We start from the raw sequence: 72089 nt of genomic DNA, 5'->3' as shown, positions 1-72089 counted from the left end.
TTGGCTCTTTCCATGATGAGCTGCCCAGGAATTGCTTTTAGTTAAGGAAAGGCCAGCCCTAGAAAGTCAGCCAGTCCTTCCATGATTCCCCAATGCTCTATGCACCACCAAGTTACTTATTGGCATTTTGTTCACAGGTGGTTGAAATCTGGCTGTAGAACAAGACTGCAGTCATCCCTAGTACAATTAATTTATTCCAAACATGCTGACTTAAAACCAACACGCTGTTTGAATTTCTTACCTCTAATGTGTTTGCTTATGGGTATGTGCATGCGAACACAGGTCCCAGCAGAGGCCAGAAGCATCACACCCCCCTAGAGCTGGAATTACAAGCAATTGTGAGCTGCCTGACAAGGGTCCTGGGAGTGGGCCTGAGGCCCTCGGCAAATGCAGTATGTCCTCTTCCCCTCTGGGACGTTTGTCTTGGTCTTATGTTTAAGGTTTCAAACACGATTGAGACATGAACATTGGAAAATAACCTAACTATGAAATAATTAGACCCTAAGAAAACAAAATATATCCTTTTCCAGCAGATTACCATTTTCAGTCTTATTTACTTTCTTTATCTTTTTTTTTTCTTTTCGTAGAATGTAGAAAGAGTAAGAAAGGCAGGTCACAGGACACGGAGGGTTTTCTGAAGAATATTGACTTTGGTACAGACTGGAATGAGATGGGGCTAGAGAGTGTGGGGTGGGGTCGGGTAGGGAGGACCCATGTGAGAGCAGAAGCTCCAGATGGCTGATGTGTCTGTTTTCCCCAGAGGGGTGGAAATGGAATAGTGTCTTAGGCTATTGGACCGAGAAGCACACCAGTAGCTTCTCTGCTTTGGGGTTGTCATGGAATATCCTTCCACAAGCACACATGGACTCACCTAACATTCATCTCGCTGTATGTGACATCTGCAACTGTATGGGAGATGTCTTGCCTGAAACACCTCGTTACTGCACGACTGTCTTTCCAATTCCCCAGACAGAGACCCCAGAATGAAGGTGCCATTACCAGACCCTTAGCCAGAGCCTGAGATCTGGGCATCAAGCTCTGCTTCATGGCTTCCCATATCTGGAGAAAGATGAAAGGCTGGAAATACATGTAGGTGCTGGAGAGATGGTCCAGTGGGTGAGAGTGCCTGTTTTACAAGCAGCAAGACCTGTTCTTGAGTCTCCGGCACCCATGTAAAGGGCCAGGCATGACCAGGTCCCTGAGTGTGGGATGCAGAGATAGAGGATGCCTGGGGCCTGCTGGCCATCAGCCTAGATCCAGGTTCAGTGAGAGATGCTGTCTTAAGTGACTGAGGTGGCAGGTGGCAGACCAGGACACATGATGTCACACTCTGGGCCCTGCACAGTTCCACCCCAGCTACACCAAAGGCCAGCTTAACCTCAGTGTGCACAAAATATTTCTGCTTCTCAGTATATTTTCTGTTGCGTTTTATTGGTAAATTATTTAATTTGCAAGTAAAATAGATACCATAAATATCTTGTAGATATTTGCTGCTATATTTGGTGCCATTAAATATCTCCCTCAAAATTCATTATTTTATATTTAATCATATGTGTGTCTATGAGCGTATACTGTGTGAGTACATACCGTGTTTGTGTGTGTGTGTGTGTGTGTGTGTGTGTGTGTGTGTGTGTGTGTGTATGAGAGTGTATACCCTGTGTGTGAGATATACTGGGTGTGAGAGTACATACCATGTATGTGTATCTATGTGGGTATTTACCATGTGTGCATATTAGTGTATACTGTGTGTGAGTGTGCACCACATGTGTCTCTGTGAGTTTACACTGTGTGTTTGTGTGTGTGTGTGTGTGTCTACAGAGCTCAGGGTTGTCAGATCTGTAGCTACAGGAAGTGATCTGCTTACAGGTGGTTGGAAGAGGCTATGTGGTAGAAAATCGAATGTGGTTCGTCTGGAAGTGTAGTGCAAACTCTTAACTTCTAGGTGCCTCTCCATCCCGAGGCTTCCAGCCTGAGCAGACTGTGATGAAAATGTCCACACAGGCTACTCGCTCACTGCCATTCCCTGTAGTGTAATCACAGAAGCCAAGGGGGGTGCCCAATGTCAAGGTCCTCAAGTTACTCTTATTATTCCTGTGACAATCAGTGACTGGCACAAGTATGCAGAGATTGTGCGTGTATTATGACTTTCAAGCTAATCCCCACATTGAATTTTAGACAACCCTGAAGGCATTTCACAGCCTAGACGTGCACACTCTTGCTCTTACTTGGTCTCTGACTTCACTGACTTTTGCTTTCATTTCTCTCATGTGACTTACGCAGGTGAATGCCCCTGTTTCGCTGCCCACTGCTTTGTCACCTCAGATTTACCACCACACACTTGCTCTCAGGCATTAACTCCAGCTTTGGTCTTCTGTTTTTGTTTGTTGGTGTCTGTTGGTGACTGTTGAGTGTCCCCTGAGTTCTGAGGTAAGTACTTAATTACCTCATTAAGATTCTGTGCTTGTCTGAATTCAAATTGCTTCACAGTACAACTTTGGATGAATCCTAGAGGTTCTGTTTCTGGGGGAACTAGGGTTCCCCAAGCCTGCCTGGGTTCTTAGTCTTCCTGGTAAAACAACATAAGACTGGACTGAGGAGGAAGCTTGAAGACAGTGTTCTTAGAGTGTCAAAGGATAATCACATGGTGAGCCAGATGTGCCTGTGCCCATGGCTAAGTGGGAGAAAGCAAGCCTTCTTTCATCCTTATATTTAGGAAATAGAGATATCTGATATCCGCATGCACATGACATTCTCTTTCATATAATAAATGTTGAAAATTTTAATGACAAAAATATGCAATGGATCAGATCAAGCTTTCTTGGGCACTGGCTAGCATGTTAGAGAGACAGGAAAACAAAAACGCAAAAGGAAAAATTGTTTTGACTTCAGGAGTAGCAAAGCCAAACAGCCCTGACAGAGTTTGGCAGTGCATCAGCAGTGGGCATTCTGGAAAGGAAAGTTAAGAAATTATCTCATTAATGGGATAATTGTTTCTCCCAGCTCCTCAGGTGGACTTAAGGTAAATTCCCCTTCCCACAGGTTAGCTAGGCACTTGAGTACCCTGACTGCATTAACTCTTACATCTCAGGTGGTTTGAAATGTGAGGACTCCGTGAGCCAGACAGATTCCACTGTCTTCACCAGAGGATATAGCTTTTCCTTAAGTGGTTTTCTAGTGCTACCAAAACAGATTGACACCCGATGCTCTTGCTTCAATCACATTGATATTAGGACATTTAATTTTTGATTTTTATTTCTGATTTTTATTTTCAGCCCACATTGCTGTCACTTACTTGTTCCACTGACTCATTTTCTTTGAGTGCAACTTCAAAAATTATTTCTATTTATCTTTATTGTGCCCTATGTGAAAATAAATTTTTTACTGATCCCAATATAATAGGAAGTCAAAAAATATCTTGGTCCCGTTGTTGTCATTCAACTAACATTAGAAGCAAGATGTATGTTCCCTTGTTTTATTTCATGTATGATTTACATATTTTTATACCACCAATTAAGTCATGGGACCAGTGTGAGCTGAGCATACCTGGGACATAAAGCCTCAGTGTGGTCACATGACTGTTGCCAGGGGTCAGAGGTGAAAGAGGTCTTCATCGGTACCTTCTTTGCTCTCCTCAACTCAACAGGAACAACTGTGTGGTCACCTTGGTACTATGGGAAGGCTGGGATTTAGGGGGCTAACATTATAGGATATGGTCTAAGTCACAGTTATAAGTAATAAATAGTGTGGATTTCTTGGGGAAAGAAATAGGGAGAGGATGGAAGTGGGGTTCAAATTTCACACAGGTGATACATCCACACAAGTAAAGAGGCAGAGGAAGGCAAGCCTAGAATGCTGTGGAAGAGGACAAGAATCCCCTCCTGGCATCTGGAATGAACACTAAGACAGGCCAACACTTGATTTGTGCTTCCACCTGCTTTTGTTTCCAGGACACTACCTTTAATCTATGTGAGAACTCCCCCTTGGGGAAGTACACCCCTCTACTGGACAGCATCAGGTCTTATTTCCTTGCCCTCAACTCTTTTAAGGAAGAGACTGCCCATGACTCAAAGGATTATGAACAAAACGGAGCCTCAGATAACGTCCAACAATACCTTATCTTCATATGGTGGGGTCTTCAAGTTAAATTTCTGCGTGCAAGTCCCGCTCAAACAGCCACTCACTACTTACTACTACTATTAATAAACATATCCAGAATGTCTCTGTTAAGCCCACTAATAATCACACTAGCATCTTCCAGCGGCATCTTCAAACTTCTAGACTGGGAGTTAGCTGCTATTCTTCTTCCTGTTCTTTAATCTTCTTCATGTTCCCACACCATCCTTGAACACTTCCTCAGAACCTCACATTCCTGCTCAAAGTGAGCACCAGTGCCTATGAGGAGAATGCCATGTGTTTAGAGAGCCCTTCATTTTGCCTCGTTCTTCCTGCCTTGCTGTTCCTGCCTAGTATTGGTCCTACTCCTTGTCACAGCAGCAGGAAGAATAAAACCCACCTCAGTTCAGACCCTACCTGACGGGACAGTTTTCATATGACTTAATATGATTCTTTAAAGGAAATAACCCGACAGCATCACTGCCAGCATATGAGACACTCCATGGAAAGAGCTCTCTACCACTTCTTCCTGCTGTGCTCAGAGCATTTGCTGATACACGGCCTGTGTCATGACGCTCTCCTACAGAATCCCCCAGCCATTGACTAACACTAAAGAAATGACTATTCACTTCACACCTGGCAGTGCTAAGATAGATTTAGTGACAGCCAGAAAGATTCTCAAAACCACAATGGGTGCATCTCCTGAGGGCTGCGGAGAACTAGGTGAAAAGCTCTTATTTCCTTTCTCAGAAAAAAAAGTGTGAAAATCACTTTTTCTTGTAAAGTGGTTATAAAAGACAATCACTGGTCACAGCTGCCAACTCAGCTGCTCGCTAGAAGAAACTTGATGGAGATGCTGATCCCTCAGCTCCTCAGCCTCTCCATCATGCTCTCCATGTCACACAGACACAGACACACACAGACACACACACACACACACACACACACACACAATTGGCATATACTCATGTCCTCTGTATGTGCTCAAGCTTGGACCACTAACTTATTCTTCAATCTAAAATGAAGGAAATCACTGATAAACACCAAAGGCTTTATTCACTAGAGTGTCTTAGAGCCCTAGGTTTTGCAAAGTGTTCTTACAAAGAGTATTTTTATTGTCTTTTTATAGCACATTTTGGCCATATTCACCAGTCACTTCAAAATCCGTCTCCTCTTCCCTCTTCACCCTATTTTTATATCCCCTCATTGAAAACTGTAAACAAACACAGCCTGATTTTCATCTAAATTCCTAATGTATTTTGCTCTATCTTTTAGACATATTCTCATTCTCCTTTTTCCATTGCATGCCACCTCTAATGCTTCGTGTCCCGTGACTCTAGACGGAAGGGCTGGGGCTGTACTGCTGGCTCTTGAGACTATTGGCTTGCACAGAATGGCCCGGACACTTCAGGAAACATGGGCACTGGGCTGAGTCCAGCGGCAGCAAGTGTGACACCCGAGGACAGACCATCTTCCAGGATGTTTCCATAGTTTACATTCTGTGTTCTAATGGCAACTCCATGGGTGAAGGTAGTAATGTCGGCCAGTCATTGATTTCAATGATTGAGGTCAGTGTGATGATTCCAGGCAACAGTGTATTTATAGACACCATTAGCTTAACATTTGACCCGATAGTTATATTTGTAGATTTTATTGATTTATGACTGTTTTGTGACATGATTTTGTGGTATAGCTCAGACTGTCCTCAAATTTGGCATCCTACTATCTCGATTCCCAAGTCCTAAATTTATAGATGTCCGTTACCACTCTGTATCCTAGCTATATTTTTCAAAAAGAAATTATTTTATTTTTATATGGAGATGTTTGCCTGTGTGTATGTATGTGCATCACAGGCATGCAGTCACACCAGAGGCCAGAAGATGTTATGGATCCCCCAAGAGTCAGAGTTACAGGCAGTTGTGAAATACCATATGAGTGCAATAATCTGAACTTGCGTCTTCTGCAAGACCATCAAGTGATTTTGACTGTTGAATCAGCTCTCCAGCCTCCTAGCTATTTTAGTTACTTACTTTTCTATATCTGTGTGAATGTATCTATGGATTCCACCAATTTATGGATAAAAGTGTTTATGGAAAATGCATTTGCACTGACTACACCTTGTCACACAGTAACAACTGGTTACAGGTCAAATGCCTTTGACTGCTGAACCATCTCTTCAGTCTCCTAGATATTTTAATTGCTTATTTTTCTAATCTGTGTGTATGCATCTATGGATTCCACCAATTTATGGATATGGAAAATGCCTTTGCACTGACTATACCTTGTCACACAGTAACAACTGCTTACAGATCACTTGAGTTCACTTAGGAGTTGTAAGTCTGGAGATGATTTGATGTCAATGGGAGCATGTGCATAGGCTATAGGCATGTATTAGGTTATTTTATATAAGACTCAACAGGGATGAAATTTGGTACCTGGTAGGATTCCTGGAACAAATATTCTGTGGGTGTAGCAGAATAAGTGTACTGCTGTATCGAATATTAGTTATAATGATGTTGTCCTCAGAAGTACATGAATATGTAGACAAAAGTGATGATCAGAAAATGCCTAAACATTGAGGGTACAATCATGCAATTCCATACTATACCATCATTAAATTAATAGTGCCATAGGAAGAACATTCTACATCATGGTAATGCAGGAAAAACTTTCCTGGCATATCTTAGGAAAAATCCCTAGGAATGAGCTTACATGTATAGGGTTATACAGCAATGTGATAATAATGTAACATTATTGGTGGAGAAAGATGACTTACTTATCTTATTTTTCTGTGGCCATTGTGTAGCATTGCTTTAGTTATGTTTATTTAAAAATAATTCTCTGAAAAATCTGGGCATGGTGGCACATGCATTTAATCTCAGCATTCAAGAGGTAGCAGCAAGCAGATCTCTATGTGCTGAAGGGTAGCCTGGTCTATGAAGAGACTTCCACTACAATGAATTGAGTAAAGCCTAAAACAAATTCAAAACTTCCATTGAAGCATGTTAGAGTTTGAAGGTTATAGTATTTTTTAGCTACTGAGAAGTATGTTAATTTGCAGCTGGGGTATTTTATTAAAGTATAAAGGCAGGTTTCTTGGATGGCAGCTCTTGGCCAGGTACACCAGTCCCAAGGAATGGGGGCAGAGAAATTGCCATGCAGACAGGGAGATGAGAGAGAAAGGGGGGGGCAGAGAGACAGAGACAGAAACACAGAGAGACAGAGAAAAAGACACAGAGACACAGACACAGAGATAGAGACACAAAGACAGAGACACAGAGACAGCAACAGAGACAGACACAAAGAAAGTGCGACAGCTGGCTTTTTTTTTTTTTTTTGAGAAAATAATTATCTGTTATCTTTCTTCCTTACTCTTTCTTATCTATCTTTCCTTTCCCAGATTTTAAGTGATAGAACTTGTCTACAAATCTATGGTTTGTTCATGCAAACAACCATCAATAGGCTGTAAACTGCATCCTACCTACAGGTCACCCAAAGCAAATGGAGGAAACTGACCACAAATGTAAAGTAAGGCCTAACCAAAGGAACATATATTCAATAAATGTGTAATCAAAACTTAGAGGGGGATTCCATGGTTGGCATGCACCTTTGTGGTGGAGCACATACTTAATATGCTTGAGATCCTGCGTCCCAAACCCAGTACCTTAAGAATAAACAAGGGGGAAATATTCTAAGCAAGAGAAGTACACAGTCCAACCTACATGTGAGAACAGGAGATTTCCTTAAGTAGAGCCAGCAGAAACATGTTCACTGCGTTGTTAATACACAAAGCATATTTTGGAAAAACAAATTGAATTTGAGTGACAAATAAAAGGAGCGAAATGTTTAGAGAGAATTTTGGAGAGGCCTCATCCCTTTACTCTGTCTTTGTGTGAAGGTGGGAAAAGCATTATGTCCTCTAACGTAACTCACTCTCAGTCCAGAGAATGGACTGTGAGAGGACTTGGCCTCAACTCCAAGCTTTGCGTGTGTACCGATTGCAGTGGTTGGTGGAAAGGCTGAACATTGATCTCTACAGCAGCAGCTGGACACACCGTACTCCAGCCACACATGCCCTGAACCACAAAAGACTCAACACAGGCAACTGACTTCCATACAGTCAGCTCTTGTGTGGCAGTGCAAAGCATTTCTGGGCAAATTTCCAAGGACCTATGTAAAGCACTGACTGCTGATTTGAGGAAGGAAACTAAACTGACTTCATTGAGATGAGTGTACACACAGAGGCTCCTTAGGATGCTGTTGTTGGGAGTCCTGTGAAAGATGATGAGGTAGTCATGGAAGATGGAGAAAGAAAATGTGATGCAGGTTCTGCTGTGGCAGTAATGAGTTTGCTCATGGAGTAATTGAAGAGGAGCAAGAGAAAGGTCTTTTGACTCAGATGGTTAAGCCATCTTCATATATTGGGAGCTGGGGTTGTGGGAATCTATAGAACCCTCAACAGTGAGACAGGCCAGGCCCTGGAAGGAGGCTCCACTTACAGGGAACCAATGAGGAAGCCCCAGAGAGAGACCAGAGAGATGACAAGGAAACCAAACAGGGTCACAGGGGGAAGTGATGGAAACAAGAGTGAAGTGGGGCATCCTGCAGGACGAGAGTGGAGCACAGGCAGGGGCAGGGTGGTGGTGGTGATAACCGTAAGTGGTGCCAGTGGAGAGCGAAGAGCAGAACATTTCATGTTAGCATAGGAGGTGCTTTGTACTTTTTAGTAAAAAGTTCAGTTCTTCCACAGTAACTTGACCTCTGGCTCCAGTGGGGAGCAGGGTGGTGGGTTGGTGAAGGCTGGTGTATAATTCCTAGGTGAAAAGCCAAGGAAGGAAGGAAGGAAGGAAGGAACAAAAGAAGGAAAGACAGAAAGAAGGAAGGAAAAAAGGAAGGTGTAGGTCAGAGTGCCATAGGATAGCTAAGCATAGACAGGGCTTTAGTTATGCTATGAGACAACTGACACTGAGACATCCATAGTGACTACATATGAAAGCAGATAGGCACTACCATGAGGGCTCCTTTTCAGGTAAGAGGGCATTGGGGCCTAGGAGACCCGAGAGGTCCACTCTATTATGCAAGCGTGGGAGCTCAGTGTGGAAAAGGAGACACACTCCACAGTGAGGATGGAGCAAAGGTGGGTGAGGACATGGGGAAGTCTGGCTAAGAGATGATGATGACTAATGATGTCCTTTTCCTCAGACTGGAATGGGGGCCTGTGGCTCTAGCACAGGCGCTGACTTGTGACACCTGGGCTGAACAGGACATCTGAAATGGTGCTCAATGACGGGAAAGCAGAAAACAGCAATTGCAGGTTTTACCTGTGCTGTGTCAACACCCTCCCCATACAGATGGATAAGCTGAGCCTCTAGGTTGTGTTTGGAGAAACCAGTCATTCTGTGTGCCTTTCTGTCAGCCGCACGTCTCCATGGGAAGGCAAAGTGCTCACTCAGAGGTCTGCTCAACAACTGTTTAACGAGTATATTCCATAATTGTGCCAAATATCAACATTAGGTCTAGCCAGTATTTGTTTAGCAGCTGGTGGAGAAAATAAGAGCAGAGAAGTGTAAGACAAAAAGCACCGAGGCAGCCTTAGCCTGGCCCCTGACCAATGGGAGGCTCTTAGGACAATGATGATGACCACTTTGCCCTGGGCCACAAAAGCTGAATGATGGGAAAACCAGCATCTCTACTTTGTCAATTTTCCTTTCTTTCAGCTGTCTGCCTAACTTGATGCAGGATGTGGGTATGTGTATCAACATGCACGTACAAGGCAGAAGAAAGCCTTAAGTGTAGCTCATAAGGGAACGGCCAATATTTTTTTGAGGCAGGATTTCTCTGTAACCTGCAGCCAGTCAAGTAGGTTAGGCTGCTGTTTAAGAGCCTGAAGTGACAATATGAGGATTTTAGTTTCTTTTAAAAATGCAGAAATATTATAAGAATGTGATTTTGTTTTAATCACAGGTGTAGGGATGTGGGGCTGCTTTTACTGTCGAAAGCAGCTGAATAAATTATTTGCCTTGTGTTCTAGCAGAGGTGTGGTTTTGTCACCTGCACACAGTTTCCACAATTGTGTGATGTTTGGAATTCTGGGAACTTTTCAGAAGGTATATACATGCTAGGACCACTGAGAGGCAGAGACGTTGTGGTTGTTGGTTGTCCGGAGTTTGGGGAGCATCGGTGGTGGTGGTTGTGGTTTGTTAATAGTCATGCTCAAAAAAAGAAATAAGAAGAAAGAAATTATATTCAAAGATCTCCCCTGCCTCTTCTATTCTTCCTTCACTCCTATCTAATGATAGGTGGTAAAATGTTGCTGGGGGATAAAAGGGAGGAAAATGAAGAATCAACAATGTAGTAAAGACCAGTTAGTTTCAGGAGCCCCAGGGTTTGCCTGTCTGTCTTGGGTGATGGAATTGTGTCTGCACCAGCAAACCACCTTTTAGTTTGTTTTTAATATGAGTTCTGGGGATCTACTTCAGGTCCTTGTATTGAGAAGGCAAACTCTACAGACTGAACAGCGTCACCAGGCTAGTAGCATTCTAAGAAACAGCGCACATCTTTTATCATTTCCTTTAGAGTTCTTGTTGAGGTTTTTTTCCCCCTCTTGTGTGTGTTTCTTTTGTTTGACCCCAAAAGATAGTTAACTTATTCTGTGATAAGGTCATCAAACTCTTTATCTCTTCTGAGATAAAAGAACAACCACCTCCAGGGTTTGAGCCCACGGGTTGGGTTCCTGAACCCATTCTTGACAGGAAATTATGCAATTGGTGGTCTAGAACAACATACAGCAAGGAGCACTTCTCTCCCTCAGAGCCTGGTGTCTGGGCACTGAAACTGAAAAGGCCTCGCCCAACAGGAAGAGGACTGGAGTTTGGGCAGGACGGGAGGGCTGCCAGCACCTACCTCCTGCCCCACCCACTGCCCACAAGAGAACAGAAACACTGTGCCCTTTGGCACTTACTCCAACTCACAGATAAAACACAGAATAAAGAGAAAAACTAATGGGTTCCTGCCCTAAATCTCTTACTCTGGTGGCTCCAGGCTTGGTTTATGATCCCTCGGTGGGGGCAGGCTACAGCATATTGAAGCAGGTCTCACATCCTACCGATTTTGAAATCTGTAGCTTCACAAAGAGAAGCTTAAAGGTGACACCATGATGTGTGGGTTCCCGGTGGTCCAAGTACCCAGGGCCTGCTGTCTCTACAGAGGTCTTTTTTCTCCCCAGTGTCTCTATTGTCACTTGTCTGGCAGCTTTTTGATTGACATAGTTTGTGTTCCACACGATTGAGAGGTTTTTAAAAAGCTCTCTGAGCTCAAAGGTAAGGTAGAAATTTGGCTGTTTTCCCCTTCCAGGATGTGGCAAATGGTAATGCTATGTCATAGTTACCATAGAAAAGACTTCTATCGGAACTGAAGCTCAGAGGCAAATGACAAAGAGCACAGGCACCAACTCTGGTGTTTCGACAGGAGTTTTTTTTCCCCCCCACAGAATTGCTGTCTGTGCTTTTTCCCCAAAGTGAACATTTTTCTGGTACTTTTGGAAGGTGTGTTTCTGAAATGTGTGGGTCACTGGCTCTGGGGCCCCACAGTTGTTCCTCTTTATTTATGCATTATGAATTTACAAGTGTGTAGATTTGATTACATCTCTCAAATCATGGCTTTGTGTGGCTATGCACGGGTAAGCACAGAATGGCATGCAATCTGAGTTATCACCATGCACATTCTGAGCTGAAGACAAGAAAATTCTGTAAAGCAGGTGTGTTTCAGTTTTATGGAGTAAACAATGCATTCTCATGATCACTTTGTTTTAATTTGAATTCTGGGCTTTTTTTTTTTTTTAACTGTTCAAGTAGCATCATGTGCTGTCTAGTGCCCCTATGCAGCAATCTGCCTCATGGAGAAAATACATAGTTCTCCTGGCTTCAAATTCAGGATAAGGAACCAAAAATATATATGAAATATGAACAAGTTTTCATATTGAAGACTTAGTATAGTGAACACCTGGCCGGAAGTCGGCATGCCTTCTCGACCTCATGGCACATCATTCAGTCATTTGGTGCGTAGGCCAACTTATGTAACATAACGGATGGGAATAACACCTGGGCATGAGGGGAGAATAATTTTCCCTGTTTAATAACATCTCTGGAAATAAGTGGGTTCAATGGTGTGGTAATGCTTGAGGCATGTGCAGACTGCAGCGCACAGTGCATGGGGTTGTATGAATCACCTTAGTAGGACTATGATGGACTGAGGTCCCTGGTCCATCTGCCTTATTCTCTCAATGAAACCATGGAGGAGGTGACTTTAGTCTTCAATTCAAAGTAAATTCACCACAACTTTAATGTCTCTTTTAATTTTAATGATGTAAGAAACCTAAGTTGGGCATATGAGGAGAATAGGATGGTATTATATAGCCACTGGATTTGCTGCTCAGTGTCTTTTGAAGCCAAATTTGTGGCTTGTAATTGAGCATCATTGGAGGTTAAAAGGAAACTGGGCAGTGTCAGTTGTAGGAATATACTTATTTATCAACTGTGCCAACCCATGGATGAACCATTTGAGGAACAAATCTGGATCCTTTTCTTCTGGAAGAGAGGAGCAGCAGGGGTTTCTCAGGCCTCACAACAGGGGCTTCTCTGGCCTTGTAGAAGGGAGCATGTCCTTCCAGTTAACTGCCGCCTTCCTCTCCCGAGGAGGACAATACTGACCAAGGTAGTAACAGACAAGGGTGTCCACTATCTCCATATCTTCTCAATATAGTGTTTGAAGTTCTAGCTAGAGCAATAAGACAACAAAAGGAGATCAAGCGGATCCAAATGAGAAAGGCGAAAGTCAAATTACCGCTATTTGCAGAGGATATGATTGTGTACATAAGAGACCCCCAAAATTCCACCAGAGAACTCCTACAGCTGATAAACACCTTCAGCAAAATTGGTTGGATACAAAATTAACTCAAAAAAGTCTGTAGCCTTGCTATATACAAATGACAATCATGCAGAGGAAGAAATTAGGAAAACTAAACCTTTCACATTAGTAACAAGCAATATAAAATATTTAGGAGTTACTCTAAGCAAACAAGTGAAGGACTTGTTTGAAAAAAAAAAACTTCAAATCTCTGAAGAAAGAGATCGAAGATGACATCAGAAGATGAAATCCCTTGTTCATGGATTGGAAGAATTAACATAGCAAAAATGGCCATCTTACCAAAGGCAATTTACAGATTCAATGCAATCCCTATTAAAATACCTACACAAACTTTAAAGACATTGAAAAGTCAACTCTCAACTTCATATGGACAAACAAAAAACTCAGAATAGCTAAAACAATCCTATACAATAAAATATCCTCGGGATGAATCTCCATTCCTGATCGCAAGCTGTATTATAGAGCAACAGTAATTAAAACAGCATGGTACTAGCACAGCAGTAGGCTGATTGATCAATGGAATCAAATCAAAGACCCAGAAATGAATCCACACACATATGGTCACTTGATTTTTGACAAAGAAGCAAAATCTGTTCAATGGAAAAAGGATAGCATCTTCATCAAACGATGCTGGTCTAACTGGATGTCTACATGTAGAAAAATGCAAGTAGACCCATATTTGTCACCATGCACAAAACTCAAATCCAAGTGGATCAAAGACCTCAACAGAAAACCAGAGACACTAAATCGATTAGAAGAAAAAGTGAGGAAGAGCCTGGATCACATTGGCATAGGAGACAACTTCCTGAACAGAACACCAACAGCCCAGGTCTTAAGGTCAACAATTAACAAATGGGACCTAATAAGGTGGAGACGCTTCTGTAAGGCAGAGACACTGTCAACAGAACAAAGTGACAGCCTACAGATTGGGAAAAGATCTTCACCAACCCTACATCTGACTAAGATCTAATATCCAAAATATATAAAGAGCTCAAGAAATTAAACACCATCAAACCAAATAACCCAATTAAGAAATGTGGCTCAGAACTAAGCAGAGAATTCTCAGCAGAGGAATACCAAATGGCTGAGAAACACTTAAAGAAATGCTCAACACTCTACTCATCATAGGAGTACAAATCAAAACAACTCTGAGATTCCATCTTACACCCATCAGAATGGCTAAGATCAAAAATTAAAGTGCCAGCACATGCTGGTGAGGCTGTGGAGAAAGAGGAACACTCCTTCATTGCTGGTGGGAATGCAAACTTGTAAAACCACTTTGGAAACCTATCTGGTGCTTTCTTCAAAAACTGGGAATAGGGCTTCCTGAAGACCCAGCTATTCCACTCCTTGGAATATACCCAGAAAAAGCTCCACCACCCAACAGGGACATATGCTCAACCATGTTCATAGCTGCGTTATTCATAATAGCCAGAACCTGGAAACAGCCTAAATGTCCCTCAGTTGAAGAATGGATAATGAAACTGTGGTACGTTTACACTATGGAATACTACTCAGCTATTAAAAACAAGCAAATTCTGAAATTTGTGGACAAATGGATGGCACTAGAAATGATCATACTGAGTGAGTTAACTCAGAAGCAGAAAGAATCACATGGTACATACTCACTTATAATTGAACACTAGCCCAAAATGTGTGTCCATCAAAGTCTTCACTTACCAGGAGATTGGGATAGATGTGAGGACATCATACTAGGACTCTTAGTAAGAAAAATATAGGAGATAGGGAAATAGAAGGATCCAGAGGATCTTAGAAACCTACAAGAAGAACCTCATAACAAGTGGATCAGGTCCCAAAAGGCCTGTTCAAACTATTGCACTAACCAAGGATATTACAAGTAGTAAACTTCGAAACCCTACTTGGATCCAGCCAATGAACAGGACATTCTCCACAGTTGGGTGGAGAGCAGGGATTAATTCTGACATGAACTCTGGTGCCCCATATTTAATCATGTCCCCCTTGGTGGGGACGACTGGTGCCACTCAGAGAAAGAAGAAGGAGGCTACAAAGTTGAGACTTGATAGCCTATGACCATAAAGTGGGGGAGGAGACCCCCGTTGGTCATAGACATAGGAGAGGGGAATAGGGTGAAAGCGGGAGGAAGGGAAGAATGGGAGGATACAAGTGATGGGATAACAATTGAGTTGTAATCTGAATAAAGTAATTAAAAATAAAAAGTAAAAAGTAAATTCACCCAAATTTTAGTGTCTCCTTTAACTTTAATGATATAAAAAATCTTAAGTTGGTCATCTCAGGGGAATAGAATGACATTAAATTGCCACTGGGTCTGCTGCTCAGTTTCTTTTGGCTTATTTGTGGCTTGTAATTGGGCATTATTGGAGGTTAGAAGGAAACTGGGCAGTCTCAGTTGTAGGAATATACTTGATTTATCAACTGTGCTGACCCATGGAAGAACCATTTGTGGAACAGATCTGGTTCCTTCTCTTCTGGAAGAGAGGAGCAGCAGGGGCTTCTCCAGCTTCGCAGGAGGGGCTTCTCTGGCCTTGCAGCAAGGAGCATGCTTTTCCTGTTAACTGCTGCCTTCCTCTCCCAAGGAGGACAATACTAACCAAGGAAGTGACAGACTGCCTTTGTCATGTCAGTCTGATGACTTTAGAGAGTTGGCAGTTGAGGACTGTCGAGACTTCATCTCTGCCTGTTCTTTGTCCCATGGAAGCTCCTCTTACTCATGAGACTTGATGGGCAGCTCCGCCCTGAGTTGGTGGGCTCTTACACCACTTTCCCTAAATTCCCCTCTTGTGCATAGAATCAAGCCTGCATATCAGGGGAGGGCTTAGAGACCCAGGCTTGTTTATGGAAGACAGGAAATCTGTTCTTTTTCTCTAATCCAACTTTATTAAAAGAGTTGATCATGCATGGCAGCTGTCATCAGATGGCTCCTGACTTAATAGCCAGAAAGCAAAGAACACTGGTACCCGAGTCTATTCAGATGAAGCAGGAGCCTATGTAGGAGTATACTGTGGAGAAGGATTACACAGTTGTTCCAAAGGATTCAATAACGGGTAGAGGTCACACTCAAAGTCAAGGTGCATGCAATCAAGTTTAAAAAGAATCTGAACTGTAGAGGCCATGTAGAAACTTCCATACTCCCAAGGTCCTGGCTCTTGTTCTTCAGGAAATCGTCTGCTGTAGCATTTCATGGATACGTGGAAAGAAATACCCAGGCCGGAGAGGTGGATGCCACGTGACATGCAGCTTAGACTCTAGGTCTGATGTGTAGGTAGAGACTAGGCCTTCCTCTTCGCGAAGGAGCTGTGCATGGCAGGGCATCATGCTAAAGGGTCTGACATGGTGTAAGGGGAACTAGCCTGATGCTAATGATGACGTCCACAGGTGACTTCCAAGTAAAAAGTCACTGTGTATAGGAGCTGAAGTCATTTCTAGATCCTGCCCGATAGAGAGAAAGACTATCACAGCCCAGGATCTCCCCATGTTAGGTCTTCTTCAAGGTTGAGTCTTGACTCAAAGTGACAGACTCTTGGCCTTTAGCAGAGGCTGAGGTGAGGTGGAGGGACTTCTCCCATTATTGAGTTCTTTCAAACAATCACTACCATGTGGCAGAGCAATGGATTCTCTTCCCCTTTGATGTTTTATTTATGTCAATGCAAGTTTACTAAGGGGTTATTATATATTATAGTAAGCATTATATATCATTACTATGTTATATTACAATATTATATTTTACAACATATAATGTTATATATTTTATAACATGATGTTATGTAATATTATATTATACAACAATGTTATGTTTCATTACATAGTTTACATCCATCTTTTAATTTTATATATTGTATTCATCAATTTATAGTCACAAAAAATTAATTTAAAAACAAATTTAAAAGCAACTGGGACATTACACAAAGTAACATTGGCATGACACTTGGATGTATTTCATGACTAATAGAAAGTTTTAAAATTCGGGGTCTAAAGTTTTCAGAGAGAGATGAATATTTAGTCACTATGTGAGCATTTCAATGGAAAACTCAAAACAAGCAGTGCAGTTCTTAAGCTTCAATGACACACAGCTCAATGGTGTCACTTGACTTTAAGTTGAATTTCAACTCTCCAAGTCATCATAACTATCTATCCATCTATCTATCTATCTAATATCTATCTTCTGAAACAACTGCAAGAAGTATTGGCAATATTGGTGACTGAAAATGATTCATAAAAGTTAAAATGTTTACAGTTCAGGTATTCCCTTAATAAGCTCTTTGTAACAGAAATAACTCTGAAAAAGAACACCAAAATAACTATAAAAAGAACAGAATGTAATGTATAAGAAAAACATTAACCATATTACTTTATAATATACATTTCAAAAAATTGTGCTTCATAGAATTCTCAATATTGGCATAGATGGCATGGATCTGTGTTTGAGATTAAACCACAGACCTGTTATAATCCCATTCTGTTACCAAGGAATGAACTTGACCTACTATTTGGGTCTCTAGTCATTCTTTCTAACATATAACAAACAGCAGTGGTCAATCATGGTGCTCTAAAGCCACATTTGGAAGGTATTTATGAAGCTTTTTCAGCATTATGATCTCAGGAACTAAGTACAAAGAATTACCAAATGATCAGGGTAGGCAACAAGTTGGGCTGTGTTAGTCATTCTTTATTTTCTTTAGTCTTCCTCTTTCTATTTTAAGCAGCCTAGCACAATGCAGTATAGTGCCAAGTAAAGAAGACGATTCCAAGAGCGTGCGATGGAGGAGCCTGGTTTGTGACTCTTCGCATTGTATAGTCACATGTGGTGTTGGATGAGGCAACTAGGGCCATAGAATTGTAGGGTCATGCAGGACGTTTTCCTGTGTAAGGTACAAAGGAAAGGAAAAAGGTTGGGTGAGCCAGGAAGCAGGGAGGTAACGGGAAGTAGAAAATGATGTCAGATTCTGAGCTATAGGGAACTAGAAACAGAAAACGATGTTAAGTGTGTAGGGATGATTTAAGTTAGCATGGATGAGTGAACCTGCTAGCTCCAGCAAGCAACTGTGTGTGATCTCAAAAAGAGGCAGAAATGGAGGCTTGGGAAGAGGAAGAAGTGCCTGGGAGGACAAATGAAGCATCCCCTAGGCAGGTAGGTGTGGCCACGCTTGGGGACAGCCAGTGATCATGTACACGCAGAAACGGGCTACAGAAAGGACACTGAGCTCACGCAGACATGAGGTTTGCTCAAGGTCAGTGGGAAACAGAGGAAGGCAGAAAATGAAACAGAGGGAATTTGCCTGGGAACTACGGGGTGGCAGAAACATAGAAAGTGTGAGACAGGCTTAGTGAAGAAAATAAGACCACAAATGCATCACTCATTGGATTTGGCCCAGTTGAGGCCACAGGTCATTACGGGATGAAGGCTTTGAGTATGTTTCTACTTTCCCCACACAAGCTTCCTCCATTTCTCACTTTTATGATGTACCCAGTAGAGGAGCAACGCCACAACCACCTTACGATGCTCCATCCTCGGGCTTCTCTGGCTGTAAACAGCGTTCTCCTTTCTTTAAGTGTTTTCTCTTGGCTGATGTGAAAACTAAAATCTACCCGTGCTCACCTAGGACCCTTCACTGCTCTCCCCTGCTCACCTAGGACCCTTCACTGCTCTCCTCTGCTCACCTAGGACCCTTCACTGCTCTTCCTGCCTCCTCCCGTTTACCCATCTTCTTTGCTGGCTTCCCCATGGCAGAAAAAGTTGGGCCAAGTATTATGCTTGATTTTATTTCTCACTTTAGTTTTTTCCAACGTTGTTTTAAACAGTAACTATTTCCACACTGACATCTGTAATGCTAATTTTTGAGGTCCTATTTTAGATGCCTATCTGAAATTTTTGCTCTGGTATCTTAAATGCTTAAGTACAACAGTTCTGAAGCCACATTCAGATTAGCCTCCACGTGATTCCAGTGGGTGCACTAGACCCTCCTCTCTGTTCTTTAGCTCCCAGCATGCCCATCCTTCATGTTGTTTAAAACTTAAAAGCAGTCATCGATCTTACCATTCCATCTTTTCTCTGCCATCAATTTTCTCAGAAAGTCTTGCTGCTTTTATTACCCGAGTCAGCTCCACAATCTCTGCTACCAATATCTTAGTTCAAGAGTCTCTCGCTTAGCACCATCTTCATGGTAGTGATTTTATTTCATGGTATTGGTTTATTTCATGGCAATGATTTATTGTTTCAGACAATGCCCTCGTGGCTGTTGGTGCATTTCCCAGTGAACAGTGAGGTCTGAAGCCCATCTCTCTTAAATCTCAGGTGCTAGTTAGCAAGTGTGCTGTCCAACAAGCAGTAGCCCATGTGTCCTGAGAGCAAGGTCACTAAGGCCAGGCAGCCTTCCTGTGATTGCTGGACAACTGAGGGTGGGATCTGTAACAACCCAGACACACAGAGGGCAACTCCTGACAACCCAGTGGCTTTAGCCTTCCAGTCACCTTGGCCCAGGCCCACACAGTGAGTGGCTCCATTACTGTCTGTGAGAGAATCAGCCATTCACTCCCCGTTTTGATTCTTCTCAGGTAAAGCAATATGCCTTATGCAGGGTCCTATGTCATTCTTTCTTTTTCTATATTCCAGCCCTGAATGTCTGTCTAGAGGAGAGAAAGATTTAATCTTTAAGCTCAACACAAATGCCCCCTCTAATCTTGTGATTTGGAGGCAGTTTGTAGGGCAACAACTATAGTTGACACATAAATATGTCTTATCTCTACACATTTTTAACTTGCTAGCATAAGCTCTCAACTTCAAACTTCTGCATCTGTCTCTCTGCTCTCAGGTAAGGAACGCAGGCTGGCCTCGAACTCACAGAGATCTGCCTGCTTCTGACAGCCAAGTGCTGGGATTAAAGTTGTGATCCACCACGGCCTGGAAGGATCAGAATTCTTACTGTGACCTTGAGGCCTGCAATGTATGTCCGCCCTGGTCTTGCAACACCCACCCTTTGCTCAGTTCTTCAGAAACTCTGGATTTCCTTCAGTTCCCTGAACTCTGCTTTTTCTGCCATAGCGATCCTTTGTGTACCACTCTTCTCATGGTCCCACACTCACTGTTCCCTACAATCCGTCCACAGATCACCACAGACACCTCAGATTTCCTCGTGGAGGAAGACCTTGACTACAAGGTCAGATTTTCTTGTTTTTCCTCTTGGTCCCCCGTGCATGTCCAGCATGGTGCTTGTCACTCTCCCAGAAATTATAAGCTTTTCTCTGAAGGCAGTAGCAAGACACAGGGACTTTGGATACAATGTTTGTATTGCTAACTGAGTGACAGAAAATAAAATGGACTCAATTAAGAATCAGGAATATATTTTTACATGTTGGAGGTTTGTATTACTTAGTGTTTTTCTGTAACACATACCTGAATAGTCCATTTCTAAGGAGGTAAGGGTATTATTTTGAGGTGTACCTGTTTGGTGCTTTGGTTTTGGGCCTGTAGGGAGGAGCACATGGTGTTGGGGAGCAAGATGGAGAAGAAGACACTTAAGTCATGGTGGTTGGGTGTTTTCTAGAAAGATATAACCAAGAGAAGTAATATTATTACAAAGGGGATGGGTTAGGTTGGCTTACACGATACAGGTTGAGTAGTCTCACCATGGCTGGCTGTCTGGGGAGGTGAGGTATGAAATAACTTTTCAGCCTACATGAAAGACCTAGATGATGTCTAGAGACCCAGTGGTCTTTGGTCTCCATTGGAAGAAACTGGCTTCCTATGGCAGGAAAGATGGAAACAGAAGCAGGTAAACGGGTAAAGAGCAGATGGGGCTCTCATCTCAGCTCTCTATGTATCTGCTAGAAGACGCTGTCCATGTGAGGGAGGCTCTTCACCCTTCAGAAAATACCATCCCAGACACCAGATACAATCAAAGTCACAGCCAAGTCTACCCCATGTCACGTGATACACACCAACCTCTCCAAAAAGGAAACAGTAAGGCTACAGTCTTCCCTAATACTTTATAACGATAAAACCTGCAGCCAAGAATGATGTACTTCTCTAAGACCAGATAACAAAGTACTGTAAAAATGTATTTATCTCTTTATTTACTTTATGTACATATGTGTCTACCTGAGTGCATACATGTATACCACATATGTACAGGAAGGAGCACAAGAAGTGATGCTCCAGAACTGTATCCACAGACAGCACTGATTGACTGTGTGGGTGCTGGAAACTGAACTTTGTCCTCTGTACAGGCAATAAGCACCTGTGACCACTAAGCCATCTCTGCAGCCCAGTGGACTCTTGTAGAAACCTTAGTCCTCCAGCATTCTGTAGATTAAATATGATAAATTTAGATTTATAACGGTTAAATACTGATACTATGTCAACTGATGTCGCATCACATGATAAAGAAGTAGAGGAAGGAAAACACATATCTGCTTAATGCATGTGTATAAATGCACAAACACAACAAAGTGGTGATCACAATCCTCCTTTCAATAATTGGTCACATGGCCAAGGCTTAACTGTATTTTTATTTATCTTCTTCTACTACCTACTCTGTATTTATTCTACCCTCAGCTAGCTCCTCAGGGGCTCGTGGCAGTGTACCTGGACTAGTGACCCACACATTCATTCCTGAAGGGGTTTAGGCCATTTATTATCTTACCTGGATTGGGTTGTTGTAGTTCCCAATTGATCTGAATCACAGTACACGGCAAAATCCTAAAAATTATATTACACCCCAGTACTTCTGTGAAGCAGTGGCCCAGCTCCCCCCTGGTGGTCTGGACCAGTCACTCCTAAAAGCAACGACTCCTTTCTCAGTTGGTTGTCTCTTGGGTACCATGAGCCTGAAGTGGCCAGAGGAAGTCTAAAATCCTCATTTCTAGTTCAATAGAATATTTGTTGTATACCTTCAGAAGTTTACCATGTGGAATAAAATCATACAGGCAGCAAAGCACATACTAATGGGAACAGGATGGATAAATGTTGCTCATGGGTCACTATGGATGGTGGTGAGTTGTGTCTTTCTCATTTTCATTCCTGGCTGTAGGAGAAACTGTGCCATATGCAGGATGCTGATGCAGAGCAGACAGAGCCTTTTGCAGAAGGTGTCCCAGCCTTCCAGGCTACTTTCCCTTCTCACTGCTGTAACTATATTGCTAAAATTTCATTTCAGCATTTCTTAAGACAAAGAGCTCCAGGATGATGGGGAACACAGTACGGATTCTCTGAGCATGGGCCCACTGTGAACTTCTTTGTTTGTCAAATAAGGTTTTTTGTTTTAGGCTGTAGTAGTAGTTGTTGTTGTTGTTGCTTTTTTCAGGGGAAATGCTGTATGGAGTAGTAAGATGGTAGATAAGCCATCCTGTTAAGTCCATGGATCGTTGTATTGGTTGAAGCATTACACAGAGGAGAGGCAAAGCCACACCAAGAATAAGTGTGTCAATGAAGACAAAAATCCCACTTCTTTGATGAAAGAGGGACTAGTTCCTTAACATGACACCAGGTTCCTGGCTAGCCACCTTGGGAATGGTGCCATGTTGGCCGCTCAATATTGGTCTCTGCTGTTGGCATGCCTGGCCTCAGCAACAGTTGTATCCTGGTCAGCCTTGGTGTGTGGAAGTCCATGTTGTCAGTTCTAGGCATAACCTCCAACCCTGACACCATGGCTACTTTCCTGACAGCCCCATTGGGAAAGGACAGAGATGGCCATGGAAAGAGGTTGACAGTATTTATGTGAAACCCAGGTAACTTTATATCCTTTGGCCTTTTGGAGAGATCTGCTTTTGTACACTCCTCCAGATGTCTTTTCTCATCTGTTTTCCAAGCTTTCTTCTAAGCCACTGACCACTGCTTACAGCTCGGGAATCAGTATAGAGTCAGACATCTGGCCATTTTCCTGGGAAACAAAGTAAGAAATTAGTTGTGTGTCAGGGTCCCACAGTTCTGTAGGGGACATGTTCTCCATGACACCTCTCTCTCTCTCACTCTCTCTCTCTCACTCTCTCTCTCTCTCTCTCTCTCTTGCTCTCTCTCTCTCTCTCTCTCTCTCTCTCTCTCTCTCTCTCTCTCTCTCACACACACACACACACACCCCTTTTAAAAGGTTACACTACCTCCTCATAATACTGGCAGCCAAATATCGATCAAACCTTTAACAGAGGGATCACTGGGTGACAGTTGTTTAACAAAAGCAGGTTTTTTGTTTACTTCTTATTCGATTGGCATCTGTTTCCCATAATAGGGAGTCAGCAGCTCTAGGGAAGAGGCCATGGCTATTATTTTTGTTGTTTCTGGTAATGTTCATGTTGTAGTGCATGGAGCTAAACATGTTATACACACTGAGAGTGTAATTGTCAAAAGAGTTAGGAAGCTTTAGCAGCCAACTTAAGAAGACCTTAAAAGGACTTCTTAACTAGTTGGCTGTATTCAGGAGCTCACGAAATGGGCAAGACAGAAAGATGAAGCAACTCTAAGTAATCCCCTTCTGAGGAAACTGCTGCCTTGTTGGAGACACAGGACACACTTCAATACTTCTACAGGCTGGCTAAGCTTCGATTTTGTGATTGTCACTGTGGTAGGCACTTCTGCTCTTTGCTTTGTCCTTCAAACCGCAGCGAGGCAAGTATTGCTATAGTTCATTTTTTTTTTCTTTTCAAATGGGAGAACCCAGGCCTATGGAGACAGAGGAACTAGACCAGTGTTCTCTAGTTACTAAGTGACTGGGCTTGACATGAACCATGGACTCTTATTGGCATAAGCAGGATGGAAACATTGTAATGCTTCTGGTAGATGATGCTTTGGGAAGAGGACAAATCGGAAGTGAAGCAGGTCAGATCAAGTTTATAGGGCTTGCAATTGTTCCCATTTGTATACAGTGGCATCACCTAAGTAACCTTGAGAATACCATGATGAAAATTAACCCCTCACCATCCAGAGGATAGTAACTGATATGGGATTGGACCCATTAGTGCAAAAAGTTGGAAAACTGAGCACGGACACTCACAGGTTTCAGGTAATGTGGGACAAGGCAGAGCTCTCTCAGGCTCCGTGCAGCTGTGTCACCAAGCTTTCAGAGGACCATGACATGTGAGCTCTTTTACTAGACTGAGATTCAATTTGGGAATCATAGTTTCCTGCCTTTGAATGGCTAGTAATCTGAATTGTGTTATTGAGTGTTTTGTATGTGGCTTTATTGTATTTCTGAGGTTGGTACAGTGGCTGGGTCAGCAGGCACCTTCCTGCACAGGATCCAATGACACACTTAGGCACAGACATTCCAAGAGATTCTATACTCAGTTGCTTTAACTGCCTCCGACCCTTGATCTGTGTGCAGATAAGCTCTGGAGTGCCTGCAGGGACCCTAGGGAGACCTGACTTCATCAAGGAAGAACCCACAGGCACTTCTGGTTTTCCTGTGCACAGAGGCAGTGCTCCTGACATGTAGGAAATGCTGTCCCTGCCCTCACTGATACTAGAGACCAAGATCTGTGGTGTGCACAGCTCCCCAGGTCCTGAGCCCCAAGTGTGTGCCCCAGTCCAAGTAGGAAACAGCTGTGCTTCCAAGTGGGCTACATGGGCTGAGGTCCTGGGGCTGCACAGAGAGAAAGTTATTTTGGCTCAGTGATTAGGGGCTGGGAAGTCTGAAGCCTCCTGTGGTTATTGGCTTTTGCAACCAATGAGATCTTTTCCTGGAAATGCTAGTACGAGACAGGCTTGAGGCAGAGTTGGGGAACATAAGATTTTCAGGAAGCATTTTCGTCCATGTGATGACAGATCTCACTTGCCCTAGAAAGGCTCTGTTGAGAAATCCTGCTCTGAGAGTCCATCCCACCAATACCTCTCTTATCTAGAAAACGGATGTACAGGCAGAGCTATCCATGCTAGCGTGTGGATGTGAGTCGATTCTGAGAATACCACATACCTAGATTCGTTTGTAGGAATGTACTGCAATGTCTGCAGGATGGTGAGGTTCCCAGGCCTTTTAGAAGTGAATCACATGGCCGAGGGAAGCACAGCTTGTTCTCTGTGAGGGATGAAGAACTATTGCAGCAACAGGAAAAGTTTGCTTTAATTCAAGCTCACCACCTACACTCACTTGTCAAAATACCAGTGTGATTCATCGATTTAGACTTCTTTTCAAACATATTCTCATCAGTGAGGTAGTAGCCAGACCCATGACCACACAATTCTAATTTTATAAAGTATTATTTTTTTTGGAATGTCACTACTTCTTTCTACACAATCTTGTAAGTGCCTCTGTCATATTTATATTGCAGGTCCAGGTTTGGAAAGATTATTTTGCTCTGCTAAGTGGTGGATCCAGGGACCCAAGCCCCAGTCATCTCCTTGTAGCACTAAGTGTTTTGGTCCTTCCTGGTTTCCTAGGACTTTCTTCCTTATTTGTAAAGCTTCTTCAGAGTCATCTTTTCACCATCCTGCTTTAAGGACCACTATTTCTAACCTACCAGGCACCTTCTCTTCCATGGAGATTATAATCTCGAGCGTTTACATGTACCCAGGTAGACTTGTATTGTATGTCTAAATCCATGTAGAGAAAGATTATTTTGTTTTTATTGGGGAAAGATATGACTGAGAGCGATGGCAACTGTTTTCATTAAAGTCAAAGAAATGAGATAAGTGCATGAAGAAGGGAGGTAAGTGCTGCAGCTGGAGGGGTGAGGGTGAAGAGAGGGGGCGATAGCAGAGATCAGGGGGAGAAGAAATGATGCAGTGGGACAGGAGGTGAGAGAGGCCCTGACCTGAAGGAGCTGTGGATGGAAACGCTCCACAGGGTGCAATGAGGCCCTGAAATCCCCACCCACACCCCACTGTCTAAGCACAATTTGTGAGCTGAGGGTTGCTCACCCATCACGGGATCTGAGAGGAAGTAGTCCTGTGGTGTGCTGCATGGGAAGCACAGTGTGATGTCGTAGGAGACTCACTCCCTGTCAGTAGAAGCTTTGAGCTTTGCTCTTGGAGCCTGCAGTATCAAGGCAAACCCCTGTTGCTGGATACGAGGAACTTCTTCTCTGAGATACAGTACAGGTTAGCTCCCTGGGTCAACAGGAAACGCTCCACAGGACTAGAAAATTGATTTGAAGGATCAGAAGTGCTTTGGTGAGTTAGGTTTACCTCTGTCTTCACAGTGGTGGGCAGTGAGGAGCCTACAACAAACCCCATGCTCATCTCCGATAGAAATTCCTCAGTCAGGTTCGCTTTCAGATCCTTTGATGGCTGCAGAGATGGTTCAGAGGTTAAGGGCACTGGGTGCTCTTCCAGAAGATCCCAGTTCGATCCCTGGCATTCACATATTGGCTCACAACTGTCTGTAACTACAATTCCAAGGGATTAGACATCCCCCTCTGAGCTCTGAGGGTTGCTGCACACACCTGCCTGCACATTCATACTCTGGCACACATACACAATATATCAACAAATTCATAAATATTATAAGTTGCTTTGAAGGCAGACCTAGAGATAGAAAACATGGATTTATCTTAGTTTCAACATCAATATTAACTTTGTCAGTTAAATGTATAAGAAGATTAAAATAATATGGCATTTTTCAGTTTAGCACATTTGAAAAACTTATAACACATGACTATCTATTTACAAATTTACCAGTCCAAATATCTCTATTTTAAACATCACATCAGTGTAATGCATATGATTTTCCTTCTTTTTTAAAAAATTTTTAAAAATTTACTTTATTTTATTTTTTATTAATTTATTCTTGTTACATCTCAATGGTTATCCCATCCCTTGTATCCTCCCATTTCTCCCTCCCTCCCATTTTCCCCTTACTCCCCTCTCCTATGACTGTGACTGAGGGGGACCTCCTCCCCCTTTATATGCTCCTAGGGTATCAAGTCTCTTCTTGGTAGCCTGCTGTCCTTCCTCTGAGTGCCACCAGGCCTCCCCCTCCAGAGGACATGGTCAAATGTGAGGCACCAGAGTACGTGTGATTTTCCGTCTTAAGTACTTTGACTAACACCTTCCCAAGTAATGAATTAAAGCTACTCTTTCTTAAGAATTTCAATGTTACAGGCTTAAATTGTATATAAACTAAGTAAGAATTCCACTTAACATTACTAATCTAATTACACCTTTAAAAAAAGAAGATTTGAAGGAGTTGGGGGTGGATTGTTCTTAATTTTTTGTCATAAAACAAAGTACTTCTGGGATTGTGATATGAATCACATGTTGCTTTTCCAGCTGAGGACCCAAGTTCAAGTCCCCATATGGTTCATAACCATCTGTAACTCCACTCCCGAGAGGGATCCTATGCCTCTCTGGCCTCTGACAGCCCCTTCACATGTGCATATAAACTCATGCAGGCTCACACACATAAATAAAACCAAAATCAGTTTAAAAAACAATATAATTCTACTGAAAAAAAACTTTACAAAGCACACATAGTAATTTCCTTTTCTGCTTATTTTAATATATTTTCAGACTTTAATGATTTCTTTTGAATTCTACATAATGTGTTTACTCTGACTGAGCACTGTATTTTGGATTTTGGATATTCACAGATCTCCTGAAGACCACATGACCTTAGGTCAAGATTGCTAGCACACAGAACAACCAAAATGAAGTTGCAGACACCCCATGGGCAATGTCTTAGGGTGTTAGAAGCCAAAGAATCAGGGCCTATAAAGTTCCCTTGTGAAGGTTCCACAGAAACCAAGTGCTCACAAAAGTAGCCTGTGTTGGTTCTAAGGCACTTGCCTGTAACCTTAGCCCGTAGGAAGCTGAGGAAGGCGGATTTTGCATTAGAGGCCTGAAGTACAAGCGACCTCATCAGCAACAAAGCAAAGCAAAACAAAATGAGACAATAACAAACCGTCACACTAGTCGAGAAGGAAAATCAGACATTATTGAGATGAGAAAGTGAGATGCCTATAAATCATTATTTTCATCTCCTGAGTCTCAGTCATGTCCTATTTCCTTTCCTCTAGCACACATAGCGAAGAGGAAGCGTCGAGCTGTCCCTGGGCAAACTGTATGTCACATTGACAGTCTTGACCAGCAGCCTCAAGCCACTGTGTACACATGATACCTGTGCATTAGTCATGGTCCAAAGCTGTTGGCTTAAACAAGATCTCCATGTAATGCTGTTTTCTCAGGTACCAGTGCCTGGGTGGGCGAGTGCTTGCTGAATGGAGGATGCAGCTGGACCACGAGGGTCCTGCCAGCTCACTGATGCTCATTCTTTGGAGTGTGGCCTTCACTGTGGTTGAGCTGGCCCTTCAAGGTCAGTGTGGTGCCTTGTGCTGGAAGGGAATGTATTCAGCTCAAAATCTGATTCACAGCCAGGACAGAGGGTTTGCTGAAATATGCCTGGGCAGAGGTACACATGTGCACTGGTCTCAACAAGGGAGCTTTTCCTTCAGATACCCATGTGGGTGTCTACCACTGCCAGCCCATTCCTCGATGTTTGTATGTTCCCTCATTACTTCTACGTCACCCTGAGTGGTGAAAAGAAGCAAAAGCTCGTCTTGGCTTGTGGTTCTAATGGTTCCGTCTATGTATGTTTGTTTGGCAGAAAATCATGTAGACAAGAGGATGTGGCAGACACACACTTCCCTCATTGTAGGGCAGAGACAGAGGGTGTCTAGGAAGGGGCTCAGGCAAGAGACAGCCTCAGATATACTTCAAGGACTTATGTCCTCCAGAGACCCTGTGAGTGAGTTTTTACCATCTTCCCAACAAGGCCTTTTTTTACTGTGAACGGACCCAGAAGTTAATCATCAATGAAGTCAGAGCCCTTCTCACCTAACTATTGTCGGGAAGGTCATCACCAGGGCACCCAGATCTGTGCTCCACTAATCTAGGCTTTTCCTTGTAAGCCAATCAAGCTGAGAGTCAAGGTTAAACAGCGTATTTCCAAAATTTTCCTTTTTGCCTTCTATGGGGGGGATTATGGGTAATTATTACCTTACTCTACAATATGTTTCAGAATGCTTAGTACACCAGTTATTTGGGGCTAAATTCTCATTAGGGAATCTATTATTGCCCAGCATTGCCAGTGCTTGTTGCAGTGTGATCATATCTATCTACAGGTAAGGCACACATGGCTTATCTAGGATTCATGTGATTTTCCCCAAAGACTGAACAGAAGTCTTTTAGGTGAAGTAAGTGTTTCTGGGAAGGAAATAAATTGAAAGACAAATGAACACTTTTATGTAAAGGCCACTTCTTATCTCTGGGTTCCATCCAAGTTTATTGAGAATTAGCTGTGTGGCTTTGGACATGCCCCACCCCACCTTTCCAAGGATCAGCGTCTGCACTGATGAAGAAGTTCGGCTTTGGCATTTTCTAAGTGGCTCCTTCCTTCAGTGTTGGCCCTTTACCCCCCTCAACTTTAACTTCTGCAAACTTCCCATCAACTGATCTAACCTCACCAGTCGCCAGGAAGCTTATCTTATGCGGCAACACATCAGCTGATTTTCAAAAAGCGTAATATGGTAGTTTCGATGGGCTGCTATTTGACAACGTGGCGTCACATAACAGGAGGTGTGCTGGAAGCTCAGTCTCTGTAGCAGATGCTGCTAGGCTGATGGGCCTTCATGAAGGAGACCAGCCTTCCTCTCTGCTTTCACCTTCTACCCAAAAGGAGGACCTGGAAAATTAATTCATCTGATCAAGTGCCCAAGATGAAGACCTTCCTGTTTTAATCAGCTTGGTCGATAACAAATATAGGAAGAGTCCAAAACACATTTTAGGACGGTACAGAATACACAGAATATTTAAGTGATTTTCACTGTTTATAGCTTTTATTTTGGATATTGTGATTTTTAACAATATTTATTTTCACTGACTTGCAAAAGTCTCTTGATTTGTTGGTAGTATTAAACACTAGCAGGAGCAAGGAAATTTATCCCCAGCTTTGATATGTGTTTTGATTTGTGTAGGAATTTATTTAAGTTCTAAGTGGAAAGTTACAGTTTTTCATTCCAGGAGGGAGATTTCTACTCATAAGATTTTATCAACATACAGAACTTTACGCTATTATGTCGAAAGACTATATGTCGTCATTGATCTCTTGTACCTTTTATCACACTGTGTTGCCTAGGCGCCTGTTGCCATGACGACAGGAACCAAGGCTACTCCATGTCATTCCTTACACTTCAGGCTCATGACATGGAAAGCAAAAGGTGACTTGTTCATGTTTCTCAAGGAAAAGCAGTAAAATGCCATCATGGAAGACAGCCTAGCAGTAAAGCAGGCATGAGGCCCTGAGGTAGAGACCTAGAGATGTGCATGTGGTGCTGCACATGTGCCATCCAGCACTGGGGAGCAGGGGAGGCAGATTTCTGTGCTCACTGGGCAGCCTGCCTATCCTACTTGGCCAGTTCTAGGCCACAGAGCATTGTCTCAAAAACAAGGAGGGCAGCGTCCCAGGGAATAACATCTGAAGTTCATCTAGGGCCTCTGTACACATGTACCTACACTCATGCCCACATATGCACATGCACATACACACATGCCCACATATATACATGGACATACACACATGCTCACAGATGCACATATATGCGTATACACTCATGCCCACATATGCACATATATGCGTATACACACACATGCATTTTTAAAAATTATCAGCTTAAAGAGCATGTGGGGAGCAAATGGGCTGTTTAAATAATTAGCATTAGCATGGATGTTCATATTTGCACTTTGTACATGGAGGCTTGGACAATCTTGGATGCAGATGCTGGCAATGGACAATCAGGATTAAATTTATGCCAAACACTGGAGATGACATCTGTGGAATGCTCATTAAGGGTTAGAAGATTTCCAGGGAAAGCTTTTCTAGTCCAGAAACAACAGACATTTTGAGCATGTTGAGTCACACATGCCATAGTTCTTCTTCATGTCTATTTAAAACCCAGATTTGTTAAGTTACATTGATGTCACAGAGGAAAAAGATTGGCCAGAAATAAGGGACATGGCTGTGACCCCATCGCTCAAGAGTCAGAACCAGATTAACCAGAAGTTCCAGCCTGGAGTTCCTGGTGTTTATCCAGAACAGGAGCTGTCTGTTCACCCTGAACTCCTGGGGAATTGTGAGGACCATAACCCTCACCAAGCATGTCGTAAAAATTTCTTCTCCCTCCCCTTCTCCCTCTCTCTGTCTCTGTCTCTGTCTCCTCTCTGGCTCTGGGACATTTGGACTTGAGTCACTTCTCAAGGCTGTGATGGTTTTGTAGGGATTTATCCATGACTGTTGTTTGTTTGGGATGCTGGGAACCCACAGCAGAGTCTCACCCACTCAGCAAGCACCCTTCCAGTGAGCGTCTCCCCAGACACAATGTGCTTGAAGTGTCAGCTGTGGGCTTGCTTCTTCTGTGTTCTAGATTCCACCTTGACACAGTGACAATGGTCTGTGTTCTCATGATGGGGACTGGAGGTGACCATCACTTGCAGTCCACAGAACTGAAACAGACGTGTGTGTGTGTGTGTGTGTGTGCCACAGCAGGTGCTGACAGATGGATGGCATAAGCACAGTTTGGTGGGATATATTGGCATAAACCGAACATTGCATTTTGGGAAATAGTAAATCCAGAGGAGAGGAATGAAGGCCACCATCTTCCCCTTGTAGCTGGGCATTGCCAAGAGTTTGTGACTCTTGGCTTTTAAACACGCTGTACGGAGTCTCTGTACATGCATATGCACATGCGCCGTACACAGGTGTACATTAGATCACAGCAGAAGGTGTCTTTTAAAATATTTGAATATTCTGTAGCTTTACTGAGATACAGCTGACATGATAAATTGAACTTGTCATAAGGAAGCTATTGCCACAATGAAGAGAGGGAACACACATCAAGCTGAGCGTTTCCACATACCTTTGTGAGACTCTTCCCTCCTGCGTCTCACCCCTACACTTGCCATTGTGCGTCAGTAGGGATTTCCCAGGGCTTTCTGTACTAGGAGCCGTGCTAGCATGTTCTCTGCCTCATCTGGCTCTTTCACCCTCGTAGATATTTTCAGATTCACCCCCTTCCACGTTGCATATGTCACTGTCGTCTTTGCTGTTTGTGATCTTTGATAGTTTCTTTTGAATGCCTGTAGGAACTTAACATTGTCACTGTCTCCCCTCTGCCATGGCTCATTTGAGTCTTCCTCCTTTTTTCTGGTCAATCACCAGGACTGGATGGGGACCGATCAAGGTTAGTGATCTCAACAAGCCAGTTTAGGTGTCATTGGTTTTTCTTCGTTGTTGTTCTGTGTCCTCTTCACTTTTTCCTGTGAGGATGCTATTTCCTTCGTTTACATTCTGTAGTCCCTTAGGTGGCAGCCAGGGTCTACACTGGCATCCATCCCTCTCTTGACCCCAGGCAGGCAGTGCTGGGCGTCCCCCTCGACATTGCATCGTGACAGTGTTGATGCATGTGTCAAACGTGTTTTAATTTAATTCGAATTTTCTTCATTTCTTCCTGACTTCTCCCAGCTGTGTATTGGTAAATGGTCTATTATTTAGTTTCTGAATATTTTCATTCATATAAACCTTTATGTTATTGATTTTGTAACTAATTTGACTATTGTCACATGGAAATTATTAGATGGAGAATCCTGTGTCTGTAACTGTTGATGTCAGTTATGTGTCCTTGGGGGGGCATTGTTTTTAAATCTTCTGTATCCCAGCCATACCAATTTTCCATTTCATCTAACAATTGTTGAAAGGAGAATGTTAAAATGTCTGGCTGTGATTCAAGATCTCTCTATCTTCTCTTGACTTTTCAAGTTCTTGCCTGCTGTTTCAACATTCTAAAATTAGGAATAAAATATATATGTTTATCGTGGTCTTAGGTAGATTGATCTTTTATCATTATTTGGTGGTTCATGATATATATGTGTATGTATATATGTGTGTGTGTTATATCTTTAATTAATATACATAAATTAAACATATGGCATATTTAACTATATTATATTTCTTATAGTATAATTTATTATATTATATTAGGTGTATTATATTATAATTTATTTATATATTTATAATTTATAATATACTTAAGTTTGCTGTTTCAGCACAGAGAAGAGTATGGCAGGTGGCAGGCAACAGATAATAGAGTTTTTTTTTTCCACTGTTAAATGAGTTTACTTCTGTCAAATACAAGGACAGACACATGATAAGATAAGAGCATGCTTTATCTCTTCAGAGTGGGCCAGATAATCTTTGCAGAGTGGTGGAACAATCTCTAAGAGCAGAATCTTTCTCTGATAGCAGAAACCCCAGTGCTGCCAACTTCCTGATGCCACAGATGTCACAAGGCCCACTGAGCAGGAGCAAGAGCTGAGCTTCTAATCTCATAGTAAGGGCAATAAAGTGGAAGAAAGGAAAGAAAGAAAGAAAGAAAGAAAGAAAGAAAGAAAGAAAGAAAGAAAGAAGAATCAAGCCACCCACTCTAGCAGGGACCACTGGCTTCTACATCTGTAGATCCACAAGAAACTCAGCTGGGTAGGGTGAAAGAGAGAGGGAGGAATGTGAAGATACAAGGAGGGGATAACAATCTGGATGTAATCCGAATAATTTATTTAAAAATAAAAATAAAAAATAAACTACTAAAAAAGAAAAGAAAAGAAAATCAGCTGTGAATTTACATAGTAACAAGGATTTCTTGCCACAACAAAGCAGATTAATTTAAACTTTACCAGCTTATTTGGTAAACATGAGCCTCGAACACGGTTCACAGCAGTCTGGAGTTAGAGTGAAGTAGGTGGTGTTTCTGCCTTGGGGTTTGTCTCTGAGGGTTTGAGTGGACCTGGAGAATTCACACTTGATGACTTGTGCGTCCGTCCAGCCACTCCACTGAGCCGCTCAGGATGAGCTTCTCGGAGGGTGAGCCATTCCAAAGAAGAGAGCCTAGTTGGTGTCATATAATTGTCACAACCCAGCTTGGAGGAGGTCAGACATTTCAGCTTGTATTGTCCAAATTGACCTGCCCTGCTACAGTGTGTGTGGTGGGTGCTGGTGGGTGGTGGTGGTGGTGGGTGGTGGGTGGTGGAGGGTGGTGGTGGGTGGAGGGTGGTGGGTGGAGGGTGGTGATGGGTGGTGGTGGGTGGTGGTGGGTGGTGGTGGGTGGTGGAGGGTGGTGGTGGGTGGAGGGTGGTGGTGGGTGGTGGGTGGTGGGTGGTGGGTGGAGGGTGGTGGTGGGTGGTGGTGGGTGGTGGTGGTGGGGGTGGGGTGGTGGTGGGTGGTGATAGTGGGTGGTGGGTGGTGGTAGGTGGTGGGTGGTGGTGGGTGGTGGTGGTGGGTGGTGGTGGTGGGTGGAGTGTGGTGGTGGGTGGTGATGGTGGGTGGTGGGTGATGGTGGTGGTGGGTGGTGGGTGGTGGTGGTGGGTGGTAGTGGTGGTGGTGGTGGGTAGTGGGATCTGGAAGGAGTAGCAGGAAAATGCACCTGGAACCATCTCAGAGGCTTGCTGCCCATCCTCTTAAAAGCAGCTTTTAATGAATCTATCTAAGAACAGGCTGAGACAAGGATCTTGTTAAAATGTGGAAAGATTTTGCCAGTTTCAGAGAAATCACTAAATCTAAAGAAGTCTGTATGTTTTCTTCCCCTTCCTCTCCTTTTCCTTTCCCTCTCACCTTCTCATTCTGATATAGAGAGTGCAATAATAAAAAAAATTCAGATTAATGTTATTTTTTCCAAGCCCTCAGGTCCATTGAACGTGGCTCCTATCCCTCACACCCACGTGAAGTACCTATGGTGACTCACTTTCAATCGCACTTTTTGAGCTTTGGATGATGATGGGGGAAATGAAAGGTGGAATCCTAGGCTTCTTGCCTGGTTGTAAGTTTTAACTCATTAAAGATGGAAAAAAGGAATCACTGCAGCCCAGCCTTTCCCTCTGCAGATCAAGCTAGCAAATGGGAAGTCATTAATGGCAGCTGCTCCATCCAAAGCAAGGACAGCCAGCTCAAGTCCTGAACCTGGAGAGATGCACCACTAGGGAGCTGTGACAGCTCCAAGTGAACTTATTACTCTGTGTACATAAAGTAAAGCTGAGGGTTTATTCCTTCTTGAAGGTTCTAAGAGAGGGTGCCATCAACTGCTGATTTTCAATGCACCCACCCCACCCCCCTTCACAAACCCACAGCTTATCTTTGCCTTTAGGATATTTCGTCTTGAGACACTTTTTGCAGTCTGTGCTGTTGTTGTGGGATTGTGTCCCTGATTGTTTTTGTCCTTGGGATGGGGTGTGTGTGTGTGTGTGTGTGTGTGTGTGTGTGTGTGTCTGTGTGTGTGTGTGTGTGTGTGTGTGCGTGTCTAGCTGTGGAGACCAGCTTACAGGGAGCTAGCTCTTTTCTTCTACCATGTTGGTCCTGGGGATATAGCCGTGGTTGTCATCTTGGGGACAAGCACCTTCACCCATGAGCTATCTGAAACATCTTCAGAAACACATTTGATTACATCTGTTTTTGTCAAAAAGAGAGTTTGCTTTAAGAGGCACAGTTCTGGGGAGGGAGTGTGACGGTGTGACTGAGGGGAGAAGGGGCAGAGCTTCAATAAGGCTGTAAAGAGAATAACAAAGAAAGAGCTATAGTTTTTTACAGTGGATGGAAAATGAGGGTGTATCAGACTGGGTTGGGGCAAGACCTTCTGGCCTGAGGAGACTTTCCAAGGTAGCTCGACTAGACTCTCCCTGTGAGGTGGATGTGACATAGTGTGGCCAGCAGTCTCTGAGATGCACACTTTACAAAGCCTTCACAAATAGGCACATCCAAAGCCACACAGGGCTGCTTAGGCCTCCCATACATTTTTTTTTTCAGTATGACCTTTTTATTGCTGGTCCCGGAAGACCTCAACATTGATCTCTCTAGGTCTGCTGAGAACATGGAAACTACCACTATTCATTTAGATCTTACCAGAGACGTAAGTGTGAAGGACTGATAAAGACTGTTCTAAAGATAAAGAACCATGGCAGACATGGGCCACGCTCTTAAACACTGCTATTGTCATGCTCACATGACATCAATGGTCGCAAGATTTGAAGTTAGGGTAGAGCCATAGGCTGACCACATCAGTACATGAAAAAAAGTTTCCCTTATGAGGAAAGATTATCATGTTAGCTTGCTCTCTGTTGATGTGATAAACACCATGGCAGAGAGAAACTTGAGGAAGGAAGGGTTTATTTGATCTTACACTTCCCTGTCAAGTTCATCACTGAGGGAAGTCGGGACAGGCCCTCACTCAGGAACACAGAGGCAGGAACTGAGGCAGAGGCCAGAAAGGAAGCAGCTTAAGGGAAAACTCTCCACATTTGTTCTCTCTAGGTTCTTATGCAATCCAGGACACCCCCTAGACAGGTGGTGCCACTCACAGAGGCCTGCTACTTCCACCTTAGTCACTAAATGAGAAGATGCCAGAAGGCCTGTCCACAGGCCAGTGTGACAGAGGCATTTCTCATGTGAGGTTCCCTCTTCCCAGACTATTCTGGACTGTGTCAAATTCAAAACAAAACAAAACAAAGACCTCCTATCCAACACAACTATAGTTTAGAAATAATCTCTTCCAGTTTTTTAAGAAGGATTTTGATTATTGTAACTATGTTAGTTTGAACCCCAAATTTTCAGACTTATGATATGTTATATCCGCTCTGCCAATTGTAGAGTGTTGCATCCTGTGAGACCAATAATGTGCCCCATGCTTGTGCTTTGGTTTCTAGGAAGACTGTTTTGCATATCAGGCAGTGTGTGGTCCCTGCCTGTCTGCCTGTGTTTTCCCCATTCTCTAGCAGTGGGGAATAAATGGTAGGTGATCCCATAATGTCATAGTCTGCAGGGACTGCTGGTGTCTTTTCAGCTTTCCTCATGATGGCATAACTGCAGAGCAGATCTGGCTGAGATGGGTGTAGCTGGTTCTGTGACACAAGGACAAGAGTAAAGGAGAGAGATCAAACCCAGGCTCTACCTTATGCTTGTTAGGAGTTGTTGGGCGGTGGTGGTGCATGCCTTTAATCCCAGCACTTGGGAGGCAGAAGCAGGTGGATCGCTGTGAGTTCAAGGCCAGCCTGGCCTACAAAGTGAGTCCAGGACAGCCAAGGCTACACAGAGAAACCCTGTCTCAAAAAACCAAAAAAAAAAAAAAAAAAAAAGAAAGAAAGAAAGAAAGAAAGAAAGAAAGAAAAGACTTGACTAGATGTGACTTCTGCTGAGTTTTCAAGAGCTCTGCCTGGTCAAAAAAGTCCTAAAGGTGTGTTTTCATTTTCTTCATTTTGTTTTGGTTTTTTGAATGTCATTATGTTATGCCTAAAATTTCAAGAGACTCCCCAACAGACCACCCAAGAGGCAAGTCCAAAGGCAATGGCAAGGAAGTCTTTATTGCAGGTTTGAACCCAGGCCATCCCCCCACCCCCATGCACTGGCACAGCAGATGCAGGGAAATGGCCCCAAGTCTCAACTGAGAGGGTTTTTATAGGTTTTAGACAAATAAATGGGGTTTTACAGTATATGATTGGATGACATTTGGGCAGAAAAGGTGCAAGCAGGGAGTTACACACCGTGACATTTTGTGGTTGAATAAGAATAGGGGCAACTTGGCCTATAGAAAAGATTGGTTGAAGCAGTCATGGGGCATTAGAAACTTTGGCCTGGCTTCTCCTAATTGGTTTTTACTATATGCCAGACCAACTGCTGGTCAGCCTGACCAGCAGAGAGTATATTTGGACTTTCCCAAGGTGAGCTGATTGTGTTGCCTGGGAATATATTTTTGTTTAGACTTGTTTGCGGTTTTTCTGGAATCTGAGTTCAGCTGTTGGCTAGGTTTAACATAAAATGAAGTTTCTATTTTTAAATGGAGTTTGTTTGGTCCTTATAGTTGTGCCAAATGAAATGTTCATGTATGAGGCAAAAAAAAAAAAAAAAAAAAACTTTAGTATTTGTTAATTTAGATTACCTTACATAGGCTATTTAATACATCCCCAAATTACACAATAAGAAAGAGAAAAACAAAACAAAACAAAACAAACAAACAAAAAACCAACAGGTCATACTTAACACTCACATTCTTTCTCCATATGGGGGGCTTTGGTTAATTATACATCCCTATGGCTCAAAAACTACTAAAGTTCAGAAAAACAACTGTGTGAATAATTAAAGTCTGCCTAGTTGGTATTCAGCTGGGTTCCTGTATCTTAACTGATAAGGAAGCTGGGAGGTGTTTAAAGATAGGGTTGCTCCCACATTTGCATACAGCTATTAGAGAGGTCACCTTTGAGTGCAGGCAAGTTCTGGTGGTGGGCATCTGAGGAAGAAAGCTTGATAGGACCACAGGGTGATGGTAAGTGCCTTTGAAGTGGTTTTTTTTTCCTTTTTTAAAAAATAAAAATAGATGTATATCAAAGGGAAAAATCTTTTCCAATACAAATTTAGGTTAAAAATAATAATGACTACAATCTCGGCTTCTGAGAAAAAATGGTATTATTAATGGAAAAAAACCCAAGTTACAGAGCAATACGGTTGAGATCTTGAACTCTAGTATATGATGGGATTTTGGTCTACGGTATTGAGAAGGATTGGGGTGAAGTTGTGAAAGATATGCGACCTTAGAGCTCAGTACATCTAGATGGCACGTGGATTCCTGAACCATACCTGGGAACCACAGGATTCTAGAAATGAAATAATGAAGTGTTCTTGATTCAAAGTGTTGAGTGAGAGGCTAAGGGATGGGGAGGAGGAATGTGATGTGGCAGGATGGCGAAGTCAGTCGGCCTGGGAATCAGGGAATCACTGAGGAGACCCACCGACGCCCTGGTGCCTGATTTGACACAAGGTGGGCAGCCCCTATCTTGCTTCTCTGAAGGTATCCAGAGGAGCATGTAACCAAAATATGTCAGAACTGGCTCCGAAACTTTTCCTCTGGTCATTTGCTTTTCATTGTCATTTCTTTCAGACATTAAAAGCCAAATAGGAAGTGCATCTCTGCATCTGTTAGTCTCTTACCAGATCTTCAAGGTGCACTATGGTCACAGCACTGCCTTGGTCCCCTTATGAACATCTGGACCCCACCTTGACCATTCTCCATGGATAGTAGCTGAGACTGACAGTTCAGACATGCCAACCTGCATTTAACTCCTGTCCTTTTTTCTTGTCCACTATGGGGGGCATTGGACTTAAGACCTCACGCATGCTGGTCAGGTGTCCTATCATAGATCCACCCTTACCCAAGTGTTTATCTCCTGTTCTTGTACTTATTTGCAATAGGAGTCTGGGCGGCTTGGTTCTCTTTCTCAATTCTTGGGTTCCTTTTCTAGAAAGCTAGCATGCTGTGCTGACACAAAGCTTAGTGGGTGGTTCCTAAAGATGGAGTGGGTGTAGACTCCTTAGAGCTGTGGTAAAAGAAACACAAAATGCCGTCAGTGGTCATCATTGTCATTGTCCCCTTCCCTGCTCTGGCCATGTTCACTTATTTGTCCAGCTATCTGGGTGCTGGGGCTGCTCAATGAAAGCTCCAGGCCTTCTGGAGTTGTTGAGGGAAGAGATTACCCTAAAGAATTGACCTGCCTGGGTACCTACATATTTGCGGACCCACAGCTCAACTGAAGAGGGATGAGTGGAAACAGTGTATTCTTCCAGGTTTTAAGACCCTTAATGATTTAAAACAAACATTCACCACACAGTAGTACAAGGTAGTATATGGATGGATTCTGGTCCTTACGAACTTTTGGGTGTTTATCTGCTTTATTTTTCTTTGTTCATTGATTGGTTGGTTGGTTGGTTGACTTGTTCATTCATTCGTTCATTCATTTATTTGATCTTCTCTCCCTCCTTCCTTCTTCACTCTCTCCTTCTCTCCCTCTGTCCAGCCATCCCTCCTTCTCTCTCTTTCTCCTTCCGTTAAGATCTCTCAGTATCCTTTCTTTTCCATTTGAGACAGAGACTTACTATGTAGCTCAGACTAGCCCTTGCTATGTAGCCCAGGCTGACCTTGAACAGGTGGCTCTCATTCCTCAGTCTCTCAAGTACTAGTAGGACAGTGGTGGCTCTTCTCTCTTTATGAATACATATTCTAGGCAGTGTGGACGTAGTTCAGTGGTCAAGCACATGCTTAGCACATCTGATGATGCACCTAACCTTCAGCATTCCAAGGTAAAACCAATCCAAATGAAAACAGTAATCTTGTTGCTTTCTGTTTATATTTTTTTCTTACTACCTCTAAGAGGACAGGTTTTCAAAGCATGCATCCTTTCCTAAATGACACTGAGTTGGGTATCCTCCTGTATTGTTTTCTTTTGCTCCATGAAGTAAATATATTTTCTGTATCCACTCCTGTTTCTATCCTTCATCTCTGTGTCCTTAAAAATATTTTCATGGACCCAGTATCCTATGTCTGCTATCCAGAACCTCCACTCTTTTGGCCTCTTTGTTGATGCAAATAAGGGTGATGCTCTGCTTCCTTCTGGCACTAAGGATTATATCCATGTAAGAATTAAACAGAGGAACAGCAGAAATACCCTCACTACTGTCCAGGGGATCTCTGATATTTGTGATAAAAAGAAACAAGAGAAAGCATTTAAGAAGAAATCTGCCTGCAACAGAGCTGTAATTGCGCATTCAGAATATGGGGAAGTAATTCAGCTACAGGGTGACCAGCACAAGAACACATGGCTATCTACTACATCTGATCAGAGGGTCTAGGTCCTCACCGTGCATGGACTCTGTTGGTGCATCCATCTCTGTAGCATCCCCCTCACCCATGCTGCCCAAGTTTGTTGGATCCATTGGTTTCCTTGTGGAGTTCCTGACCCCTCCAGGTCCTTCTATCACCTAACATGACTCCTTGTGATCAATGTGGAAGTTTGGCTGTGAGTCTCAGTATGTACTCCCATCCCCTGCTTGGTGGAATCTCTCAGAAGACCTCTATAGTAGTCTCCCTTACTGTTCCTTCTCTTCAGCTGCTTCTGGTGTCTATTCTCTTTGCCCTTCTGAATGAGAATTAAGCATTCTCTCTACTGTCTTCCTTGCTACTTAGCTCCTTTCCTTGTGGGTCCCATAATATGGTGCCCACTCGTCGATCACTTACCCCTGGCAAGGGCAGCCCCACCAGTCCACAGAGGAAGAAGATACAAGATGTACAGATGAGGCTTGATAGGCTGGGCTGAGATGATAGAGGAAGAGGGCTTCCCCCTGAGGACATGGGGAGGGAGGATGAGGCTGATGTAATGTGGGTAGGACCAGAAGTGACAAGGGAGTGGGCTACAATCAGATTGTAACATGAAATAGTTCTTAAAAAACATGCCGGTCCCTGATACAGATTGGACTGGCCAAGGATCACCAGCTGAAGGTTCCTGGGTCTTAAGTGTTTGTGGCTCTGAAGCTTAAATGAGGATTTCCCTGCATTGAGTAGAATTTCCCTTCTGTCCCTTGTCACAAGTTTAAAAACCTCACAGCTTGTATAATGTAACCATTCAGGGTCTACTTTTAACTTGCACTACTGTGAATCCTTCATGCAATAAACTGAAAAGAGCCAATTTTTCCCATCATTCAGAATATTCTAGAACTTACTTCAAAATATACACCTTTGTCTAAAATCTTCTTTGATTTCCACCCACTACTTTGCAGTGAAGGTGCTCAGGACTCTAGGAGTTGGCCTTGATTACCTTCCGGCTTGCTTTTATATCTCCACCATCCCTTGCTTTGCTGGGGCCACAGGGCTTCACTGACTCTCATCTCTGTGATGTCCTCCAGCAGGGCTCCCAGCTGGCCTACTCTTCTTGTCTGGACTGTGCTTCTGTTGTTTTCTGAAATCCACCTTCCTAGGTAGCCTCCTCAGGTTGTCTGTTGTAAAAATTACCCTCTGTGCCTGTCCACTTTATCTTTCTTCCTTAAATGTACCATGATCTAAATCTTTTATAAACATTTTTTTACTTATGTTTTCCATGGTCCCTTTCTTCTAGGGTATGAACTTTGTGACAGCAGGTACTATTGTAGTCCTCTTTTCTGTCTGGTATATTCCTGCAGTTCCAATATCTGAAACAGGGACCTGTGTCTAACCCACATAGCAGACTGAGGTTCAGCAGGTGGCAGGTGAAAGCCTGTTTGATCAGAATTGATATGTTTCTCTGTAAAAACTGAAAAGGCCATTCAGTCCTCTGAATTCTCCTCATGACTGTTCCTTCGGAAGTCCCTCAAAATCCAGAAGCACCTGTTGTACAAACCTAGCAGCCTGAGTTTAATTTCAAGTCCCCATGTAAAGGTGGAAGAAGTGAACTGACCCCAAAAGCTATCCTCTGACCACCCAAGTGTGCTGTCACATCATTACAATAATAATGATGAACGATCAAAAACACAAACCAAGACAATTCTTCCTACAACAACTTGTTCTTAGAGTTGTTAACAGTCACCTGTTTCCTCCAGAGCTGTGACTAGGGGCAATAAAATGCTGTGCTATCACTAGCAGACCTTTTCATGTCCTGACAGTCCCACGATCTCCTATCACACGTGTAGGAAAAAAAAAAAACTCTGCCCACTTAGCCACACCCAGCACAGACTATGTTTCTTTTTCCCAGGAAGCAGACCTTGTCCCCTCCCTCTCTACTGCAATGTGCCACAGCTTCTAGTTTCCATCATGATAGTCTTTAATCCCCATTGCTCAGTGTCACATAAAGACGGTACCTATAATTCTGTATTTGGTGTCTTTTGCTTGGAATATATTGGAGAAGAATTTGCTTTTTAACTTTGAAATGATTCCGTAGTTTTAGAATATGCTGGTTTGTGAGGCATCAATTCATCGTGTCCCTAGGAATTCCTTCCTTATATCACTGACTACTTGTATTTTTTCTTTACCGTCCAGTTGTTAATCATCTGAGTAATTTTCTTTTTTATTAATTTACTCAGATTACAACTCAAATGTTAGCCCATCACTTGTATCCTCCCACCCTCCCTCTTTCACTCTATTCCCCTCCCCTAGGTCTGTGACAGAAGGGGACATCCTCCCCCACCATATGGTCACACCCTATCAAATCTCATCTTGGTAACCTGCTTATCCTTTCTCTGAGTTCCACCAGCCCTCCCCACCAAGGGGTGGTGGTCAAATATGGGGCACCAGAATGTCTTTTGAGTTTTTTATCTTAGTTGTTCTGATGGGTGTAAGATAGAATCTTAGAATTGTTTTGATTTGCTTTTCTCTAATGACTAAGGATGTTGAGCATTTCTTCAAGTCTTTCTCAGCCATTTGATATTCTTCTTTAGAGAATTCTCTGTTTAATTCTGAGCTCCACTTCTTAATTGGGTTATTGGATTTGGTGGTGTTTAATTTATTGAGTTCTTTATATATGTTGGATATTGGGCTTTGTCAGATGTAGGGTTGGTGAAGATCTTTGCCCAACCTATATGCTGTTGCTTTGTTCTCTTTATAGTGTCTTCTGCCTTACAGAAGCTTCTCAGCCTCATGAGGTCTTTTTGATGTCTTATTGCTCTGGCTAGAACTTCAAGTACTATATTGAAGAAATATGGAGATAGTGGGCAGCCTTATCTGATTCCTGATTTTATAGGAATTTCCTTGAGTATTTCTCCATTTATTTTGATGTGGGCTATTGGCTTGCTGTATATGTCATTTATTATGTTTAGGTATGTGCCTTGTATCCCTGATCTCTCCAAAACTTTAAACATGAATGGGTTTTGGATTTTGTCAAATGTTTTTCTCTGCATGTAAGGAGATTATCATGTAGTTTTCTTCATTCAGTTTGTTTATATGGTGGATTACATTGACGAATTTCTATATATTAAACAATCCCTGCATGCCTGGAATGAAGCCTACCAGATCATGGTAAATTATATCTTTGATGTGTTCTTGGATTGGCTTGCGAGTATTTTATTGAGTATTTTTGCATCAATGTTCATAAGAAAAATTGGTCTGAAATTATCTTTCATTTTTGGGTCTTTGTGAGATTTAGCTATCAAGTGACTGTGGCCTCATAGATTGAGTTTGATAATGTTACAACCATTTCTATCTTTTGGAGTAGCTTGAAGAGTATCTGTATTAGCTCTTCTTTGAAGGTCTGGTAGAATTCTGCGCTGAAACCATGTAGCCCTGGGCTTTTTTTGGTTGGGAGACTATTAATGACTGCTTCTATTTCTGTAGGAGAAATAGGACTATTTAATTTGTTTATCTGATCTTGATTCAATTTTGGCAAGTGGAATCAATCAAGACAATTGTCCATTTCCCTTAGATTTTCAAATTTTGTGGCATCTATGCCTTTGAAGCAAGATCTTGTGATTCTTTTTATTCTTTAGTGTCTCTTGTTATGTCTCCCTTTTCATTTCTGATTTTGTTAATTTGGATAGTATGTCTCTGCCTTTTAGTTAGTTTGGCTAATGGTTTGTCTATCTTGTTGATTTTCTCAAAGAACCAGCTCCTGGTTTTGTTGATTCTGTAAATTGTTCTCTTTGTTTCTAATTTATTGATTTCAGCCCTGAGTTTGATTATTTCCAGACATCTACTCCTCTTCAGTGTTTCTGATTCTTTTTTTCCTATGGCTTCCAGATGTTTTGTTAAGTTGCTTATATGGGACATTTCCAGTTTCTTTATGAAGGCACTTAGCGCTATGAATTTTCCTCTTAGCACTGCTTTCAATGTGTCCCACAAATTTGGGTATGTTGTTCCTTCATTTTCATTGAATTTCAGGAAATCTTTTATTTCTTTCTTATTTCTTCCCTGACCCAGGTGTCAGTAAGTAGAGAGTCGTTTAATTTACATGTGTATGTAAGGTTTTTGATATTTTGTTGTTGTTGAAGTCCAGCTTTAGACCATGGTGATCTGATAGGATACACGGTACTATTTTAATCTTCTTATATCTGTTGAGGCTTGGTTTGTGACCTACTATATGGTCAATTTTCGAGAAGGTTTCATGGGGTGCTGAAAAGTAGGCGTACTCCTTTGTGTTTGGGTGAATGTTCTGTAGATATCTGTTAGATCCATTTGATTCATGACGTTGGTTAGTGTCATTATTTCTCAGTTATTTTGTTTCTATGACCTATCCTTTGGTGAAAATGAGGTGTTGAAATATCACACTATTAATGCATGGGGATGAATGAGTGGTGTAAGTTTTGTTAATATTTATTTTACAAATGTGGGGGCCCTCATATTGGGAGCATAGATGTTCAGTATTCTGATGTCACCTTGGTTGACTTTACCTTTGATGACTATGAAGTGTCCTTCCTCATCTCTTTTGATTAATTTTTGTTGAAAATCCGTTTTGTTAGATATTAAAATGGCTCCAGCAGCTTGCTTCTTGTTTCCACTTACTTGGAATACGTTTTTCTAGCATTTTACCCTGAGGCAATGTCTATCCCTGTGTCTGAGATGTGTTTCTTGAATACAGAAGAATGTTGGGTCTTGTTTGTGCATCCATTCCATTAGTCTGTGCCTTTTTATTGCAGAATTGAGAGCATTGCTGTTGATGGATATTAATACCAATGACTGTTAAGTCCCTTGATTTTGATGTTGGTTACAGTAGAGTACTTGTGTGGTTATGTTTTTGTGATAGTGTAGTTATTTATTTCTCAGATAATTTTGGTTGTAGCTTGTCACTTTGGGTTGGAAGATTCCTTCTAGTAACTTCTGTAAGGCCAGATTTGTGGATAGGTACTGTTTGGATTTGAGGTTTTTTTGTGTGAAATATCTTATTTTCTTCATCAATGGTTATTAATAGTTTCGCTGCATAGAGTAGTCTGGCCTGGCATCTGTGGTCTCTTAGGTTTTACAGGACCTCTGTCCATGCCTTTCTGTCTTTTATGGTCTCTGTTGAGAAGTCTGGTGTAATTCTGATAGGTTTGTCATTATATATTACTTGGCCTTTTTCTCTTACTGCTTTTAATATTTTTCTTCTGTATATTTTGTGTTTTGATTATTAAGTGATGGGAAGATTTTCTTTTCTGGTCTATTCTATTTGGTGTACTGTAAGCCTCTTGTATGTTTATATGCATCTCCTTCTTTAAATTGGAGATTTTTTCTTCTGTGAGTTTGTTGAAAATATCTTCTGGGCCTTGGAGTAGGGCATCTTCTCTTTCCTCAGTGCCTATTATTGTCAGGTTTCTTCTTTTCATGACGTCCTTGATTTCTTGGATGTTTTGTGTCAGGAATTTTCAGATTTAGCATTTTATTTGATGGTTGCTTCAAGTTCTATGATTGTATCTTCTAGTCCTGAGATTTATTCCTCCATCTCTTGAAATCTGTTAGAGAAGCTAACCTCTGTTTCTTGTGTTCTTCTCTGAGTTTTCTCATTCCTGTTTTTCTGCTTTCTGTGCCTTTATCATTGTTTACATTTTCATCTTCAGATCTCAGATTGTTTTATTAATTTTCATCATCTGATTGTTTGTATATTCCTGAGTTTTTCCCAGTGCCTCTTCATAGGCTTCCAGATCTTGAACTGTTTTATTGATTTCCTTCATCTGATTGTTTGCATTTTCTGGAAATATTTTCCAGTGCCTCTCTATAGGCCTCTTTTATGTCTTCAATCTATTTGGCTGCATCTTTCTGCATTTGTTCATGGATTTTATTCATTTCCTCCATTATTATCTTCAATACTAAGGATTTGAGGTCATTTTCATGTATTTCAATTGTGATTGAGTTCTCAGGGTTGTTTTCTTTTGGATCGATGGGATTTGGAGATGCCATATTATTTTGGTTTTTGTTGCTTCTGTTTTTATGCCGGCCTTTAGTCATCTTCCTGTCTCTAATGTTGGGAGGTAGCTTCTGGTGTCCTTCACTGGTTGTTGAGAGCAGATTCTTGGTGAGTAAATATAGGCCAAGGGCCATTGCCTGTGGGGATCAGGGAACTCTTACTTGGTGCAGGCAGATGACCTGGTTTCAGCTCCAGGAGACTTCGCTCCACACCCTGGGCTCCCCACTGGGTCAATAGAAGTAGATGCTGGTGCCCTGCAGCCCCTGGAACAGTTTGAGATAGTGCATGTAGAGCTGGTTATCCTGTCTTTAGCTGGGCTTTAAATACCCTGCCCTCAGTCCTTGGGGCTTTGGGTCCTAGGCTCAGGTAAACCTAGAGTGCCTGAATCTCTGTTGACTTCTACTAGTTGTTTATATTTCGACCTGATCCATCCAGGCAGTGTGACCTTGTTCTGGCCACCAGGGAGAGAGCAACTTCTGGCTTCTGATTATTGTTGGTTGGCTAGATTTCTGCCCCATGCCCTCAGTCCTACCCAGCCTCTCCTGGTAGCATGAGAGGCCCTGCTGGGCTGTGGAGCCTTGCTACACGAGGTTAATTCTACCAAATTGTGCAGGAAATATCCTGAGGTAGGTTGCTAGGTTCCGGCCTGGTCTGTTCAGCGCATGCACCTGAGGCAGCTCAGTCCCACTGGGTTGGGGTGGCTGGTTATTTTTCTGTCCTATCCCCTCAGGCTTTTCCAACCATCTGAGTCCTTTTTCAGATTTGATATTGTGAATATGGTTTGTTTGTGAGCATCATGATTAAATTCTTGAGGAGTTAAAGTACTGAGAAACTCTGCAGAAGTTCTTTTTAGATATATTATCTTGTTCTTATATATATTTCGTATATATCAACATATATACCCTTTATGCCTGATAAGTTTCCACAAATGTGTAGACTATGATCTCATCTCACTTATTATGTCACCCCATGTATTTCTCATATCCTGCTTTCTAGATAATTGTCCTCTCACCTACCATACTAACTGATATTTTGTAGTTTAGAAACACCATGTTTGTGGGTTGCACAGTATATTTTTTATGTGTGACTTCTTTCACTCAGTATAATGTGTCTTCCATTAATTAATGTTAAAAATTGGTGATTTATTCTTTCTTATTGGTTCTATGAACACAGATGGTTGTTCATGCACATACTGCAAACATTGTAGCATGCATGCTGTTTATTACATAAACTAAGTCACTGTGGACATTCACGGAGCAGTTTTGTGTACATACATTTTTATTTATCTTAGGCTAAGGCATAGGGGAATTCCTGAGTCCTACAGCAAATTATTTAATTATATTGCAGTCACTGTGTCACTTTAGACTCTCATCAGCAATATATGTGCAATTTCTGAGATCTGTGATTTCATACAGCTGTGCCGATACTTGGAATTGCCAGTCTTTTTAAAATTGGATGTGAAATAGAATTCTATAATGGTTTGATTATATTAATGTCTGTGACAACAGATATTTCTGAATATTTTCCATCAGTTTATTGTCAAATGATGAAGTTTCTCTTATGTTAAATTTCACTTTAGATATTTTTCTCATTTTTGAATTGACCACACCATTTTCTTTATATTGGCCTTCAAAAGAATTCTGTGAATTCGGGTACAAGTCATTCTTCAGCTATGTGTATTTCATTTGTCAGGAATTATGGGTCAGCATATTCAAATTTCAATATCTTTTGAAGACAATCTTTTGAGACAATCTCACTTTGGCAAAGTCCATGTTACTAAGTTTTCTTTCATGATTAGCAGAGTCATTTGGGTGTGTCTGGTTTAAATTCATTTCTTGTTCTAAGTTACAGACATTTTGTGTTCTAAAATGCACTTGATTTTTGTGTTGTGTATGAAAATTGAAACCTTCCCACATAGATAGCTGATTTTTCCATCATCACATGTTGGAAAATTGTGATTTCCCCATATACTTGTCTGTAGACCTTAATTAAATGCCAATTTCCTCTCTGTTTGAGTCATTTTCTGGGTGTTCCTTGCCAGTCTCTGGCCACTGGGTATAACTCTGCCGACACTACACTGTTACAGTTATTTTAGCTCCATATGGAGAAATCTTAATGTCAGGTTGTGTAAATGCTCCAACCATTCCTTTTCTTAGAAACAGTGTTTAGGATATTCTAAGTACTTAGCCTTTTCATGTGAATTTTAGAATTCTCCTCAAAAGCAAATATATATACAAAATCAGTTCTGATCTGGGAAATATCATAGCCACAATGACCTTTTACACAGAGGAAGATGCACCTGGACTCAATTAATGTATGACAAATTCATACCCCAGATAGTTAGCCACTAACTGCTCTGAGGTCTGAGCGGCTCTTATTAATGACTTAGTCAATGCACATGTGCAAAAACTTAAGACTGCAGGCAGTTTCTTGGGTGACTGCCACCCAACTATTCTCACCCCACAGCCTTTTTTTCTGGCTTCTTGCTGATGACTTTTTCCTTGGCCACGAGTTCCTCTTGGATCTTCCCAGGGTGGCTTGGGCCTGACTTAACATGATTGAGAAATGAAGAGACAATATTCAGGAGAGGAGAGGTCACTGGATAGAGGTACATCACTCTATTGTGAGCTACACATCAGGGTTTGAGTATTCAGATCCAAAACTCTTCAGGCTTGGCTGTCTTGTCTCTTTAAGGAGTGTTTCACATGATACTCATGTAGTAATGTAAATGTTTAAATAACTTTGCCTTCTAGAGCTCATATTCCAATGGGGGGATTAGAAAATGAATAAATACTGCTCAAAATTAGGATGTTAGGAAGTGGCAAATACCCCAGAGAAAGTGTGAAGAGAATCACGAGATAGGGAAGGGGCTATTCTGGTTTGAAGTTGATGGACCAGACACTTCACGGAGCAGAAGCAGTGGAAATGTCGTAATTGGATGTACAGGTGATCAAATCATGTTACAATTACACAGTTAGATGTTATTTACCCATTAAAAGGAACGACTCCTAACCTGTGCTCATCAAGGAAGAACCTTGAAACCATCATGTTAAGCGAAAAAAGCCAGACAAGAGGACATATTGCATCACTCTGCTGATATAAAATATTCAGACTAGACAAATACATGCAGACACAGGATGGGTCGCTGCTCATCTGGGATGAAGAGGAGGGAAGAACAGGGAGTGAGTGTTAGAGGTACAAGGTTTTGTTTGGAGGTAAAGGAAAGGCTTTGCACTTAGTGTTGGTGTCTGCTCAGCACTGTGAAGGCACTGTCAGCGAGTTGTGCCCTTTCAGCTGCTTCATTTCATAGTATGTGAGTCCACCTTGAAATCAGGAGCAAGAAGAGACAAGAAAAGTGAGGTGGCTCAGCGTGTAAAGGCTCTTGTTGCCTCGCCTGACAACCTGAGTTTAATCCATAGAATCCACCTGTTGGGGTAAAAGAAACTTGTGTGAGATGTTCTGTGACTCCCATGTGGGTTCCTCGGGGCCTTCATCACACACACACACACACACACACACACACACACACACACACACACACACCTAAATACATGTATAAGAAAACTAGAACCAAAGAAAATAAGGGGAGGAAGAACAGGAGAGAGAAGGAGATGATGGAGTCTCCAGGTGTGCAGGTTAGTTTTTTGTTGTTAGTTTGTTTTTTAAGCAGCTCGAAACAAATCTGGGAAGAGAGAGCTTCAAGCTGCCTCCATCAGACTCATCTGTGGGTTACTGTAATTGTTATTTGATGCAAGAGGGCCCAATGCACTATGGGTAGTGTTGTCTGCAGACAGGTGGGTTGGGGCTGTGTCAGGAATGACGCTGAGAAAGCCAGGGAAAGAAAGTGAGGGAACATCGTTCCCTGTTAGTCTTTGTTTCAGCTCCTAATTGCCAGCTCTTGCCTTGAGCTTCTGCTGTGACTTCCTTCAATGATGGATTGTAACCTGTGAGCCAGACAAACTCTTTCCTCCCCACAAGTTGCCTTTGGTCAGAGCAGCTTCATCACGGCATCAGAAAGCTCACCAGGGTACCAGGCTGAGCTTGATGAGAAGGTCTGTCTTAGACCCAGGTTGGAGGAGAAGAGTTGGTCCATGGGTAGCTGCAATGAGGTGTCCTATGAGATGAAGCAACAGTGACAGTGGAGTTGCCTTATAACTCTAAGAAGCACAAAGGACAGAAAGACCCAGGGCCACAGAGGTGACATCCTACCACTAAGTCCACATGGCCATTCTAGGATATTGGCCTTTCCTCTTGCTAAAGTAGAAGGGTTCTAGAGAACCACAAGACTTGACTTAGATTCCTAGGGGTTCTCTGGGGTCAGCGCATTCAGAAGAGACCAATGAGGCACCAGGAAACTCTGATAACACAAACCCATCCATAAAACACAGTCAAAGATGATGTTGTGGATGAAGAAGGTGGGAGTGGAGGTGGGGGACATTTCCATTAGGATAGGCTTCACAGGTAAAATCGGTGACTGACTCACTGGGCCAACTCTCCGTCAGATGTGTGGTGGGAGGTGGATCATGATGAGGAATTTCATTCTGAGCCAATGAGGGTGCGCTCATCACTGATACAGGAGAAGCTGTGGAGACGCCAGCCCTCATGGGATGCAGGGGACAAGGCTGGAGGACACCAGGTGTTAGGTTCTGCAGGTAGGAAGCCTCTACTCTTTCAGTTTGTTCTCCTGATTGTTGGAGCAGAGAGGGAACTGCAGCAGAAAGAACAGCTGGAAGCAGCAGAGCTTGAGCGGCCTGGAGAAGGTGAGTCAAAGGATACAGGAGAGGATGTGCATTGCCTGTGATGACAGGCCATATGAGATCCGTGGCTGACCCCGGACAGTGCCACATACAATTCATTAGGAAAACAAACAACCAAACCAACCCAAACAACCAATAAGCCCTAAAAGATAATAAATATTATCTTTAATTAAGGGAGGGCAAAGTCATCCATTCTTTATTTATTCTGGTAAGACCTCCTGAAAGGTATGGATCTGTTTATATGTAAAGGTTCTTAATGTGATAAATAAGTCTCCAACTCCTATGGTGGACTTATGATGAAATCAGGGTACCGGCAGGCCACTCAGGAAGATTACAATGTTTGTAATTAAAAATAGCTGCACTGTTGGCCAAGTCAAATGAATAAGCTTTGCATAATATCTGTTACACAACATGCCAGTGCTGCAGTTCAAATGAAAGGAACTGACTGCTCTCCCACAAATACCATAGGGGTTTCTTTTAATTTACTTCATCGTAGAATCAATGAACCAGATGATAAATAGTCACACATATGGGTTCATAACTATAATCCCCCAACAGGGGAATTGGTGCAAAAATATTTTCTATTTTAATTAGTTGATTTTGAAAGGATGGTAGTTTGAAGACATTATTAAAAAGCATCATTGAGAAAAATTGGCAGATGCTGGACAGATTCTGATGGGCTTTGCTTCTTTACATCTCCTGTTTCATGTTTTGATTGGAGGCACTCCTTGCTGTGATGTGCCTTGTGTTGCTGTATTCTCTGTATTCTCAAACTACTGCAGTCCGTGTCTACAAAACAAAACTGCAGCTAAATGGCTTATTGCTTCTTGAAGAATCTGGGAAAGGGAAATATCACACTTTAACAACTCATTCATGACAATATCAGAAAGGTTTTGGCCATGACAGTTTCTCTCTTTTTTTTAGTTGACCCAAGGAAAAACCAAGAATGCACACATCCCCATTTTTTTCCTCCAACAACTTGGTTTTAACCCCAGCCACAACTGAGTGAGCTTTGTTGAATTATTTAAGCAGGCTGAGGATAATGGGAGCACCAAATGACGTAGTCTTGGGTTTTGCCCATACTCATGTTGAGATTCTTATAATAAAAATCAATAGCAGAAAAAAACAGACTCAAGGTCAATCCCAGCAAACATAAGGCTTGGTATTTCTGCCCTGTAGAGTGTGTCACCAGAGTCCAAGAGCCATTGGGCAGAGGAGAGATGTTGGGAGCAGCACCTCCCACTATGAAGGAGCAGTAGGGAAATGGCCCAAGCTTCCTTCTTAGCTAGTGGCATCCCCAGCCTCTCTTTGACACCTGGCTCAACTTGAGTTGGTGGCTAATCCTTACAGCCAGGCTGCCTCAGTTCTGATCTCTTGTTGTTGTCTTGTGTGGACCCCCCCCCCTACTTTATCACTGTGCCTGTGGGTCCTTCTTTGTACAGTGGTGAGAACACTGTGTCATTGATTGACTTCGGGAATGAAGAGCAGATATAGGTGAGTTACAGACTGCTGCAGGAGGCAAAAAGGACATTCTGCGTCGAGATGAGATTTGAATTCTTTTTCTACTGGTGCTAGTCTCATAATACAGTCTTGACAAGGATGTGTAGTAAAAATCAAAACCAACTATTAACATTGGTTTTATGCGAAGCCCTAAAAGAGGATGACCTCCTTGGAGGTCCGCTTGGTTATTTTCATCCCCGCTGAGAGTCACTAAGGAAAATATGAGGTGCTAGACTATGCTTCAGACTGAGCCTGCTGCACTGTCTTCATTATAGACCATCTCTCAGCACCTACGAAACCTGATGTCCTGCATCCTCCCCCACCACTGGGGTTTGTGAAATTGCCCACGCTACAGAAACTGTTTGCCCCACTGACCACTGTCAGCCAGAGGTCATATCAGGGAGTAGCTGAAGGGCAGCCTAATGTGTGCTGTCATTTGGAACTGAATGTTAAGACACAGGGGAGATAAACAGCATTGTTTATCTCAGCAGGAATGACTCTGCAAAAAACGGGAGGGGGTGGGCGATTTAATCGGTCCTCCCCCCATGGATTAAAATATTGTCTTTATGCTTAAATATTTATGTGGTAAGTTTAAGAATTCTTCGTAAGTGACACAGCAGCATTTTTGAACAAGTCATGGATTTTGGCTAAAATTCAAACTTCATGGTGGGTGGGGTAGAAGATCACAAGACGTCTGTGTATTTAAAATGAAAGAGGGAGCATGCCCACATGGGGAGTCTACAGAAAAGAGGCACAGGAGCTTCAGGTGCTGGGGTGTAGTCTCACTGGCCCAGCCTGTTCTCTCCAGCCCTTCATTTGGGGTAAGAAGCAAAAAGGGCTGCAGTACAAAGAGATGCGCTCTCTTGAGACTGCTAAGGTTTTCATACTCACTCCTACCTGTGCAATTTCTGTATCCCTTCCCTGATGGTTAAAGGAAAAAGCTACAATAATTGATTCTTTTTTAAATGGGGTTTATTTGTTGTTCTCAGACCTTCGGCAAACCCCTGTGGCTCTTGAGAGTGAGCTGTAGCCCCTTGGCTGATGCTTTAGCTCAAAGTTTCCCCTCCTTGTTTCTCCTGTGGTGGCTGTCTATCTGTTTGTCCCGAAATGTAAATCAACAGGCATGTGCGTGTTGCCTCCAGTCTGCTACATGCCTGTGGTTTTGCATAACACTGTTTTCTAGCATCTATTGGATTTTATAGGTCTACTTTTTTTCAAATGTAAAAATTTGTTTTCTTTCCTCTTAATTTAGTTTCTTTGAGAAAGTTCTCAAGAGGCTGATAAGATGTAATTGTGAAAAAATCCAGTCATTGTGAGGACTGCTGTATGTTTCCAAGTTCATTAGGAATGAGTGAAATACTGTGCACCTGAAATCTATTATTATGCATATGTGAACTTAATAAGTATGTGTCAATTGACTGTCTTTTATGGTCTTTAGAAAGTAAAAAGCAGGACAAGATAAATATTTTACTAATGATTTTACATGGTTTTTTTTTCATAGCTACATTGATCTCTCTTCTGGACCTTAAGTCAGACAACACTCTCCAGCCCCCTTGTGAAGACACCATTACCATGCAGTGCCATTGATCCATCAGAGTGACCTCAGCAATCAATTACCAGCACGTGACTGTGACTGACAAGCAGAGCATGGGGCCTTGGGCTTTGGCAATTCTGACCGTTCCCGTGTATTTCACAGTAACGGAGGGCAGTAAGTATTGATTCTCAGATAAGTGGTATGTTTTTTAACTTAAGCAATTCTGGAAATATTTTGCCTCATTTAAGTTGTTTGTTGTCCGTTGTTGGGGGCTGAATCTTTTGCTAGAAAAATTATTTCCCATTCATTCTTTGTGGTAAATCTCTCAGAAGGAAGTGAGTAGATCAGTTTTTTGAGTCATATATATCAAAATGCAAGAGGCACCTGCATATGGGAGCCATTGCAGGCTTCATCGACTGACAATGTTTTCAGGTAAATAGATGTGTTTTCCTCTAGGAGTGAAGGGACATATTGGCTCAAAGTGACTGCTTAACCTATTGCACCAAGTAGCACATGTAGTAAAGGTTTTTAATCATTAACTTATTCTTTCTGAAAGCATTACAATATACGAATCCTTTGAAAATCTAATCCTGAACAGAACCATTAAGCTATATAAAAGAACTGTGGTCTTTTTGCAACGTCATTTCAGGATCATGCTTGTATATTTATTTGTAGGTAAACGATTCTTTGGTCTAGAAAATGAAGCTTTAATTGTGAGATGCCCCAAAAGAGGAGGCTCCCTTTACCCTGTGGAGTGGTATTACTCAAACACAAACGAAAGTATTCCTACTCAAAGAAGAAATCAGGTCTTTGTCTCAAGAGATCGTCTGAAGTTTCTACCAGCCAGAGTGGATGACTCTGGGATTTACAGTTGCATTATCAGAAGGTATTACTCAGGACACCATTGTGAGCCTGTGGCTGCTCCTCTTTCATTAGTGGTTGGTAGCCCAGCTATCTTTACTTTCTCTCTGCTCTGACTCTCAGTAGAATGGCTAAATCAATAAAGTGAACTGAACAAGAAAGGACAAATGAGAAGACCTGAGGGGCGATAGGCTATTGAATATATAACAAAAAGATACATCATTTGCAGCCTGATTAGAAAAATGCCCAACTTTTCTAGTGACCCATATAATAATGTGAGTAATCACTCACTGTTGTCTGTAAGAACAAATTAGCATATCAAATGGAAGCCCAGACATTTAGCATCACAAAGAGGTAAACTGTAGAGACAGGCATGGTGTCTATGTCTGTAAATCCCTCAGACTGAATTGCAATTGCCACATGTTTAGATTTCACACCATCTCTGGTACTCATCAAACGTCTGGCACCAAACTATACCTAGTTTGGTATGTAGGTTTGGAAACCACAGTTTCCAAATCCATCAACTCTAGTAGTTAGATGTGTGGTGCCACCAAGTGACGCCTCTGTCTCTTGCTGCCTGGTCTGGAGAACTCATGCAGTGGTATCATTATGATCCTCAAAAGGTCACTGTGAGAATGAAATGACGCAATCCACAAAGGGAGCTTAGCTGCATCTGGCTCAAGGATCACGTACATTTTAGTTAGGATCCTCATGTTCCAGCTGGTGTGATGCACGCAGACGTGCTGAAGCCACTTCTGGCCTCTGCTTCATGTCAAGGCTAAAGACGACTTTACAGCTGGAGATTTTAATGATTTTCTTGCAGTAAGAGAAGAACCATTAGACATCTTTTTTGTAAATGCAACATTGTGCAAGGGGTAGAGTTGGATTAAGCTACTCCATGGTAATAAGTGTGTCTTTTAAATCCTTGCCTTCTCTTTATAGTCCAAACTTGAATAAGACTGGATATGTGAATGTCACCATACATAAAAGGCCCCCAGGCTGTAGCATTCCTGATTATTTGATGTACTCAACAGTACATGGATCAGACAAGAATTCCAAGATAACTTGTCCAACAATTGACCTCTACAATTGGACAGCACCTGTGCAGTGGTTTAAGGTAAAAGTTTGCTATTTGTGGAGAAATGGATAAACTGTGCACAACTGTTGTAGTTGCAAGTGACAAACTCAGTGGAAGAGGGATGGAATATCTTTGTTGTTGCTTCAGAACTGCAAAGCTCTTCAGGCACCGAGGTTCAGGGCACACAGGGAATACCTGTTCATTGACGATGTGGGCCCCGACGATGAAGGCGATTACACGTGCAAATTCACACACACAGAGAACGGAACCGGTTACCATGTGTCTGCAAGCAGATCATTCACAGTTGAAGGTGAGCTCTCGGCTTCAATAGCGTGTGCAAGATCAAACAAATGCAACCAGGAAGACCTGGGTACTTCCGGTAGTATTTCCTGTCCTCTAGCCATATCCAGTTCCCTTGTGCTTCCTCTTAACTTCCACATACTCTACTGTGACAGGAAGTTGCTGACGTGGCAGCATATGGTTTGAGAATTCGAGGGAGAGATATCATATTATCAAGCCAAAGCCATAACTATCCTTTTTAAAGAGACTTAATTTTCATGGACTAACTCAGTCTGAATTTATTTTCTTTTTTACTTATTGTTGGGTTGTTTGCTTGTTGTTGTTGTTTTACTGATGTCCAGAATGTTCATGTACCTAAATCCTGGATGATCCAGTTTTGTATATTTTCTTAGAAATTACTCACCTTAACCCTTAAAGTCTACCTCATCTCTCGATTGCTTGTAATAACCAATGCACTGTTACATAAACAGGTATACTGCTTCTTAGGGAAGAATGACAAAGAGAAATTCTGCACAACATATAACAAAGAATCAAGTAATGTCCATATGTAGGTGGTTGGTTCATAGATATAGCAGCCACAAACAAAGATGTGTGAGTGTATCAGGGCACAGTGACCTTTTTACACACTATTGAGTAGCTTTCACTTCTTTTTACAGTGCTTTTGACATCATCAGTATCTTCAAAGCAGGCCATTCTTTATGGGAAAAAAAAAGCTTTTTCCAAATGTGATTTCAATATTACAGAACCTATTAGAGGATGGAGTTTACATATATGATGGAGTTTACAGAATTAAGGTCTTCAGGGCACAGTTTCCTCTGTAGGGAAGATGGGGCCTCACCATCCAACTGGCACTGAACAGGAAAAGGACTATGCAATGTTGGAGAAAATGTTTTGCTTAGAGCCTTTTCCACATCGCTAGAATAAGCATCACTAGACCACAGTTGTGTCTGTGTCTCTCGTTGTTTAATGTCAACTGCTGCAATGTTTCTTAATCACAACACCCTGAAATAAATGAGCACATAGGGGTAAAGATTCATCTGTGCTCCGAGAGAAGTCCCCGCTTGCTCCTGTCCCAGCCTCAGTGGTGACAGGAAGGAGAAAGAAGAAGCATCCCCATCTACATGTAAACACAGTGGTGGAGAGCAGTGAGCAGCACACCTGTGGGCCCATGAGAGCATCACGTTGATGAGCAAATTGACTTCCTCTTCTCGGTATTTTTTATCCACATTCTCCAAAATCATGGTTTTCAAGTGACCAATGTGTAAGATCAGTATTTGTCCTAGTGATATAGAAGACAACAGAAGGCACAGAAAAGATTCATGGTAATCAGAAAAAGTGTTGCTTAATATATTTGTTTCTTTTGTGTGTATTCTTGCCAAAGGTTATATTCAAAAAAGATTAACACAATACTATGACATAAAATAAAAATATGAAAACACTAGCTTTATATTGATGACCAATCAATACTTAAATACTTATATTCTTTTTTTGTTTCTAATTTTTAGAAAAAGGCTTTTCTATCTTTCCAGTAATCACAGCCCCTTCAAAAAATGAGACATTTGATGTCGAAATAGGTAAGAAATCTTAACCAACTCCCTACTAGTCTGGGAGATGTTTCCCTAGGATTTGGGGTCTGTCTTTTTATGAAAGGGTCATGTAACTAGTAGTGGGAACGTGGTGATCATGTGAGGTGACAGTATGGAAACACCCATCCCCATCACCACAAAATGCAACACTACATTTGTATTGAGCCCTGGAGTTTGTAGAGTTCTCATATAAGCATCGATTATTATTGTCCCTTCTACCCAGTGGGCCGATGTCCTCACCTTAATTTTGAGGGACATAGGCTCAGAGATGCTCAAAGGCACAGCCAAGGTCACAGATGAGTGGTAGGCAAAGAATGAGAATACAGATTATGAATCTCTCTGTTACTATTCTTGTTGGTTTCCATGAGCAGCTGGGCACAGTGAAAAGGACTTACTCTCTGAAACACCATGATGAGTCATGCCTCCCTCATCACTCTTCTGAGACCTCTAAATCTACCACACTTCTGGCCTCAGTGTATCACTCTGATGAGCACTGTTCTTTGCAGTCTTCCCTATTTAGACAATGTTGTTCCTCATTTCTGGGGAGCACCACAGATCACATATAACTCCATGTGTAATCCTTCCTGCCATCCTCCTCCTTGCCAAAGAGTAGCATCTAACTACAGCATCAACTACCCTTTCCACCTGCAGTGGGGAAGCCTCTGATCTTTTCTCCATAGCTGTGCATTCCAGAGACTCTCAGGGTTTCATGCCTCTTATGTGCCTCACTTTAGGGCAAGTTCCTGATGGGAGCCTGAGACTCAGGAAGGGGGCTTGAATGTATAACTGTGGCCACAATCAGCTCTGATGTTTTCACTTCTGAAAGAACATCTTGAGCTGGAGGAATGGGGCGTTGGAGAGCACGCTTTGTGAATGTTTACATCCAGGAGAATAGTTAGGTTGGGTAAAACTGTTTTATCTCCACAGGTAGCTCACTGAGGGACAAGGGGGATTCTGGGGCAAGAGAATGATGTGAAAGGGACCAGGAAAAAGAAACTTACATTTCAACTAGCAGCACTCCTACATGACTATGTGAGACTAGGGACAGCTCAGTGTTCCTTGAGATGAGAGGCTGGTGGGGCTGTGAGGAAAAGGAAGACACTGGGGAAGTGGCCGTGGAGACCACAGAAAACACAGGAAGCAGATGAGGATGGGCCATGGGCAGAACTGCAGAAAGTTTTACTGTATTGAGTGAAACTGGACGCCACCTGCAGAATTTAGTTTTCCTAGTAAATCTCTTCACTTCTCCTCTAGGAAAAACCGTAACTATCACCTGTGTAGCCTGCTTTGGCAAAGGCTCCCAGATCTTGACTGCTGTCCTGTGGCAGATTAACAAAAGGAACATTGGAAATTTTAATGAACCAAGAATTCAAGAAGAGGAAGGTCAAAATCATAGGCATGTCATCTATCTATCTATCTATCACCTTGCTATGTAGCCCTGACTGGCCTGGAACTCACTATGCAGGCCAGGCCCTCTAATTCACAGAGATCCTCCTTCTTCTTGAATGATAATGTTATTATATACCGTCTTTGGGATATAATATGAACATATATCACTATGCCTAGATATTTCCATACTGAAGTTGAAACATCCCTTTCAGCCTCTTCAAACCTTGCACTTGCCAGGAAAACATTATCCAGTAACATGCTGCTTTCTCACTTCCAGCAACGACATGGGCTGTTTAACCTCCGTGTTAAGGATAACTGGAGTGACAGACAAGGACTTGTCCCAGCAATATGACTGTATGGCCCTGAACTTTCATGGCAGCACAAGGCACCCCATAAGACTGAGAAAGAAACAGCCAAGTAAGGAGTGTCCCTCACACTTTGCTCAACTAAACTGGCTGAATCATCTGTAACCTGCAGCTATTTTCTCAGTGGACTGTGTGTTGCAACTTGGTCACAGGGCATCAATCGTGAGCATGGGAATAGTTGGCCAGTCTCATGAAATGTGCTTCTTCTCCTTTTGAGGATGCTCCTCAAATCCGGTTCCTCCCGAATGGTCCTATCTTCCAGGGTGCTCCTTGTCACTCTGTTCCTCTTCTCTGTGCTCCCCTCCTGCTTGGTCTCTCCACACTCCTCCCCCTTCTCTTCAGCTTTCCTCACATGCTCTCTTTCCCTCTCTCTCTTTTCCTCCTCTCTCTCCTTCGCTCCCTCTCTCCTTCCCTCCTCTCTGGGCTCCTCTCCATCTGTTAGTGCCTTCCTCAGCCATCTTTTGCACAAGCTCAAGGGACAATGGTGTTTATACTGGGTTCAAAGCAATAACAAACATGTTGTGTCACTTTGTGTGACCTTGTCACAGAAAACAACTTATAAGCTTTTCATTCTGAGAAGTTATTAATGACCTTGCTTGGTGTCTGAATTCACAGACACAGACATCGTGATAGGGAAAAGATGGACTTGATCCCATTTGAAAAGAATAAGGAAAAAATATTTTTACCCTTATCACTCTCTTATGGTACTGGCCACTCCCTTGGAGGCAATACAACTAATGTAAAAAAAAAAAAACAAATAATTATTTTTCAAGTATCAAGAGGGTAGGTAAGGGAAAGAGATACTGACTCTAGGCTCATAGCAATATGTGAGACATTCATTTGAGTGAATATGTTAATGAAAAGGAAAAGACAGAGGTATTGATTTGACAGTCACACTGTCTCTGTCTGATGTGGTCCTTGGGATTTCTCTTGTTTTTGCTTGTTTTCACTATGGAGACCAACCTGGCCTTGAACTCTCAGAGTTCCATCTGCCTTTGCCTCCCCAAGTGCTGGGATTAAAGCTATGCATCCCTTATCCAGCCAGGAGTTTATTATTTTGCTTTTGATTTTAGCCTCTCACTTATGAATGTTTTACAAAACAGAGTTGTGATTCATGGGTGACCAGAGCTGTGACTCATAGATGACCTTTAGTGCTGTCCTGTTCAGCGAGATCTTGGGCATCTGCCCCTGATAACGGCCTTACTCAGGATGACTGTGACCACAGCACAGTGTTATAACATGGTGGAGGTCACTATGGATCCTACAGGAAAAGGGAAGCCACACCCACACTGTTACCTAGCACAGCCCTCTGTCTTTTAGACTCTCTTCTGCCAACACTGTCTTTTGTCTAGACTTCTGAATTGTCTCTAGTTACATTTTATTGGATAGATTTGTGTTATCTGGAATTTCATATTCATTTTGTTTGTGTGTGTTTATACTTTCTAGTTTAGTTTTAATTTAACTGTTATTATTCAAATTAATGTGTTCATACTGTTTCTACAACTCAGCATATCAAATAAAACTTGTGTGTATTGCTCTTGAATTATAATGAATTCTTTTATTTCTACAATTCTGATATTTCTTAAATTTAAACAATAAAATTAAAAAGCCTCTCTCTGCATATTTCTAAACACTTGTTAGGGGCAAGTTTAGTGCCTGCGATGGTCATATACATAGTCAATGCTTTCATGCTCAGTCCAGATCTAATTGCTCTCCCTTGGAGTTTCTCAGTTATTTTCTCACCACCACACCCACACTGTCCATAATTTCATTTACCAAGGACTCAAGGTCAGAGTGATCCCAGGGGTTTCCCATGAACTGTAATTCAAGAGCCAGGACTCAACACAGATGAGATTTTCCTGTTTATAAACAATGGAATTTGGGTCATTTATGTCTAATACAAGTTTATCACTTGTACTTTACAAAATCGTAAGCACTTTGGTGGATGTTGAACATCAGCTTTCTTCAACATCTTGAATCAAATCTTGCCCCTTGTGAATGTTTTCAGCCTCCCACATAGGTGCTCCACCCACAAGAGTTCCAGCAAGAAGTGCTCTTTCCATTCCGTCCTAGCCCACATCCAGCTGGACTTTTAGAAAATTCTTCTGAATGAGCTCCTTGGAAGCGCTTCCTTAAAACTAAATAGTGAAGACAGCAAGCTCTGGCCAGGGTTGAGCTCACTCCTCACTTTTGGGTCACAGACTTTGTGTCCCGAGTTCCTTTTCCTGGGGTCACAGATGTGGTGAACTATTAAGGAAAGGAAAGGGATTTGTTACTAGCAGAGATTTTCATGTCAGGACCTGGAAGTCCTATAGGGTGACTCACATAGGGACTTACAAACAAATTAAAAAAGAAGCACTTACCAGGTTAGACATGAGAGTCTATTTATATTCATGTGTAAGCAGTGCCACTCATGAGTCTATAAAGATCATAAAGTTAATAACTGCCAAGAATATCATGAATGGTGACTGTTACTCTGTTCAACTTGTGTCTAACAAATTCTTGAAGTTGGAAGCCATGTTTCTTGTTTGTTTTGTGAAACATGGAATATGGAACTAAGCCCAGAGATGCTGAGGGAAGAGCTCAATGGCAGAAAGCACCAGCATATAGAACCAGCAATTTGACTTCTCCATCACACATACTCAGTGGAGTGTGACCTGGTTTTCTTCTATGTCCTTCTTAGATGCCATAGGCCCCCTGACCTACTGACTTATGCTTCTTAGGGTCACCAGCAAACATGGCCTTGCCAATCCCATTCTAGTTACCTCATGAGTTCCAAGCCTCATCTTCCACCCAAATAGTTGCCCTTGAACATGTCATCCCTTCCCATAAAAACAAGCTTTCCATGACCATCAGATAAATCCTGCTGCACTTTCAATTTTAATGCCATTTCAAATGAGGACCCTCGCAAGAGTCTGGTTATGCACAGCCCTGGCCACATCTTCCCCTCCTTCCCCACACTGAGTTCATATAGTTCTCAGAGCACACTTCCACCCCTGCACATGGCCTCAGCATCCTCTCCACACAGGAGAGCGTTGCCTTTTCTGGACGTTTCTGAGTACTCTTCATCCTGTTCTGATCCATTCTATAGGAAGCCTTCCTTATTTATCCCAGCATGGAGCAACCTCCGTTCAAAACGCCTCTGCCAGATTTTACTGCCTGTCTCTGTTGAGTTTACATGTGTCTCCTTTACCTTTAAGAACACCCTGTGCTACCAAGCCCCAAGACTTCCATAGAATATGGGCTAGTAAAATTTTGTTGATTTTGAAAGTATTCATGAAAAATCGGTGATGGTTTATTGGGAGAATGCCTTGTGGGTTCAGGCGCTGTGCCCACTCAGGCAACTGTCCATCCTGTCTTATTTCACTAATACTAATGACAGTTTCTCTCGCACCCCCACCCCTTCATAGTTGATCGTCGAAGCACCTACCACTTAGTTGTGGGATGCAGTACGTTGCTAATGCTTGTCAGTGTCTTGGTGATAGTTTTAAAAGTGTTCTGGATTGAGGTTGCTCTCTGCTGGAGAGACATAGTGACACCTTACAAAACTCAGAATGGTGAGTATCCACGTCAAGATTCTTTCCACAATAAAAAGTCCCAGTGGCTGCTGGTTATTTGTCTATTGATGTCATATTGCCAAACCCAATGTCCATGTTCTTTGTAACCTCATCAGTGAGGTGTCTGAATCTGCACAGACCCTTTCCATGCTGCTCTGTCACTTCTTGTGCTGTGACCCTCAGACATTCATCTCAAATATTCTCCTTGGTGCGATTGCTGGTCCTAGGGAGTCCCTACTAGTAGACTGGGCCTCAGGGCCATACAGCATTCAATGTTTCAGAAAAAAATGTGTTGATCAAATTCTACAAAAACCAAAAAACTAGGAACCATTCCTGCTTTCCAGTTCTGAGCAGGTGGAGGAGGGGCTCGTTTCCCCTGAATCCTTGAGCTATGAGTGCACACTTGCACAACCTTTACCCATGGAAGGGAAGCGCTCTGGTGAAGGGAGGACATGTTCACCTGGAGTGAACACACTAGGTCTTTGTGTTTGAAGCAATTGACTAGCGCGTGGTGTTTTCAATTGTGAGGAACTCCGACTGCTTAGGTAATCCTGCTTCCTGGTCACTGTTAGCCTGTAGCCTGTGAGCGTGTGCACTCCTCCCGAGGAAGTTCCCAGACAGACTTGGTTTTGTTTCCTGGCATTTCAGCTACCTAAGGTCAACAGAAGCTTGCAAAGATTAAATAAGGAATCGCTGAAAGAAACAAATACGTGTTTTAAGTTGAACATGATTCTGTGGTAGGTGATTGTCCTGCCTGGAACATGAAGCCTCAGTGTATCCATGCTGTATCTGTACCCATCCACTGCTCATCTACTGTATCAGTGAACAGTTTACTGATGAAAGTACCACGGAGCTTGTGTTTGAGTAACAGTTGTTTTACTGTGAAATAATGGCCGTAAAGCGATGCTGTTTTAGTAGCCTATTATTCTGTCTTTATTACTAGTTGTGGTTGTTAACTTCTTACTGTGCTAAGTTTGTAAACTAGTCTTAGGGGTGTCTGTGTGTGTGTGTGTGCGAGCGCGCGTCAATGTAGAATAGATGACTTGGTACCATTCGTGGCTTTGCGTATCAGCTGAACTTCTTTGAACCTGTGTTGTGTGGATAAAAGACAAGGAATGCTGTGTGGGAAAAATATAACAGGCAAAAGGCACAAAAGGAGGGCCCATCCATGATGATAAATACTATAAGCTTGTAAAAAACCTTGAAGTATTCTGAACAGACTCTCTGTTCTCTTTTATTCAAGCTAATATGTCAACAAACAAACAAACCTTTGCTTCAGGTCTCTTATTTCCTGGTCACCTTTTATGGCTTTGGTTGTTGACGTCAATTGATTTTAAAGTGTTTAGGGGAGGAAAGATGTTCACTAACAGTGGTAAACCATGGCAGAAACTGTCTCTCAGCAGACTGATGAGAGTTTTTAGAACCAGCAAATGAAGTGGTGCTTCTTGATCTCGTTCTAGATGGCAAGCTCTATGACGCTTATGTCATTTATCCACGGGGCTTCTGGGGCAGCTCAGCAGGAGCCAGCTCTGTAGAGTTCTTTGTTCATCATACTCTGCCCGACGTTCTGGAGAATAAATGTGGCTACAAGTTGTGCATTTATGGGAGAGACCTGCTGCCTGGACAAGGTAAAGCTGCCACCACGGGTCAGGGAGGGAAAGCAAGAGAGGGTGACGTGAGGTAAGGAGGAGGGATGGTGTGGGGAAAAGGACACATAGAACATGAACACAGGGAAAGAGTCTGGGCAGCTAATTAGGGGTGCGAGGACAATGGGGGGTGGGAAAGATGTGGAAAGGAGAACCATAGAACATGTCAACATGATGTTTAACACATTATACATAGATCTAAATTTTTTAAATACAAAAAAATTTAAGGGCATGGAATATGTAGTGAGAATTATATGTTTGCAAAAATCACGCCCCTCCTAGAGCACGAGACAATCATAGTTCATGGCTGTGCACCAACTGAAGCAGTCCCATCCAACACCTAGGATAAACAAAACCATACTCACATAACACAACTGGATCTCCAAAGAGATAAAAATTCTCACCCCACCTTAGCATTGTAATTTTTTTCTCTTTTTTTTATTAATTTATTCTTGTTACATCTCAATGTTTATCCCATCCCTTGCATCCTCCCATTCCTCCCCCTCCCATTTTCTCATTATTCCCCTCCCCTATGACTGTTCCTGAGGGGGATTATGTCCCCCTATACATTCCCATAGGGTATCAAGTCTCTTCTTGGCTACCTGCTGTCCTTCCTCTGAGTGCCACCAGGTCTCCCCCTCCAGGGGACATGGTCAAATGTGCACCAGAGTACGTGAGAAAGTCATATCACACTCTCTACTCAACTGTGGAGAATGTTCTGACCATTGGCTAGATCTGGGAAGGGGTTTAAAGTTTACCTCCTGTATTGTCCTTGGCTGGTGCCTTAGTTTGAGCAGGACCCCTGGGCCCCAATCTGCCTATCATATTGTTCTACTTGTAGATTTCTAGGACCCTCTGTATCCTTTTTTTTTTTTTTTTCTATTCTCCCATGCGTCTCTCATTTAGAGTCCCAATAGGATGCCCTCCCCTCTGTCCCAGTTTCCTGGTAAGTGAAGGCTTTCGTGGGACATGCCCCTTGGGCTAGTATGCAGATATAAGTGAGTATATACCATTTGAGTCTTTCTGCTTCTGGGTTAACTCACTCATTATGATCATTTCTAGCTCAATCCATTTATCCACAAATTTCAGGAATTCCTTGTTTTTAATAGCTGAGTACTATTCCATAGTGTATATGTACCACAGTTTCTTTATCCACTCTTCTACTGAGGGACACTTAGGCTGTTTCCATGTTCTGGCTATTATGAATAAGGCTGCTATGAACATGGTTGAGCAAATGTTCTTGTGGTGTGCTGGAGCATCTTCTGGGTATATTCCAAGGAGTGGAATAGCTGGGTCTTGAGGAAGCCCTATTCCCATTTTTCTGAGATAGCACCAGATAGATTTCCAAAGTGGCTGTACTAGTTTTTAGCATTGTAATTTATTAGGTGGACCACACTCTCACATTTCCTATGCTGAATTTTTAAATTTATCATCCTGTTTTGAAGTAATTTCATATTCATATTCGTATAGTAATTTCATAGTAATAAGTGGAGATAATTATCATTTTTATAACATATGAGTTGTAATGGGGATTTTAGGTTAGAATGCTTACTTTATAATAAACATATATGCATTAATAAATAATTAATGCAAAAGATCTGACCTCTTTCCTTATTGGTAAAGGACTTTTATTGATCGTCATCTCAAACTCAAGACCAGAGACTTAGTATTGATTGGTTGATTATTTTGAGACAGTGCCTTTCCTGGTTCCCCTTGCTGGTCTAGAACTCACCATGTAGTTGGCTTGAAATGCACAGTACTCATCGTGTAGCTGGAATTCACCATATAGTGTTGGCTGGCTTGAAACACACGGTAGTTATGACTTAGCATGAGCCACCATGCTTGTCTAAAGCCAGTGATATTTCAAATTACGTCTATTTTGTGTGTGCCACACATGTACATGAGAGTCGGAGGCTAACTTGCAAAACATCAGTTCTCTTTATCTATCATGGCCTTTGGGGATCAGATTCAGGTCCTTGGGCTTGGTGGCAAGTGCCTTTACCACTGAGCTGTCCTGCTGGCCCACAGCCAGAGCTTTCAGGTTGTCCCTCAGGATCTGCCCATCCTCTGCTGTCCTCACCAGACTCCTGTACTAACAATGACATATTCACAGCAGTGTGGACGGAACACGGCAGTACCAGTCAAGGGCTTTGCTGGGTACTAGCTGCCATGGCGTCCACTTTGTTTCATTCCCATCCCACTAAAATAATCTGAAACATTATGCAAAGGATCCTCCTCCACGCAACAAGGACATATGCTCAACTATGTTCATAGCAGCCTTGTTCGTAATAGCCAGAACCTGGAAACAGCCTAAATGTCCCTCAGTTGAAGAATGGATAAAGAAACTGTGGCACATTTACACTATGGAATACTATTCAGCTATTAAAAACAAAGAAATCCGGAAATTTGCAGGCAAATGGGTGGAACTAGAAATGATCATACTGAGTGAGTTAACCCACACCCAGAAAAAGTTAAACATAGAATTTCTCCCTCCTTCCAATTCTTCACCCTTGCTCTTTCTTTAAATCATGTCCTTTTTTCTTTGTTATTGCTGTATGTACGTGCAAACACAAATACACACACACACACACACACACACACACACACACACACACATACCTAGTCTGATCATCCCATTTAGTGTGGCCTGTGTGGATATGATTTCAGGGTTGACCACTTGGAACTTTAAAACCACTCAGAGGGTGCATCCCAGGCATCTCTTCTACTTTTGACATTTCTTGGCTGCTTGTAGTTCTTTATCTATGGCTGGGCCCCTGGGAGATTTCCCTTTACATGCTTGCATATCTGTTGCTCTTGTATATACTCAGGTCTTATGTGGGCATCCGTAATGATAAGATGCCGTGAGTGAAGCCTCCTTGTCATTTCTGGGAGGCACAACCTCTCACAGCTGACCTGGTCTTCTGGCTCTTAACATCTTTCCACCTTCTCTTCCCAGGTGTCTCCTGAGCCTTAGGTGAAGGAGCCATGTTGTAGATTACCAGCTGTGGCTTGGCACCACCAGGATTTTGCTCTCTACTTTTGGACCAGTTGTGGTTTTCTGTAATGCTCTCCCCCATGTTTCTGTGCTCCCTGAGTTAGCACCCGGAGTGTCCTGGGTCGTGAAGCGGGGAGAAGGACACAATACTTAAGCAGTGCCAGCTCTGAAACTTCGAGATCTCTCCAGGAGACCAACAGAAGACCCAGAGAAAAGATTTGGATTCTGATATCCAGAGAGCCTATAGCAAAGGTGTTTGAAGACCAGAGGAAAATCCCTCTGATTTCCCTCAGGTTGATGAGACAGTTTGCCAGTTTGTATTCTCAGGGTGGCAAAACAGGGGCATCTGTTTCTTAGCATTCTCAGTTAATCCTGTGTACTTGAGAGTTTTATCACAGCTCCAGCCACATCAGCAGATTTTTTTTCTGTCCTCCACACATTTAGGGCAAGACTGCTCTGACCTCCTTTCAACCCTTCTTTGGTTCCCCTGAAGAAAACAAGGGTTTAGAGTGAAAATGGGGACAGAGTATCATAAACATACGCCTAATGATGTTCACATTTGCTTTTTAAATTGACATGTCTTCTAAAGGAGAAGGACATAAGTACCTACAGACTGACAGGCATGTGCACAGGGCAATCTGGCTTCTTCTCCAATATTTGATCAGTGCTGACACTGTTATAAATGGCCTGAAGATGCACAAGTTTGAAGGGTACAGTCTTAATCATCCCAGCTCCCCTGCATCCCCAGCTCTCCCTCTGACTGCTGTAGGGGTAGAAAATAGTGGGCACCGGTCACTCTGGCTCTTTCTGTGTCTCGCATCTGTTCAAGGATCTATAGGTCCCCACCCTTGTCTATGGGGCTCTACCTAGCTGTCAGATCTCCATCTTTCCTTCCTACTTCACCAGCCAATCTATATGAACACTTCCAACCAGCCAAAGTCAGACACTTGGATGCTTCCTGAAATCAGGCTCTTATCATCTTTGTCAGGTGGCAGTGCTCTCTTCTGGATGGTTCCCACATCCCCTGCCTCAATACATGAACTCTGACCCTTCCTCTACCCAGTTAAATCACAGCTGCCAACAGAGCACGGCTCTTCCCTTTGAGGAAGCTCGTGTCTGCCCACTGCCCTGTGCATGTGTTCTGGCTAGCTGTCTCCCACTCTCCCCTGAAGCTCACTCCTCATCTCCTTCCATCCAGCATGAAAAGTCTCAACCAGCATAAGACTCCATCTGGCACTGTTTCACATCATTTTCTCACTCTGGGTGACTAGAATTCACCACTGCAGTCTAAGACCTGGAGTTGCTCATGGCTTCATTCCTTTCATGCGCTTTTACCTTCTTCAGTGAGCACTAGGTGCAGCACAGAGTTTCTTCAAAGTCTCCCCTAGTCCTCCTCCCCCACCGAGTGCTAACGTATCATCTTGACCTGTGCACAAATACAAATGCTGATTTTGATAGGAGATCTGACTTTTCTCAGGATGTTTCTAGAATCATGGATCAAAACAGCTCTATGAACAGACGTAATTTGAGTGGGTGGGTAAAGTGAGCCAGGCCTTGTCTAGTACCATCGATCAGTTGAGAGGATCAAGACTTGCTGAGTCTGCACTCTTCAGTGTATGAATTAAATGTTAACTCTTTTAAAAACTCATCAATAGCCAGCCTAAGAAGACTACAGTCTAACAATTAAATTCCAGTCATCCTAAATTCTAAGTCCCCCACAAAATGATAGACTAAGAGACCATCACTTCCCTTGGTAGTTCTAATCAGTCAACAGCATTGATCTAGCTATGTAAACAGAGGGCCCTTGGAGGGATATTTTTGTAGCAAAATAGCTAACTTCGCTTCTACTTTCTGAATATGACTCTATCAGCTCAGACTCTCCCAACAGATTGCAACAGGAAGAGGGTTTTTTTTTTAATGTCCAGAACATTGCTGATTCAAACATTAAACTTACAAGAGGAATGATAGGAAGTCTCCATCCATCTCTTGACTGTAGACGCGGCCACCGTGGTGGAAAGCAGCATCCAGAAGAGCAGGCGGCACATGTTTATCCTGGCCCCTCACATGATGCACAGCAAGGAGTTTGCCTATGAACAGGAGGTTGCCCTGCACAGCGCCCTCATCCAGAACAACTCCAAGGTGATTCTTATTGAGATGCAGCCTGTGGGTGAGGCAAGCCGGCTGCAGGTTGAGGACCTTCAGGATTCTCTCCAGCACCTTGTGAAAATGCAAGGGACCATCAAATGGAGGGAAGACCACGTGGCCAACAAGGAGTCGCTAAGCTCCAAATTCTGGAAGCATGTGAGGTACCAAATGCCAGTGCCTCGCAGACCCCCCAGGATGGCACCTGTTGCGGATCCTTTGACTGGTAAAGCATGCCTGGACCTGCAACACCTTTGAATTATGGACCTGACTGCCCAGAGATGAGTGTGTCCCAGCAGCAGGCACCACAGTGGAAGTGTGAAGACTTGAGATGTCAAGGGCAGCAGCCCCAGGTCCCAGCTAACAAACTGGTTGTTGTTAAGAATCCTGGTTGTTGTTGTTAACAATCCTGGTTGTTGTTAACAATCATGGTTATTGTTAGTGATCTTGGTTATTGTTAGTGATCCTGGTTGTTATTGTTGTTAACAATCCTGGTTGTTGTTAACAATCCTGGTTGTTGTTAACAATCCTGGTTGTTGTTGTTAGCGGTCCTGGTTGTTGGCAGAGCCATCCATCCATCCCTTCTCTCTGCTCTCCTTTGCCTGCTTTACTCCTTTGTGCCAGAGGAGCAAACCCTGTGCCTTTGATTTTCTTTGATCCCTCTTTATTTTTTCTTCTTAATCCTCATCTATTGTCTACTTTGGAATATCCAGCTGACACTTCTAGGATAAAATTCTGATTCATTTCGAAGAGCGTTCTCATTTCCTGAGGCAGAACACCAGTGGTGAGCCACATCCCCAACACACCAGAATCTTTTTCTAATTTTTATTTGGCAGCTTTGCAGTTTTGGCATATCAATATCGCCAAATTTGTTAGAATACCTTATCCAAATTGCCATAACAATCGAGCTTTTTTTCAGTTCTAAATGTCTTTAAAATATTTTGTATTCTCCTTAGAAATATTTTCTGACTATAAAAGTAATAAAGGTTTATTAGAAAACATAAAGTATAAAATAACATATAATAAAATAAAAATAATGAAATGAAATAAAATATATTAAAGTCATAACTGTCATTTTAAGATTAATTTCATAAGTCATAATTAAAATGTATGCATATAATTTGTATAGCCCTCATTGTACAATACGGAGTTTGCATTTTTCCTATTTGCCACCTTAGTGAAAACCTGTGGCATGTCACTGACCTTCTTTGACATTTACAGACGCTCAGAATGTCCCGCCTCAGCTTATGCTGCAGAATCCAGCTGAGGCAGCCACCATGAAAGTCAATCCTGCATCCCACAAGCACAGCTCCCTACCGACTGAAATGTTTGCCACTGTGAGAAATCTTACTTTTTGTGGCACTTTTATGAAATGTGTAGGGAATTTGCATAGAACAGACTTGATCTATAGTCAAATGTCCCCTGGACAGTCTTCTTCAGGAAAACACACACACTTTGGGGTCATAGGCACCCAGGGAGTGGATCCAGAGCTAAGGCAAGAGTCTTTCTCGAGTTTTGCTGACGGATATGAGTCCTGCCTTAGTTGAGGTCCTCACTAGGTGATAGGGCTCCACACTAAAATGGCAATGAAAATAGAAGTGGACAGATTCTTGAGAGGAGAGCAGTCTTGAACTCATGGTCAGCATAGAGGTCTGTGTGATGGAGTCATACCCAGGAGTCTGCGCACAGGACCTAGAGAACCCATCCTTCTAGGGGCTGTGGCCG

The 72089-nt window shown here is 42.5% G+C and overlaps 2 protein-coding genes across 2 annotated transcripts; both read left to right on the top strand.

Annotated features, from left to right (window-relative positions):
- Window positions 1-40355: 40355 nt before the first annotated feature.
- On the top strand, window positions 40356-41328 carry LOC127195269 (eukaryotic translation initiation factor 1-like). Its single transcript, XM_051152653.1, has 2 exons — window positions 40356-40633; window positions 41265-41328. Exons 1-2 carry the CDS (start codon window positions 40356-40358, stop codon window positions 41326-41328), a joined length of 342 nt encoding a protein of 113 aa, XP_051008610.1.
- A 13172-nt stretch (window positions 41329-54500) lies between these two features.
- LOC127195371 (interleukin-1 receptor-like 1) lies at window positions 54501-70730 on the top strand. The gene is made up of 10 exons (XM_051152743.1): window positions 54501-54619; window positions 55121-55331; window positions 56249-56423; window positions 56532-56694; window positions 58190-58258; window positions 59525-59666; window positions 59931-60076; window positions 63435-63581; window positions 65042-65209; window positions 70219-70730. The coding sequence occupies exons 1-10, from the start codon at window positions 54559-54561 to the stop codon at window positions 70620-70622; spliced, it is 1686 nt and encodes a 561-aa protein (XP_051008700.1). The 5' UTR covers window positions 54501-54558; the 3' UTR covers window positions 70623-70730.
- The last annotated feature ends 1359 nt before the right edge of the window (window positions 70731-72089 follow it).

Source organism: Acomys russatus, chromosome 11, assembly GCF_903995435.1.
Source record: "Acomys russatus chromosome 11, mAcoRus1.1, whole genome shotgun sequence".
Classification (NCBI taxonomy): domain Eukaryota; kingdom Metazoa; phylum Chordata; class Mammalia; order Rodentia; family Muridae; genus Acomys; species Acomys russatus.
Note: the sequence above shows the minus strand (reverse complement) of the source record. Positions and strands in the feature narration are given on the sequence as shown.

Bases quoted from the DNA above. Each gene is read 5' to 3' on its own strand.
- LOC127195371 (XM_051152743.1), top strand. From the start codon at position 54,559: ATGGGGCCTTGGGCTTTGGCAATTCTGACCGTTCCCGTGTATTTCACA. The intron at 55,332-56,248 runs GTATTACTCAGG...TTCTCTTTATAG, and splicing joins TACAGTTGCATTATCAGAAG to TCCAAACTTGAATAAGACTG. The intron at 58,259-59,524 runs GTAAGAAATCTT...CTTCTCCTCTAG, and splicing joins GACATTTGATGTCGAAATAG to GAAAAACCGTAACTATCACC.
- LOC127195269 (XM_051152653.1), top strand. From the start codon at position 40,356: ATGTCTGCTATCCAGAACCTCCACTCTTTTGGCCTCTTTGTTGATGCA. The intron at 40,634-41,264 runs ATGGCTATCTAC...TTCTTAAAAAAC, and splicing joins GGTGACCAGCACAAGAACAC to ATGCCGGTCCCTGATACAGA.